Source organism: Cupressus sempervirens, chromosome 6, assembly GCF_028749045.1.
Source record: "Cupressus sempervirens isolate cs-2001-9-10 chromosome 6, ASM2874904v1, whole genome shotgun sequence".
In the NCBI taxonomy this organism is placed as follows: Eukaryota; Viridiplantae; Streptophyta; class Pinopsida; order Cupressales; family Cupressaceae; genus Cupressus; species Cupressus sempervirens.
In genome coordinates this window covers 352,697,906-352,769,994 of record NC_143123.1, presented here as the reverse complement: position 1 = coordinate 352,769,994, position 72,089 = coordinate 352,697,906, and positions in this window count along the sequence as shown.

The window sequence follows — 72,089 nt, the reverse complement described above, 5'->3', positions numbered from 1 at the left end:
GCTAAGATTTGAGGGAAACCTCTATAACTTTCAACAAGGAAGAAGAAGCATAGAATATGGCTAGATTCATTGAATTTATTCAATCTAATCATAGCCCTAAGATCTATGGTTATGTTTAAGATGCTAAAGGCCAAAGCTACATATTTAAGGAGGCATAAGAGATTTTTTTTGGGGTTGTTGGATTGGAATTTGTATAGGGAAAAGTGGATAAAAGACTTGTAAAGGAGAAGCTCAAATTTTTTGATGTCAAAGATTACTTGAAGAGTTTTCAAGAAGATCTAAGTTGTTGAGAGGGATAAATTCTAGTCAATGAACCAATATTGAGTTAAATTGAGATTTGAATTTGCAAAGTGAATTGGTTTTTTATCAGATCAAACCTAGCTCTTACTTTCTAATCATTGTGGTAGTAGTAAAATCCTTTCAATTAAGGTTGACCTAACAATCATTTGTAAATCCTTCAACAATATGACATTCTAAGGGAATGTTCTAAAGATCTCTAACAAGGCCATTCGTAATAGGCTCTTACCTAATAGTGTGTTTTGTAATCTTTAACATGGCTGGCTTCCAATAGAGCTCACTTCAAAAGAGTGAGCTCTATTGGAAGCCAACTTGGGTTTCCATGTTAAATACATGTGTCAAACTATTTTGTGGATTTTTTTATTTGTTTATGTTACTTACTATTTTAAGTTTGAGGTCTATTGTTAACTATGATATTATTTTGCTAGGCAGCACACATACTAGATAGAGAGCTAAAATAGAATGAATAAATTGACTGGTGTTGAATAATTTTATTTAATGAATTTGATTAAGTTTGATTTAATTGTTAGTAGTTGTTTTTATACATTTTTACTTGAGGAGAATTGATTCACACCCCCCGTTATTCTAAATATTCTAACAATTGGTATCAGAGCATTGGTGCTTGTGTGAGAGTTTGAAGGACTTAAAGAAAAAGATCAAGATGTATAAGAGATAGGTAGCTAGTATTGGAGATTCTACACTTTACTAGCTAGAGAATGAGTACATTGAAGTTCCTAGACCTATTATAGTTGAGCAAATGAAAGAGAAGTAGAAGCATAACCAAATGATGAATGAACTTGCATCCTCCTTAAGTTGTTCCAAATTTGAAGAAGTGAAAGAATGTGAAAATGAAAAGAAAGTGTGGGATAAAATGACATTGATCCATAGAGGAGACACATATGTGCTAAGAGCTAAGGTATAAATATTAAGAGGAAAGTTTGATGACATGAAGATGAAAGAAGGTGAGAATGTAGCACAATATGTTGGAAGAGTAAAATAAGTGGTGAATGGAATTAGGAGTGTTGATGGTATCATATCTGAGGAAACAATGATCAGAAGATACTAAGAACTTTACTTCCTATCTATGCTATTGGAGTTTATGCAATATAAGAACTTGGATGTACACTTGGTAATGACTTGACATTGGATAATCTAGTTGGTAGGCTCACAATTTTTGAGTTGGAATTTTTTTTTATAATTACATAGCTACTAATGTTGAAAGTGCTTTCAAATAAAAATTGACTCTTGATAAATCTAGAGGAAAGAATAAAATCAAGCATGTGAATAGTGATGATGAATTAGATGATGAAATTGATGAACTTGAGGCATTATTGGCTAGAAGGCTACCAAGAGGAAAGGGAAAATACAAAGGTAAACTCCCTATTATTATTTTTACATCTAACAAGTTTGGTTATATTGCAGCAAAGTGTCCTGATAGAGAAAGAAAAGGATGAAAGGAAGGAGAGACAATAGAGATAGCCGAGCAAATAGAAATTGCAAGGGAAAAGGTAAGAAATGCTATTACATTGCTGAAGAAACCATTGATAGTGACACTAATGAAAATGATGAAGAAGTTATCTATGTTGCTATGAAAGATGGTTCTAATGATGAAATGCATGAGAAAAATGATTAAATCTCACATATAAGAAAGAATGATAGGTAGATAATTGATACTGGATGTTCACATTACATATCTGGTGGTACATGTAATTTTAATAAGTTGTTCTATTATAGTGGTATTAGTGTCAAGTTTTGAAATTGTAAGAATTTGGTATAGCTTTGATACCATGTAAGAATATGGTATAGATCTGATACCATGTAAGAATATGCCTAAGGCAACAATAAAATACCAAGATCTAGAAGCTCAAGAGATAGCACAAGAGAGACAATATATGATCAAATGAGAATGGATTAATTAGATAATTGGATGAATACATCATAGAAGTGCTTTGTATATAAAGGCAAATGATATGACTAGGAGTCAACAAAGAGATAGGCATACCAACTAAGCACATGTCCACCAAGAGTGGATTATCCTCCATTATGCATGAATGTGCGTGCAACAATGAGAGGATAAGAATGTAAAGATGTATCTCATAAAGACATGTAGTAGACAACATGTGCTCAACTAGAGTGCAAAATACTGTGTTTCCTACATGATAACTCATGTGAATATGAAAACTCCTAGGTACCTATATGACAACTAATATGAATATGCATTAACCTAAGTAAACTTAAATAAAGTGTAAATAGTAAATACTTATTTACACCAAAACCCCCCCTTAAGTGCAACTTAGGAGAATGTACTTAAGCTCATAAAAGCTAGCTAATAATGCAAGATGGGTCCCAACTACTATGCCATGTTAGGCACCCATATACAATATGCAAGTGCAAAAGATAGATGCAATGCAATCTCTCATGAAGTGGAGAAAGAGAGAAAATTGCATGGGAAAAACCCCCTTCAAAAAGAGAGATAAGTACAATAAAATAAAATGAGAGAGAAGGAGACCTCATGTGAGGAAACGATCCACCCCATAAGAGAGAAGAAGAGGAAGATAGACCAAGTAAACCCCCCCAATGTAGAATGTACACCTATGGTAGATGCACAAGGCTCAATGTAGAAACTCCTCCATGAGTGTAGAATAGCATTGCTACCCTTAAGAAGAAATAGAACCAAAGGTGTATCAATAAAGCCTCGCCCATCTGTAGGAAGAAACCTTAAAATGTATGAAATCTCTGAAACCTACTCAATTGTCCCTATGTCAATACTGAAAGGTACCTCCTCCAAATCATGTGTACTATGCCACTCTACTAAAAAATACAAATCAAGCTCAACTGAGGATGGATGTAGAACATGTATCAAAAGCTCAAGTGGCTCCTCTAAAGAGAAAGTGACCTCCTCCAACTATTGTATCAAAGGATCTACCATCATGTCAACCTCAAAAGACTAAGCAAGTAGAGAATGAAGATGAGGGTTAGAGTGTTCCCTCATAACAATTGAAGAAGGATCATCTTCACCAAAGAGAAGATGAATGTCATCAATAGTGTCTCCCAAATCTGCAATGTGGGACTCCATAAAAAAATTGGAAATGTTTGGAAGGAAGTCATCTCTTGAAGCTGAAATAGAAAGACATGGTGTTTCCTCCTGCACTAAATCATAAGCATCTATGGCTGAAACTAGATCAATAGAAGCAATAGGAGCATCAGGAGGTATGATCTCAACTAGAGTTGTAGGTACCACAACTGGAGTGACTAGAGATAGAATGTCCTCTAGTAATGGAGGGACTTGTAGATCTCCATATGCTTCCCAAAGAAACATCCAAATGTCATGAGGACTACTTGCCTTACTAAGAGGAGAAAAAGATTCTTTACTCATACTGTTATACATAAAGCAAAGAAGAAGAGAAAGATGTCCCCAATTAGCATTAGGTGGAAATATCTTTGAATACAGATAAGGAAACACTTCCTTATGTTCTCTTAGATGATCAATCATCAAAGCACTCCAACTCTGATAGTTATTTTTTTGTCAATTTGAATCTTAAACCAAAGTGACACTTTTGACATGACTCCATGAGATCAAATAATGTATGCACTCCCAAAATGAAAAAAAAATAATAATTAAAAATCAAAGAAACCTCCCCTTAATGCATGATTTGTCACTTTATATTTAGTGTGATTACAATGGCCACTTGCCAATATAGGGCATAAGTTGACTTTTGATTTTGATGGTTACAACAACAAATATGAAGCTATATTGGACTCAACAAGATAAGACACAAGACCTCTCAAGGATCTAATTAATTACAAGTGCAAATAGGCCAAAATGAGACAAAAACTTGGAAGTACTATGTCTACTCAAAATTACTCCAAATTGATACTAGATCTAGAAAGTAGACAAAAAATAATGCACTCTAAAAAAAATAGCACCTAAATATGTGTCCAGATGAGCTCGAACTAAGCGTTTAAAGTTGAAGAAATTGGGATTTACAATTTGCAAAAAAAATTTGGAATAGAGGTCTCAAACATCCTACACCAATGTGTAGATTATGAAATTCTACCCTAAAACAAAAAAAAATTGCTCAAAAAAAGGAGTTCGTATGAGGGAGATATTGCTATTTGAAAATCACCTCTATAATTATTTTTCTTGAATCACCACCATCGCACCTCCAAAAAAATGACTATATATTTCACCTTAGATGTCTGGTTTTGATGAAACAAAAGTCTATTTAGGGGTTTTTTGACCTTCTAAATGTGATGCTAACATCTAATTTGCACTAGCAAGCTTCAACCTTGACCTACAAAACGGAATTTCTTCAATGGCTATATAATGAAAATTCTATGGCTCTGATATCATGTAATAATTTTTTTTATCTCTAATACCATGTAAGAATATGGTATAGATTTGATACCATGTGAGAATATATCTAAGGCAAGAATGAAATGTCAAGACCTAGAAGCTCAGGAGATAGCACAAGAGAGACAAGATATGATCAAATGAGAATGGACTAATTAGATAATTGGATGAATACATCATAAAAGTGCCTTGTATATAAAGGCAACCGATATGACTAGGAGTTAGCAAAGAGATAAGCATACCAACTAAGAACATGTCCACCAAGAGTGGATTATCCTCCATTGTGCATGAATGCATGTGCAGCAATGAGAGGACAAGAATGTAAAGGTCTATCTCATAAAGAGATGTAGTTAAAAACATGTGCTCAATTGGAGTGCAAAATATTATGTTATCTACATGATAACTCATGTGAATATGAAAACTCTTAGGTGTCTATATGACAACTAATATGAATATGCATTAACCTAAGTAAACTTAAGTAAGGTCTAAATAGTAAATACTTATTTACAAAAATAGAAATGATGCACCATGTTTTGTGAAAAGTAAATGATCAATTGTGTGATAATGCATATTGGGTTGAAGGTCTTAAATATAATTTATTTAGTGTTGCATAGTTGATCAATTCCAGTTATACAGTTGAATTTTAGAGTAAGAAAGAAAAGATCTATGATGCTACTGGTAAACTAATTAAAAGTGGAGAGCAAACAAAAGGTAACTTTTTTTATCTAGACTTATCTAATAAATTTGTTTGTTTGCACAACTTGAGGATGTTTGGCTATGGTATAGGAGATTCTGTCATGTAAAATTTGATAATCTTGTTGAGACTAGTAAAAAGAAGAGAGTAAGAGGATTGCCAAACTTGAGTAAACCTAACAAGGTGATGTGCAGAAATTGTCAATTGGAAAAGATGGAAAAGTCTAGTTTCAAGAGAAAAGTTTACTCTTCTGATGATGTTTTGAAATTAGTTCATACTGATTAATGTGGTCCTATTGGAGTGCAAAGCTACTATGGTGATAAGTACTTTATCTTGTTTGTTAATAACTACTCTAGAATGATGATTATGATGTTTCTTAAAGATAAATCTCATTCTTTTTAATTGTTTAAGTAGTGTTTGACTAGAGTTGAGAAAGAAACACATAAGATATTGAAATGCTTGAGATCTGACAAAGGAGGGTAATTTATATATGAAGAATTCAACAATTCTACAATGATAGAGGTATCATAAGGCATGTGTATGCACTTAGAACTCCACCATTGAATGGTATAGCTAAAAGAAGGAATGGATCTATCATTGAATGTGCAAGAACCCTGATGATGGAAAAAAATATCTTGGAGAAATTCTTGAGAGAAGTTGTAAGTATTGTTGTTTATACCTTTAAAAGAGCACGAGTCAAGAAAGGTTCTAACAAAACACTCTTCAAAATTTGGTATGGTCATGTGCCTAATGTGAACTTCTTAAAAGTTTTTGCAAGAAAAATTTATATTTTAAAAGATACTATGAAAGATAAACTTAATGCAAAAAGTGATAAAGGAATATTCCTAAAATATTCCAAAAAGAGTAAGGCATAAGTGTTTGAAGTATAACACTAACAAGATTGTGCAAAGTGAAAATATTAGAGTTGATGAATTTATAGAAAAGAATAAAGAAGAGTAAAAGAAGGAACCTATACATTAAAACAAAAAAAATTGTATATGTCTATGAAGGAGAACCTAGTACCATTGCTAAACCTAAAAGTCCAACTAAAGTGATACAAATTGAAAATGTGATTGAGTCTAACTAGAGGAGTGTTGTTGAGAAACAACATGTCAAGAATTATACTATTTAAGACAATAAGTAGGCAATGAATGTCGACCATTAGATGGATGAACCTATGATATAGCCAGAGATACAACAAGAGAGACATGAAAAGATTGAACATGTTGAACCAACTAAATTACCACAAGAATTAAGAACTTTGAACTTGTGCTAGAAAAGTATGTAAGGAGACATCATACACCAAATCAAATCATTGGAGATAAAGATTCAAGAGTTATGAAAAGAAACAAATTAAACAATGATACATGTTTTTTGTGAGAGTGTGAATCTAGACTAATTAAGGATACACTTAAGAATTAAGACTAGATAAGAGCTATGAATGAGGAAATATATCATATTGAAAAGAAAAAGACATGGACACTAGTACTTTGACCAAAGAACAAAAATTTGATTGGAACAAAGTGGGTATTCAAAAACAAGCTAAATAAGAAAGGTGAAGTCATAAGGACAAGGCAAGACTGGTCTGTAAGGGATATGAACAAGAAGAAGGAATTGACTATGGAGAAATTTTTTCTCTAGTTGCAAGATTTTCTACTAATCCTATGGAGAATCTTATGATGGTTGTGAAAAGAATAATGATATGTTTGAAAGGAACAAAGGACTATGCCTTATGGTAAAATAAGAATTCCAATTTTGATCTGAAGTATATAGAGATGACGAATGGGTTGGAAATGTTGATGACAAAAAAAGCACTAATGGAGGCACTTTCTTTCTAGGAAAGAGGCTAATTTCTTGGACAAGAAAGAAACAAAATTGTATTTCACAATCCACAATAGAAGCTAAGTATGTTTCAATAGTAGTGAATTGTTCAAATGTTGTATGGATTTAAAAAAATTTAAAAGGTATGAAGGAAGAGGCTATTGAACCTATAGTGATCTATTGTGACAATACAAGTGCTATTAAAATTTCAAATAATCCTTTGATGCATACAAAGACAAATCATACTGAGATCAAGTATCATTACTTGAGTGAGGTAGTGCAAGATAAAGAAGAGAGGCTTGAATAAGTGAACACAAAGGAGAAGATATATAACATATTCACTGGGGCACTACCTAAAGGAGCACAAGTATACTTAAGAGGAAAGTTAGGGATCATTCTCCTATCTAAAACAAAATCCAAAGATATATAGCATAGCATTGTAGGAGATCACACTTTAGGAACTTCCTAAAGGTGCGAAGTAATGTAAAGTAGTGATAAGAGTTAAAAAATAAATTATTACTTGATGACAGGGGAAGCAATACTAAAGATTAGAAATAGATGATATTTACATGAAAATCAAGATGTCTGAAAATGAGCCTAATATGGTGACTGAAATGTCTTTGGTATTGTTGTCAAAGAGGGAGAGTAATCTATAAGAACAAGAGGGATATTATGATCTAGCCATACAAGTGTTATGTATGGTAGTTATCATTATGATCAGTAAGAGGGAGAGAAAAAGAGTATGTGTTAAACTCATAGAGGGAGCATATTTGAGATTGCATTGGATGAGAATCAAAATGAAACTAAGAAAGAGAGAACACAAACATTGAGAGAGTTGGGCAATGAAACACTTGAGGTGTTGGTTACTTTTTGGATCGCATGGTAACTTAGAAGATATTAATTTTAAAGGTGTTTTCATCAATGCCAAAGAGGAAGATTGTTGGAACTACAAATGTGGAACAATTCTTATGTTGTAATTAATGTCAAACCTTACATGTAAGAATTTTACTAACAGTATAGAGTGCCATATCATTTGTTTTATAAAGAGGATTTAAAAAGAATAAATCATGAGATGACTTAGTGAAAGGGTGAGTTGAGATATGATAATGTGATGGAATTACAATGGACACTTGATAAGTTAGTACTTGACAAGATAATGTGTTTTTTATTCATTCTAATAAGAAGGAAGAAAGATTAGTTGAGAAGCAAAATAATTGTGAAGCAACTAAGTATGTAAAGGAGAAGATTAAGGAACTTAAGAATTATCGAGCAAAATAGTGTTGGTTGAGTATCAAGAAATTTTGAGTATTAGTATAGATCAAGTAATAGTAATGATTGAGTTGCATAATGTAATTTGAGAAAGAAAATTTAGTAATGAACAAGTGACTTGGTGATGACCACATAATAAAATGACCAAGTGTCAGCAAACTAATAGTTTGAGAGAGGATCAATATTTGTGGTTGACATAGTTGAATTCTTGAAATAATCAAAAAAGTGTTGACAATAAGGATTGATGTGCTAAATTATTTAATGAATGGAAAGATTAGTTGAGAAATCAAAGGCTAAGATTTGAGAGAAACCTATAGAACTTTCAAGAAGGAAGAAGAAGAACAAAAATGGCTAGTTTTATTGAATATGTTGAATCTAATCATAACCCTAAGATCGGAGGCAAAAAATCAAATCTACCTATTTAAGGAGGCATAAGAGATGTTTTTGGGGGTTTTTGGACTATAATTGGTGGAGACAAGTGGAGAACATACTTGCAAAGGAGAAGTGCAAAGTTTGTGATGTATAAGATTTCTTGAAGAGTTGCCAAGAAGGTTTAAGTTGTTTAGAGGATGAAGTCTAGTCAATTAACTGGTATGGAGATGAATGGAGATTTGAATTGGAAAAGTGATTTGTATATTATTAGATTAAAACTAGTTGTTACTTTCTAATCATTGTGGTAGTAAAATCCCTTTGATCAAGGTTGACCTAACAATCATTTGTAAATCCTTTAACAAGGTGACATTCTCCTAATAGGGTGATTAAATCCTTCAATGGGATCACACCTAACAGTGTATTTTGTAACCTTTAATAGGGTTGGCTCCTAATAAAGCTCACTTCATAAGAGTGAAAAGTGGTAGCATGTCACTTGGTGGTTTTTCTCAAATTGGGTTTCAACATTAAATATTGGTGTAAAACATATGTGTGGATGTTTGTTATGTGTTTATGCTACTTACTATTCAAAGTCTAAAGTTTATTGTTAATTGTGATATCATTTTGCTAGTCAGCACACATATGGAATATATAGCTAAAATTGAATGAATAAGTTGAATACTGGTGAACAGTTTTATTTCATGAGTTTGATTAAGTTTGTTAGAGTTATTAAAAGTTGTTTTTATACATCTAGACTTGAGGATAATTGATTCACGCCCCCCCCCCCCCCCCCCCAATTCTAAATACTCTAATAATATAGTCATTCAAAATAAAAAATGCTCTAAATTCAAAATAATACCATGTGCAATTAAAATTAATTTAGAATAGATCCATCTATGTACTCTAAACATGTTAAAAGAGGACTCTAATATAGAAACCAAATAGACAACTATGCAGGAAAAGTTTGTATTAAACACAAGCTTAGTACACCAAATCCTTCTCTTTCTTGGACTTCCTTTCATAGCCTTTTTAAAATAGTTTTCCTCATCAAAAAACCAAATTCTTACTAAAAATAACCCCAGAACCAACCAAAACTAACATTTAATATATTTTCCTTTACTTATTTGTGTTGTTGAGCAGACAAACCATTGTCAACTTCAACAACCTATTAAATTTTGAACTTGAATCTTTAAAATTCCTCCCTAATTACATTCAAAATGTCTAAATGATCTTACAACATATTTTCATATTAAAACTCTTGATTTACCCCATAACCCTTACACCTAACCTTTTAGGCCCCATATTACTTATATTGGTAACATTGCATATTTTTCATTTTCATTACATTTTAGTGGCTTTAATGGCCAAATTACAATGTTTAAGGATCTTATAGGTCTCATCCACCTTCTTTTTTCATGGAGTCCTCCTTGTGCTTCTTCATGTGTTCCTGGTGTTATAATGCCTCTTGTGTTTGCAACCTGAACCTTGTTATATTTTGATTTGAGAGATACTTGATACTCTTGTTATGTTTCATTTGAGGTGACTTGAAGGTCGGATGTTAGACTTTGATTTTAGTATCATAGATGTTATACTGCTATGTTGTTTAGTTTATCATATTTTCATGTTGATGTCATTTTGAGATGACAATAGGTCTATGATGATATCTAGCTATCTAGTATTTGTACATATCTCTAATTCTCTTATGTGATGGATTGCATGCTATGGATATTTACTTCATTCTTGCTTCATTATGTTTTATGTGAACGTGGGTGATGTAAATGGATTACATCAGTATAATTGAGTAAATAGTCAAATTAGGTATTTAATGCATTTATTTCTTTGGCTATGATATTATATGAAATTTTACTTCATCATGTGTTTGAGTGTGCATGATTTATATCCCTAGCAGTGGCACGTGGAGTCAGTGATTCAACTATTCATATTTTATCAATGTTGTCCATGTGTGGTCGACATATCTTATTTAAATATTTAATTAAACCTTCCAATAATTTGTTAAATCCAAACTCATTTGCATTATGTGACTAGACCTATGAAAGTGTTTGTGCATTTAGAGGTTTGCATTGTCACAAAAGTTATTAAAGAAATTTTTGTGATTTTAAGTTTTTGGGCTTTGTTACCTAATTTTGTGCCCTGCCAAATTTGAATTTTAAATATAAACCTCATGCCACAGCTACTCCCTAGTTTTAATATTATTTTAATGCCTAAGAAATACCAAAAATTTAAAATATTAAAACCTTAGTGTATTTCACTTTTTCCTTCCACTAGCCTACACCTTTCCTCGCCTTCAGATCTTCCCAGATCGACGATCACCACATTCTCACATTATCAAAATACGAGGAAGTTAAAAAATGTGGGAATGCCCCTTTTTTTCACATGTCAGGTGGGTCCCCCTTTCCCCTAATTGTTTCTCTGATGCTGAGTTTTGGATAAATCAATTGAGGGCGCTATGGTGCTATCGAGAATTTTGCTTTCCTTTCCGTTAGCAAGCTAGTGCCCAATCGAAAAGTGATCCTGTGGTGAAGTTTGGAAATATGGTGGGTCCCAAGTATGCCCCATTAGATACTAGGGATGAATTTCCAAACATGTAAGTAGTGATCAATCTTCTCATTGGCTAAGGTATGACTATGCAGAATGTGGGTCTTGTTTCCCTTGGCAGCTGCAAACGAGGACTTGTCAAACAAGTTGGTACATGGCTAGTTTCTATTGGTTGGTACGCTGAGAAGTTAGATCCATCTTTCTTTCCATCAGATTAGTTCAGATCTATGGTTCCCTGCTTCCCCGCATTATCAAAATGCACAATCTTTAAATAATGCGGGAAAGCCTTTTTGTAACGCGTGGCAGGTGGGTCTATTTTTCTTCTGTGGGCCGTAGGTTGGACAGGGTGGCTAGCTGAGCTAGAAATTCTATTGGTGCCCACTTCTTCACATTTTGAGCTTTGTCAAACCTTCTTACAATGAGAGAAACCGGGCTATTGACACGTGTCCCGGGTGATATCATGGTGGATGGTAGTCTAGGTCCAGAAAGTATAGGTTACGATCATCGTCGGATCTCCCCAGATCAAGGGCTGGCACTTTCTCGCATTATCAACATGCGAGGAGATTAAACAATGTGGGAAAGCGGGTTGATGACACCTATCTCAGTTGACGTCACGGGCCCACTTTCTTAGAAGGAATCGGTGGCTTATCTTTCATGGCAACTATCAAACAGGTCAGAGTATGAAGGAGTATCTTATTGGCCCATCCAATTAACCAGGTATGCAGTCTGTTGGCGCTCAAAATTGCGGGCCCAATTTTGAGCAATATTAAGTAATCAAGCCCCTTAAATGTCTTCAAACGGTGAGTTTGTACACGGCTATACTTGTAAAGCCCTAGAGGTGTTCAATGTTTCTAACACCCTGCATTCAGCCTATCTAAGTGTTCCATGAAGTTAATTTGTCATTTTGAGCCTTCCCGCAAAGTTATGTTTTGAGAAATTGTCAATTTTGCATTTTCACCCAAGTGTCAAACAGCGACAGGAAGCCCTGTTTGCACCTGAATATCTCGTACCTAGAATTGTGTCATGACTCACCACTTTGGGAATATCTAGTGTCCATATTTGAGAGCCTATGTTTCAGATTTTGAGTCATTTCAAGTTCATTTTAGTAGGTTTTGAATCCCTCAAAGTTGGTCAATTGTTTTCACTGATTTTGCACTTTGCACCTAATTCTAGGAAGCCCTGTTTGACATGCTGTAACTTTTGACCAGTTGACTAAAATACTAAATTTCCTTTTGTGTTGCATTGTAGATGTCAAAGACTTGTTATTTTTCAAGTTTCAGCTTATGATGAATCCATTTGATCAGTTTTCAAACGTGATTCCAAACACAATTTCTAAAGTTTTACTGGTGTCAGCATTTGCAGATTTATTGGAACCCCTTTTCGTGATGTTATAACTCCTAATCCGCGACAGGTGAAGTTGAATGGTTTGTTCCCCTATATTCTACTCGAAAAATACTATAAGTGTATCAATTTTTAAGCCTTGACGAATCTATCTTCACACTTTTCCAGGGTCATTCCATTTGCAAAAAATGTTGTTTTACTGATGATCATTGTCCTGCTAACCCAGATAGCCTACTTTGCATGCTTGCCAAATGCATCCTATGATTCATCATGAGCTAAAATTATAGAATCATACTCACCTCATGACAATCTACCAGCACCCCAATTTTTAGAACTTCAAGTGCCCATTTTCCTAGTTTCCCAGGCCATTTCCAAATGCATTTTCCAGCTTTTTGACATGTTTATCTGCAGCTAATTTTAAGGAGGAAACTTCAGAGGTCGATATCTTTTAACCCCGATGTCATCATGCAATGAGATCTTGTAGGCCTATTGAACATGTCAGAGAAATGATATATCCAGAGTTTCAGGTCTCTGTCAAATGTTTGAATTGGTTTTTAAAGGTAGGCAACAGGCCTCCTGATAGTGATTTCACAGTGACGCGGAAATAATTGAAATAAGTTTTTAATGGTAAATCAGTGGTCAAAATGGATTCTAGTCAGCTCGAGATAATCAATGGACCAGTTTTCCATATTAGTGGTTTGGATACAAAATTTTTTTTAGCTGGACTTGCTTTGGGGTCTGACTAATTACGTCAAATTGATAAAATATGTGCAATTTAAAGGATCTTATGAAAGGATTTAAAAGTTTGACAAAAGGAAAGATATAAACTAATGATCAAATGCACTTTTGTTCGAAAGGCAGAAAAGTTTGAGAAAGATGTTCACTGGACAGAATCTGAGAGTAGCTTGTTGAGGAGGAAAACTCTCAACTTCTAAGTTTCCCATGAAGACAAAGGTTTGGTTAAGTGCAAGGAGAATTTTTTTAATGATGTCTTAAGAAGCAATGAGGGAGCTTGCGGTTTTTGAGAAGGGGAACTTCAAAAGCTTTCAAAGAATGTTGTCCACGCATTATAAAAAGACCCTGCGCATTACAAGGAGAAGTCCAACATTAAAAAGGTTGGAGCAGCTTTAAAAACCAAAGAGAATTCACAGTCTAAGATCTAGGACTAGCCGCAAGTCAAAGACAAAATGGCCATGTAGCCATAGAAAAAATGCAGCCAAAAACAGAGCATTCTCATCATGTAAGACAATGAGGAGCCGTCCACACATTAAAAAGGAGAATCTCCAGCATAAAAAAGAACGCAGGCAACCACATTTTCTAGTAGAGCCAAACCACACGTAGACAAAGAACATTATAAATTGCAAGTTTGAAAAAAGACATCCAAAATTTGCAAGGGAACACGTGTACAGAATAGACGCCATGGGAGGAGGAAAATGCACCAAAGGGGCTACTCCAAAGTAGAAAAATCATAGCAACCGCAGGCACATAGAAAGTGTACACAATATTAAAAAGACTGAACATGCAGCCAACCCTGTAATTAATGCCAAATCCACAGCCAAGATGCCATGCGAGGAACGGAACAATCCATGACTTTTAAGAAGAATCACGCCCATGTTAGAAAGAGGCAATGTTTCAAATACGAACCTTGGTGTTAAGAGAAGAAGACTCAGTATTAAAAGGGAGACATCACGTAAATATTAAAAAGAGCATTTACACCAGTCCAAGGCAATTCAGGCATCATTGTAGAAGGAAGAAATTGCTAGTCAAAGGGAGGAGCCGCCTCAAAGTTTTAAAAACAAAACCATCACCAAAGCACAAAAAGACAAAGCTCCAGCCTGCAAGTAATAGAATGAAGCTCACACCACGCTGACAAGAAGAAAAATCACAGTCACAGGGAGTTTTAAAGTAATATCCCACATTCGCCCGATTGAGAGATTTTTAAAACTTTAAATACCTTTTCATACAAAAGGCTAAATGAATTAAGAAAAGGCTTTTGGAAAGCCAAGCCCGTGTGGTAGGGCCCCCATCCAATCCAACCTTAAATGTGGATGACATCAGCATGATGTGGGTGTGACGTTAGCCAGTTAGTGCAAAATTTTAAGCAAACCTACACCTGTGATGATATGGCGACGGATCTCTAGATGTTGACATGTGGAAGATAGTGTGATAGGTGCAAAACCACAATATTAAGTTGCTTGCACATTAAATAATGTGAGATTGCAAAAAAGTGCCAAGAGGCAAGTCGGTCTCGACTGGTGGCGAGGTGGCGCAAATGAGCCCATCAAGACAGAGGCACAAGATTTTGCCATGTGGTGAGATTCGACGGTCTGCGCATCCCCGCTAGACAGAAGTGCAAGGTCATTACATAATATGGGAATGCAAGATTGCACCACGTGGCAGTGAGCCCGCCCAGTGATGATGTGGCACTGCATTTGAGAGGTCAACCAATCACAAAGCACCACGTGGTGCTTGGTCAACAGAGGTTTGACCTTGGATTTAAAAGCCAAGGGAAAATATGAAAGTCATAAAAAACATTTTAATTTCTTTCTCAGGGAAAAATGCACATCAGAAATTTTAATTTTCAAAAGGGCATTTTTCTAAAGTTTTAACTTTAGAAAAATTTAAATTTTCCAAAAAATTTTAAATGAGTGAGTTGCAGACCTAATTTTTATAGCAAGTGAGCCATTTTCTAAATGACTTTCAAGGGGTTTTCGGTAAGTGAAATAGGTGATGTTATATATCGCCGAAATCATGGAAGCCCGAACTTTTTGATTTCGAGGTTAGTTTTTGCACAAGAATCCTTCTATTTGAGCAGTACAAGGTTCTCTATCAGGTACCTGAATTGCAACCATATTTAGACCAGGAAGTTCAGTTTTGATTTTTTGTCAAGGTAATGACCTGAATATCAATAAAAGGCAATGGAAATGTAGTTAGGGTCAAATTTTTTCAGATTTACTCAGTAAAAACTCATTTTCACTAGCATTTTCATGGGGCAATCAGATATTTTGGTGATTCAAAGAATTTCATCATTAAACAGAGATATTTTCCAATTAGTTACAATGTAATGATGAAACAGAAAATTAGATCAGATGGGTAAAAGGATGAAAGAGGTTTTTAGTTGCACAAGATGGGATTCCAAATGGACACTTGTCATCTTCAATTTTAATCCGAGAATTCATCTCCTTGCTATATTATTCTTTCTTTCTTCCATTTGAAGGGTTCCAATTTTTTCTTACTGAGAAACCAGTTGGTTCCAATCTTTTGGAGAAAAATCTACACATTACTGTGATACCAAGGTTTTGGATCCAGTTCTGGTTGCATTCCCATGACTGTGACACCATTTTCTTTCAGCAAATTCTTCTCATGTGAATAGCAATTAAGAAGTATAGTATAGATAGTTCTGATATGTTTGGTATTTTCATGTTTCCTTTTCATGTATCTGAATGTATATTTTCAAAGAAAATGAATACATATGAGCAGCATTTAATTAGTTTCATTCTGGTTCTTGTCTCTTGTCTCAGTAATTTGTAGTCTTATGTGGTCTTGGAACAAAGAGCTGAGATCCATTTGCTTCCCCTTTAGGTTGTATGTCTGATATATTTTTCTATTGGAACAAAGTGCCAAGTAAATGCTTAATGTGTTTGACAGGGTTACTGGTTATGTTGAGAAGGATATTTTGTGAGAATGAGATATGAATGAACATTGATGTCTGAATCACAAGGTGATTAGATAGATCTGATGTCTAGGTATATAGAATATGTCCTGATGTCACAGATGTATGTTTTGGATTCATGAAATTACCCAATGGATTAGGCACTTATCAGTTACAGGATCATTAGGTTTTGCTGCATGTTTGAGGATTTGTTGAACATCAACATCAATAATCAACACTTTTCCCTTTCATGTTGAAGAGCTATAATAGAATGCCCTCACTCAACTTCTGAGATTCCTAGATCTCCATTTAGCTACTATAGATTGATGTTATTTCATGAGTTATCAGGATAAATAAGGGTTTTATCTGCTTCATATTAGATTCAGTGTATGCTTTGACAACTGGTACCATATAAAGAATCTATAGGTCTACCTGCCTAGGTTTTGCATAGCCTGAAGAAGAAGAAGGGTCAAGCCTTATAGTTGGCTTGGTGTCTAAATGGGCATGTTGAAAATGGGAGTTAGTTGCCCCTAGATGTGTTTTGTTCTCATCAGGGTAATTGAAAACTGGCAACATTTTCAAACACCAACACAGTCCTGCACAAATTTTGATCACTGTCGGATCTTCAAGGATTGAGGGCTAGCACTTCCTCGCATTATATAGATGCAAGGATATTAAATATTGCGGGAAAACAGGTAGCTTCCATGTGTCTCTGCGTGACTAGTTTCTCTATGAATCGTCAGTTAGATGCCATGTGTTGCTAAGTGTGGTACAGATTGCTGAGGTGACACCAAGTATGATGGGCCCAAAGCAAGAACAAGAACGGTAATATGAGGAGTCTTCACGATCGTCAAATTTTAGGAAGATCAATGGTTGGCGTTATTGCCCTATTGAAAGTTGCTCATTTTTTACCATAGTGCCATAGCACCCTTTTGCCACATGGATCAATGGGGCTGAGTGTTATAAAGCTGTAGAGATGGTAACAGTTTGGGCTAAGTCAGATGCCAGGTGTGCTAAGGTGTTTCATAGGCCCAGAGGTTTTAAGGGCAAAGCGCAGGATACAACAAGTCTTCACGGTCGTCAGATCAAGGGAAATCCATGGAAGGCACTGTCTCACTATGGAAAGCTATGAGAACAATACCCATAGCGACATAGCACCTAAGTGACACATGTCCTTGCAAGCTTGACTAAGATTGATAGTTAAAGGGCTGGTGGTTATGTTGTAAGCCATCACGGTCAGGGATTTAGCAGGATGGCAGAGTTAGTAATAAAAAGACATGGTCAACTCGGCGAGACTTTGCAAGGTGGTAGAAAGAAAAGAGGTTATTGGCCCACGTGGCCCATTTTGGATGTAGAGTTTGGTTGACCTGCTGACACTATTGATTCATGCACCAAAAATAATAAGAGGTTGGGTTTCCTACGTGAATCTGATCTTCATGATCGATTCCAACTACTAGAAGTGAATGCAGGACAAGGAAAAGCACTCCATCACCCCCCAGTTGATCCATCTACCTGATCAGAGCATAGTTATGGTGCTATTTTTGTCTTCTCAAGGCATTATTTGACACAAAAAAAATTAGATCTCCTCAGATCCCCATGATTTTTCTTGACAGAGCTTTGATGGCAGTGGGTGCAGGATAGTTTTGGAGGGAAAATCTCAGTTATGCCTGAACTATAAAGGCAATTTTTGTGAATTTTTTCAAGGTCAATCCTTCTCTGTCTTTTCTATGTTGTTGCTCTAAAATTTTAGTGTAAAAAATTCCCTTTGCCTCTGAGCTAAATGATATTCTACCTTATCTCCTTTAGTCATTGGTGTGAAAGTGCAAGAATTCTTTGCCTCTCACTGATGTTTTGTGGAAATCTATAATCTGCATGACTGTATCTCCTTCATCCTATGAATGATAATATAAGTGAATCTCTCTTCCTTGTGTCATTCATATTAGTTTTCTAATCTACATGTGATTATTTTATTAAAAAAAGTTTGAGTGTGTATATCCTTAGTTTCATTCTAGTTCAATAGTGCATATATGGGCAGAGTCTGGTCTGAACACTCTATTTTGGTGCATCACCTCTTTAGATTAGATTAGGTAGATTTTCTTTTGTGCTCTCCTTCTCCCTTTTCCTCTCCACGAGTAGTTAGGTGCATCTTGATAGTAAGAGAAAGTTGGCCTTTTTCGGAGACTCAACCTCACAGTTCAAGTCCCACAGCTTGGAGGTTGTTTCGATGTTTCACTAGGTTGTCATCATGCATAGGCTTTGGACAAGGGTGAAAACCTAAGTGACAATAGTTTTTATTTATTTGATTTTTAATTTCTAATAGCTTTCCCATAGATGAATATCAATTACTTGGAATAGTCTATTTTCATTTGGGTTGATTCAGAGTCTAGCTGGTTTAACTAGCTATTTAACCTAATTGATTATTCACTTGAAAAGTGAATAGTATTGAAAGAGGAATTTAATTCCTTACTTCTCAATTTTGCAATTTGGAAAATTGAGAGTTTTTTCGTAAAGGATCATGTTTCTATTTATTGTGAAAGTTGTGGGCATGGGATCTTCATGAGGATAGTCTCATTGGATCCAACTTAGGGAGACCTTGCTTTGCTATCATTTTTGGCCATTTCTGTAGTTTATTTATTTTATCTAGTTGTTATCCATTTTAGCCCTTTTGGCTATTAGGTAGGGCTCTCCTTTTTTCATATTTCAACTCTATTTCTAGCTTTGTTTCTAGTAGTTCTTTATTTTGAGGCTAAAAACTAGTGTTCCCCTCTATTTCTCTTTGTTGGTTCTACTCGATTGGTTGGGTATGAATATTTTCCTAAGTTTTGAGAAGAGGGTTTGGGGTTTTGCACCATTATGCTAGTCATTTTTGTCTACAGTGTCTAAAGCCAAATTTTATTGGATTTTCATAGCTTTTATATGCTAAGACCAAATGGGTTTTAATTTTGAAGTTTTCTAGCTTTGGAGTTTTTACCTCATTTTATGTGCCACCTAGTTTTTTCGAATTTTCTTGGCATAATATTGGTTGTGGACCTAGATCATCCATTGGGATGCCAGTTAGATCATTGTTGCACTTTTCTATTGCATTGGGATGTGTGTCACATCTGTCCTCTTGAGTCCATTTTTTGTTGAGTGTATTTTTGTATTGTGTTCTCATTCAATCCTTATGTTATGATCTTCATGATGGTGGTGTGCCACACATGAGCACATGTGCATGCATTTGTTAGGTGACTTGCGAGGCCTAATCTTCTATGGTTTTTCTAAGAGTTATGATCATTTTGGGTTGGGTTGGGAATATGCATACCTACAGGCACTCATCGTTGGATGAGCATGGGTAGGGTAGGGTAGCATATGAGGGGGATTCAATTTCCATAGCTTGCTGACTATTTCCCAAGGGTTGATGTGAAAAAGTTTTAAGTATGTGATAACTAAATAAAATACTAGGTGGTAATAAAAATTAAGATAAGAAAATGCTTAGTGCGAGAGAGCCTTACATTGTGGAGCTGAGCCACACAATCTGAGCTTGGGCTTCCAAATGCCAAGCGACTCTCCATGATGTTAGCCCCTACATAGTAACTCATTGAGTGTTTGATCATGACCTATAACACTTGCATTGTCTCATGGTCTTGGTTTCAATCATCATTATTGTCTAGCGTGAATGTTAGCCATGGACATTTTTTTTATGTGTGTTTGTGGTTGGATCATTATCTCCATTAGCACAATGAGAGTGGACCAATGGGTTTCATGTGGTTGGGAGGTGTAGCTACCTATACCACTGCTAGGGATTGTTTTAAAAAGATAATTTATTATCCCAGTGCAATCATTGTTGGATATTTTCACTTGGTACTTCTAGTTCCAGAGTATGGTTTCTTGTGATCTATGCTTTCATTGGAATGCTTGTATATCATGTTTAGATGATGTTAGTATTGACACATTTCCTCATTATGATGTTTAGCATATGATTTGTTGATGTTATCTTCTTAGTTGGAGTATCTATTACTTATTGGTTTAGCATGTTAGATTTCCTATTCTTATGATGTTAATACACTTTAGTAGTGATGTCCTCATAAGACAACTCTGACTATCTAGTTGGTAGTTTGGGATGTTACACATGGGGATGGCTAGGGCCTTTAAGGTCTCATGATGTTATTATAGTTGGGAGTAACCAAGCAATTAGTTTGTTATTTCAATACATTATGATGTTGCTTTCAGTTCTTTTGCTTCACTGCTATGTTAGATGGGTAGATGTAGTTTCCATCTTGTAGTATAGTGTTTGAGTGTCTATACCTCGATATATAGATCTGATACTCCCTAGTGTGGGGGTTCTATCTCTTCTTATATCTTTTTGAATGCTCATTGGAGCATTCTTGCTTATTTTGAATGACTATGTACTAGCACTAGGTGACACTTATAAAGTGTCACACACCCAAAGAAGAAATATCGTGTGATACTAGAAAGTATAGCATGTCTTAAGGAGAAATATCATGTGATACTAGAAATTATCACATGCCCATTGAAGAAAGGTTGTATGATACTTTATGAAGTATCAAAAAACTTCAAGAGAAGTGTTGCTCAGACCTTGAAAGTATCATATGTCTTCATTAGAAAGGTCGTCCAATACTAGAAACCATTGCAAAATGTTGAACTAAAGTATCACCTGGGTCTTGGAAAAATCTATCCAAGTGGACAACATGCACTTTTTGGTTTGACCAAAATTTTTTAGGAGGTGTTTTGGCTACCCTCTACAATGGTCTTAAATACCTTGGAATTGCATTTTGATTTCAGAATGTCTCAGCTTTGAAATCATTTGCATCCTTCTGTGGTTAGTCATTTTGGTTATATTGGTGAATAGATTGTCTTTCTAATTCCATAATGATAATTTACTTTATGCCCAGGACTTGGAAAGTACAAAAATGTTTACAACAATTGAGAAAACTTCACGTTATTTTTTCCTCTCTATATTTATAGGTACAGCTTCCTTTATGAGATTTGTCAATGAATTAAAAACTAATTTTGCACTTTTTCCAAAAAGTTCATAAGGTACTCTCACATACTCCTAGGTAGTGAGGTGATAATTCATTCATACAATAAGGATAAAAAGCTCATGATCTTTTCACCATAACCACTTATTCAAAAGAAATTGAATGCTACAATGACTTTGTAATAACCATTCAAGAAAATTGACCAATGTAAATTGCAAAAGAAACAACAATAGATATCTCAAACAATAAATCAAATGTTTGCAAAGTAACAATTTTTAATCACTTCAAACACAAAGTTTTAAAGCGAGATCAAAGATGATATATATATATATATATATATATATATATATATATATATATATATATATATATATATATATATATATATAGAAAATTCTTTCCTACACATAGTCATTAAAAAAGCAATTATATATGCTATCTATCTATTGCTATTCAAAAAGAACCTATTTTATCAAAGTATTTTTTTTAGCTTTCTAATTCTAAGCCTTAATCAGTTTAATGCCCCAGCATTTATAGTCTTTTTACATATCTGAAAGGTCTCCATTAAAGCCCAGCCATTTTAGTTGAAACAGTTATGCTTAAATAAAAACAATTTTAAAATAGTTGTAAAAGACACAATCGGAAGTAACTATCCTGATCAAACTTCATTGCTGGCCTTTTCCCCTTCACCCATAGTTTGTCTTACTAGCTTCCAGCTTTTGAAAGTGTTGATAAATTCTTGCATTGTATGAGAATGGGGGTTCTTCAAACTCAGTAGCTTAGACCTACAAGCATCTTTTTTCCATTTGAATTCTTTGAACTTGAAACTTTTCTGTGGCATGAGGTTCCTGTTTAAATGTAGCATGGATTCAATATTTGCTAGTGTGGTGAAATCACTAGCGATAGGCAATTCATTGTCTTTAATATTTGCAATATCATCATTGAATCTTTTTTTTAATGCTTTAGAATCTATGTTACCATTATTAAACTATAGAATTCCTATAGGATTCACTATGTTCATATCCTTAAGAAGCTCCTCATGCATCCTAGCAATCTTATTTTTAATGGATTGCATTTCTTTAATAGCTTCTTTGTAGATTGATTCTTTCCAACCCATATTATTTTTCATAATGAACAACATACAAGAATCTACAGTTTCCATAGGGTTCTCACCAAGGAATTTGGGCACTCCATACTTTTCAATTTCAGTCACCTAGAACACAACATCCTGATACTGACTTTATTCAATTTCCCATCCTGGAGTAAGGGTTTCAATTTCACCTAAGAGAGTGTCCCCTTCAGCATACACAGTGGTAAAATCTAGGATGAATTTTTTTCCTTCTTTAACGATGGAATTCACCCAATCCTACATTGCATCTCAAAGAAACTTCCCCTTTTGCATCTATTTAACTAGTTCTTTGTTGTCTATGAAATTAGGATCAAAAGATTGAGAAGTATGAACAATTGGTAGAGCCCTAAGATTCATCAGTGAATCTATATAAGTGGCCATGGTCACCTAGCATGCCCAAACTACGAGGGCAAAACACACACAAAATTTATTTATTTATTTATTTATTTATTTATTTATTTTTTTAATTTTAATTAATACTTAAACGTGCTCTAAGTTGAAAAGATTGATTACAGTTTAAGAAAAGTTTCTCTACAACATTCTTGGTTTAAAAACTTTTGTGGAGGAATACATCGTCAGGATTCTGAAGTACATTGTTATTAGGTTGATATAAATGTTTACTGATTTGTTATTACATTGCTTAAACAATCATGCGAAAATTATTTTAATGACAATCTAAAGAAGATTGGGTTTAGATTTTTTGAATAACTTAAGCTATTAGGACACTAATAAAACAAATTTTCAAAGATACAATTAATACCAACATTTCTTAAATCTCCAACTTAACTTAGTTTTCAACAAAAAAATTTAATCGAATATAAATTAGATCTAAACTAATTCAATATTAATTTCATCTTTAACTAATTTATTTTAAACTAACTAACTAAACCTATAGTTGATCTAATCATTCATAAAAGAACTTCTAATCTATTAAATAGAACTTAACTTTTCAATTTAAATAAAATTTAAAGACTATCAATTAAAACATGAAATTAAACTAGCATTACTAAAGCAATATATATAAAATTTAAACAATATACTTCAATCAAATTACACTTTAAACTAATAAAAACTAAAAACTAAATGCTAACTCCACTTACAAAAAAATAGCTTAATAATTATAATACTAACAAATAAACTCACTAACATATTTTAACATTTAACTAAAACCCAAACTAAATTAACAAACTAACTAATAAACAGCTAATCTATCCTAACTAATATCTAAACTAACCCTTAACATTCTAACATAATAATAAAACATCTAATAAAACTTAATTAAAATAATTAAAAACAACTAACAAAACTTAATACTAACCTAATACCTAAAACACCTACCCCCTCCACCTATCAAATCGACCTCCAAGCTGCCCTGCGCATAGGTCCACGTGACTGATGTCTGCGTCAGTCTTGTCTTGTCCCCCACCCACAAAGGACCCCAAGTTGACGTGGGCAAGGATGCAATTCAAATTTTTGTTTTTAAAAACAATCACTCAACTTCCTATCCAAGGTAAGAATGAGCGCGCGGTTTGAGAGGAGCAAATAAAGGGGGATGTGACATGGGGACAGGGTGACATCACCCTCCCCCATGTCCATTGTTTGACTTTGCCTCCAACTACTGCGCCTAGGTAAGAGCTAAGGAGTTATGTCTAAAAGTTTATTTGGTATGGTAGGATATTAAGATAGATATAAGTTTTTTATTAATTGAGATATTCATGTTTAATTTTTTTTTTTTAATTCTTTATTTATATTTTGTTTGAATTTAAAATATGAACAAAAGATCTACAGAGAATATTCTCTGTTCTACCATGATTTAATTTCTTTTCTCATGCAAAATCCAGAGAGCATTTTGCTCTTGGAAATTTTCTTTTGAAGCTTTATTTTTTTATAAGCATAGATTACAAGGTAATGGATATATTTATTTTCTTTTGTTCTACAAGGAATATATTAATAGAACAGATTTATAACAAGAAGTTAATATTTGGGTCACAATAATGCATGGTAAATTTGATCTCCTAAATAACTTGAATTGCAATAAATCAACCATAGCCATTGTTTTCTTTCCTCAATCATAATTTTCATTTTTGAACATAAAAGGAACTAGAAAATTTTGCTTACTAAACCATCATCATTTCATCCTAATTTTTGATGTGCATCCATCCAAAATAATGTGTTACAAAATTTAATCACATGACCAACAATAATGCTCAAAACACCAATTTTATTGGCAAACCTGATTCAAGGCTCAACCGGGAAAGAATCAGGAAGAAAACCCGGCTTCGTTGCCATATACAATAAGGTTTAAAAAATAAAAATTTTCAATAGGATCTCAATCCCAAATTTCAACAATTTTATCAAAAAAATTTCATGATCAAATCAAGGAGTTTGTGATATTTTCTGAATCTCATTTCAAGAACCATGGAGGAAATCAATATCTGATCGAGTGACAACCAAGCAGAACCAAGAGAACATCAAGCATGCATAATCATACATGGTTTACACAATAGGATTAACAATGAATCAAGACTAGGGAAAGGTGGATTCTTCCAACAGGAGAAGTCAAGTACAACACCCATTCAAATGCCCAATCGGGGCTAATAACCAAGAACTTCCGTTCTTCCATTTAAACTTGCCATACTCATACCAGGATTGTACTGATGGGTAGGAGCCCATAACACCCTACCCTTTATCCCTCTTCTCATCCTGAGAAGAGACTCTACACAGGTTGGAGTCCAACTAAACAGACTTTTCCCAAAATTGGTCACTTCTGCCCTCTCCAAGGGTGAGTAATACCAAAACACCCATGTAAGGAAAACTCAAAAAAACTTGCAAACATAAACAAGAAAGGAAAACAACCAAAAAAAATGACATGGTTTTCAAATCTTCCCACATACCCACAACCATATAAACAGTGAAACAACAACAAGGTAACACGAACATGAAACCAAACATAAAAACTAAATAAGGGAGATGAGAATTTCCTACCTTCACAAAGAGGTAATGGCAATGAACAAGTTTGAGTAGAGTATCCCTTTCCTTCCTTCCTTCAAGCTTCAATAAAACTTCTCTAAATGTAGAGATTGGGTAACAACCAACTAGTCCAAGGAAGGCCTCTAAATAAGCCTCCAACTCAACCACCCAAAAGGAGCAATAACTATTTCCACCCACTAGCAACTCTAGAAACTCCTAACTCAACCTACACTATGATTAAACCGTAAGTGGAGATGAGGTGAGGTAACTCAAGATAACCATGGTCAATTTTCGCACAAAGGCAAAGAGGGACTTTTTGGGTGACCTCAAAAGTCAAAAAAAGGGGCTTAGGGGTTGGAAAGGACCCCTAACCCATACCCATACCCTATAGTTAGAAAAAAATAACATGTTTTAAAGCCTTAGGAAAGAGGTTTAGAGTCAAATAAAAATCTAGGAATAAAATAGGTCCAACTTACTACTTTAACTTGCAAATAAGCACTAATCTGGATTAAGGGATGACTAACCTTGATTAAGAACTCAATAGAAAACTGACACTAACTTAAACCAACTTGGTCCAAAGGTTAAACAATTAACTCTAAACAGCACACCGAAGCACACAAACATTTTACGAGTGTCAAGCGACACTGAAAGAACATAATTACGAACATTAACATTCACTGAACAAAGAAGATGCATACACACATCTCACAATACAATACGTGAATTAAGAACAACAAAGTTTTCAAATTTAGCACATGGAGATCAGTTATGTTCCTCCATAGGGTTTCTCGGCTAAATATTTGCACACTCATTTCACACATCATTAGTCCCGTAAAATCACATGTACATAATGTATATGTATTCAAAAATTCACATAAATTAAAACATACATCAATAAGGGTTTGCTCATCCTACTTAATTCTTAATCATTTAAAATATCTCAAATCAAAGTCTCAATCCTACATTTACCGAGTTCATCAACATACATATACATGAAACATTAAATGACAATCATCAAATATATCTGAAAATAACATCACACAACATGAAATAATAAAATATGTTCTAAGCATCAGATAATGTCTCGACATCTCGAGTCATGAATATCAAAAAAAAATAATAGTAATGCATCGCTATGCTATGATGGGTCGGGGCGAGGCCTCACATCACCACTAAGGCTTTGAGCTCCTTCTTCTCTCTGTTATCTTTCACCGATTGGGTCAACATATGATCAATAGAAAACTTGAAAAATTTATAACCTATATTTTTTATGATGGTCCCAAGTTCAACTAAAGTAACCTTGAAGCCTTCGCTATCAATTTTTCTAGATTTAATTTTTTGTTTATATGTGGCCAATTTCGTTGTGATTTTCCTAGTTACTGGATCTTTAACTAAATAAGCATCGCTTTTTAGCTTTTTAACCTTGGAACCATGAGTTGCATACTTAGTTACAATATCTTTCATAGGTGTACATACTAGCTGCAAATTCCTTTTCTTATTGATTGAGTTAGATAACCAGGATGGAACAATGGGATTAGCAAAGATTGTTTGAGTATCTTGGGTAGGGGTCATGAATTTAGGTTGATCTAGTCTAGGAGCTTTAATGAATTGCACATCACCCTTAGGATTATTTGAGAAACCAAGACCATCGCCTAAATCCTATCCTTGGGTCAGCATCTTTTCCTTCTGAACTTCTTGTTGCATGAGAGCTTCAAACTTGGTTTTAGATCTAGTTTGAGGAGCTGTGTTCTATCTATGAGTTGCCATCCTTTCCTACTTACTAGGAGTCGACACACCACCTGTAATAGGAGATGAAACTTGGATGTTAGAGGTTACTAGTTCAAAAAAAGAAACCATCTTTGGAGATGGTTCATTGACTACTTTCATGCTCTGCCTCCTTAGCCAATTGTCTAAATGGGTGAGGATGGATCTAGTTCTTAGATTTATGTCATCTTCTTCTTTCTGATTCCAATCCACTTCTAGTTTCTTTGATTCACTAGCCTCCTCCCACCCTAGTTCAACAATGCCTAAACCATCTTTAGCTACTCCTTCTAATTGAAATTTCAATTTGAGGGAATTAATTTTTTGAAGTGTTAATCTTGAGTGGTCTCTTTTTAACACTTCTTCATATTTATAGTCTTTCCATGAGTCCTCCAAGTGTGGAACTATGGATGACTGACCCTTCAAACCAAGAACTTGAGTTGCAAATCTTTTATTATCAAAATCTCTTCATCCTTGGTAAGACCCAAAACCAAAACCAAGAAAATTACTTCTTATGACTGAGGCATTGATCATGTTGCTACAAGTCAAAGAAATGAGTTTGATAGGGAACACTGACTCCCAATTCTCCTGAGGTAGGTTTTCTTTAATGATAGAGAATAATTGCCTACAAACTTTAGCTAAAATAAAATATTCAAGTGCATAATGTGGTAACTTCATTGGCTCATCCTCAAACCCACCTACTCTCAAATAGGTGAACCTAGGGAACTGTATGTAATAGCTTCCATAGTTTTGAATCAATTTTTGGCCTACTGAGGACAATCTAGGCATGGGTTCCTTATTCAGAGCTAGATGCACACTTTCTATCAATACATCATGTACTTTTCTAAAAATTCCTAACACTTTCTATTTTTTAAGTAGGGGATAATATTGGTAAACTATTATTTCTTCACTCCAAATTTCATGAGGTAGGGAAGTAAGATTACTAACACAAGCAATGCAGTATGTGAGATAAGAGGCCATACAAAAACTTCCCTTAGACTCCTTAACATGTTTAAGCTATGTTCTTAATGAGCTAGCAATTATTTCAGCCCAATCCATCCATTGTTCCCCCTTTAAAATAATCTCTACATAATGGAACATCCTTCTTCAAAAAGGGAGACATCGACTAAACCTTTAACTCGGTGTAACAGTACTACAAAATCATGAATATGAGGTTTTAGATGATCTTTTGTGACTATCTTAGGTAGCCTTGAACCTCCACCATAATTAGTTTTTGTCCACTTCCTAGCTAGGATGTTATGATATTCTCTTGGGGTTTCTTGATACTCAGCTAGTGATAGGATGGGAGAAAATGCAACAAATGTGCATTTTGGTAGATGTAACACCAAGGCAATAGTTTCCCTAGAGATTGACAGTGCAATTTTCTCATCTTTGTTTAGGATACTTTTACTCCTCACATCATAATGATCAATACAGGGTTAGATTAGTTCAAGGCTTAACAGGGTAGGAGGGAAGGATGTAGCTTCAATAAGATCACTAGTCAAAATTTCCATACAACCATTCAATTTGTTGGCTTGCTCAAGGAAATTTGACTACAACATTTCCAGCCTAACACCTTCTAAATTGGTATCACTAATTATAGGTCTATTGCATTCTAAACTCAAAACATTCCCAAAGAAATGTAACACAAATTTCATCTTAAACAAAGAAAGCAAGGCTCAAATTGATTCTATCTTGAAATGCACATTGACAGTAGAAAAAAAGAAGGTTTTTATGTGTTCTCAGCTATGACTTGCAAAGAAATATGACCTCTTTTCTTTTCCCTTAGTAGCTCCCTCTTCAAATCCCTTTTTTTGCAGGATAAACGGAAAGGAAAATCTATGCTCTTTTTAAGGGAAAGAGAACATACATGTGAAATTACAGCCTCATACTGATGCATTCATAATAGATCAACTACGGCTAGGTTCACACATTCAAAATCTTTTGATGTGACCTTTTTATTAAATACTTCCCTTTGCAGTTGTATTGAAAATGATTAACTTTGTCTAACACCCAATCCCTTTTTTTTTGGCGAAAGATCTCCCACTTTAAATCATGATGACAATTTCCCATACTTGAAATTAAGGCACTTGTTTAAATTATTATGTCTTGACGTGGTAATTAATGCCTTGGAAAATGGTGGCTTTTAACAACTCACAATCAATTTTCATCAAGGAGCCTTAATGGTGGAACCACTTCAAACTACTTCAAACCAAGATTCAAAGGGGTTTGAAGTAGTTCAAAAGAATACTCTATAGTCTTTGTATGAATTACCTATAGGAAAAATGGTCAGCATAGAATCCTTTGATTGAACTACTTTGAACCAAGGTTCAAAGTGGTTCAAAAAGGTTCACACAAACACAAGAAATGATGGGAAGCTTCAAAAGGCTTTGTACAATATTTTTGATGACTGGGAGACCACGAAGTGATGATATGAAGCTTCAATAACTAGATGGGAAATTTAGGAAAAGTTTAAAATATGGAAACTCACAATATGGCTAACAGGGGCTCTGATTGGGGACTGGGCATGTAGAGCACATAGAGAATTTAGAAAACTAGAAACAAAAATAGCACCAGATCCAAAGTAGAAAACAACAGGGAGAGGAAAGAAAATGGAAAATAGAGCCGAAAAAAAAGGTATGTACATGATTGGAACCCTCAAGACATTAGATCTTTATTAACTTCAAATCCTTCCCATTATAAGTAAAGGGCAGAATTGTGCAATCTGGGTAACTTAGATAGAAATTGTTTGGACCAATGACTTCAGAGATGATAAATGGCCCTTTCTAGATGGAGTCAACTTTATCATGTGCTCCTTTAGGTTCTCTCCTCTTGTCCCACAAAAGAACTTCATCATTTTTTAGGAAATTGTGAGGCCTGGCTCTCATATCAAAAATTTGCTTTACCTTCATCTAATGTTTAGTAATATGATCAACAAGTTTTTCCCTCTCTTCTTCTAATTTTTTCAAATATATTATTTTCTTCTCTAGGGAGTCTCAAAAAAAAAAAATCCTTCATCACAGATTGCAATTTTGAAGCAAACAACTCTAGAGGTAGGGATATCTGAGCACCAATTCCATATACTAGCTCAAATGGAGTCATTCCAATGGCCCTTTTAGGAGTAATACGAACAGCCCACAATGCTTCATATAGCTTTTTGTGCCAATTTTGAGGATTATCAACTACCAACTTTTTTGCTATAGCAACCAAGATCTTGTTACTAGATTTTGCCTACACATTCCCTTGAGGAAAATAATCTGAGGAATGAGCTAGGGATATGCCATGTTCATAGTAGAAAAGAGAAATCTCTTTAGATGAAAAATAGGTTGCATTGTCTGAGACTATATTTTGAGGAATCCCAAACCTAACAAACATATATTCAAATAAGAACTCACACACCACTTGAGAGTTGGCCTTCTTGGTTGGGATAGCTTCCACCTACTAGGTGAAATAATTAGTGGTTGTTAATATGTATACATGCCCAACACTCGATGGAGAACTCAGAGGTCCAATAAAATCAACACCCCATTGGTGGAAGCATTCATTGATCACTACTGGCCTAAGGGGTGTAAGGCTGCCAGTTGAGGGCACCTAGTGAAAAGTTGACATTTTTCACAATTTTTCACAAACTTGTAAGCATCTTTAACCATACTTGGCCAATAGAAGTAATTCTTGAGGATTTTAAAAGCAATCATTGTAGATGATAAATGCCCTCTACATACATTTGAATGATACACTCTTAACAACTTCTCTTGTTGTTTTGCATCTACACATCTCAAAAAGGTTCCATCCATCCCTCTCTTATACAAAATACCATTGGAAATCACATATTTTTTAGCCTTCAATCTAAGATTCCATTTTTATTTATAGCTCATGTTTGGAGACATTTTCCATATGTCAAAAAGTATGCTACATTGGAGAACCAGGGGTCTATTGAACTTATTAACAAAAAAGTGGGTGTTTCTTTAGTATTGTCAAGAGATGAATCCTTTTTTTTGGCCATCAATTTGCATAAAACTCATCCTCTTACTAAAGAAGTAGGCTTAATGGTTAAATCATATTCCTAAACCTTAGTTACCCATACAACTCTTTTAGTCACCCCAATTTCCTATTGAGTTAATATACTTTTTACTATTATTTCTATAGTCAATTGAATGGGAATGCAGAATATAATATCTAAATTGCTTCAACACCTTCACCACAGTGAATGCATGTTTCTCCATTTGAGGATAGTTTAATTCATGCTTCTTCAATGGAATGCTCATGAAAGCAAATGGGGCTTCATTGTCTTTATCATCCTTTTGAGTCTAAATGCCAAACAGAGTATGTTTTTAAGTGTAGTAGTACATGATGAAATCCTTTTCAAAATTTATACTCACTAGCATGGAAGCATTTCAAATGGTTTTTTTAATATCCTCAAAAGCTTTCTTACCCTCTTCCCACCATCTGAAGGGGTGTTTTTTGCTCATCATACCCAACATATGTCTTACCTTTTCATATAATTTAGGAAAAAAACTTCTTTTAAAAATTGATTTGACCAAAGAAGGACTTCACATCGCTTCTATTAGTGGGTAGAACCAATTTCTGTATTGCCTTCACCCTTTTTGGGTCAATCCTTATACAATCTTTAGAAATGATATGTCCAAGAAATTCTCTACAAATAATATAGACTTTTTAGGGTTTAGGGATATACCATGTTGTCTACATCAATCCAACATTGTTCCCAAGTCTCTCATGTGATGTTTCCTCCTCTTAGAGTATATGGTCAAGTCATCAAGATATATTACAATTATTATGTCCCTCAAATCTTTAAAGGAAGAATTCATTGCTCTCTAAAAAGTTGTTCCTGCATTGATCAAACCAAATAACATCCAATTGTAAGTAAAAGTTCCCTAGGGAATAATGAAGTTCATCTTGTGTTGATACTCGAGTGCAATGTTAATTTGATTGTACCCTGAATAGTCGTTGAGCATTGACATAACTTTAGACCTAGTAACCTTCTGAAAAATATGATCCATAGGGGGAAGTGCATAATTGTCCTTAAGACTGGCTTGATTCAGATTTCTAAAATCCACACAAATTCTTATTTCACCATTTTTCTTTCTCATAGGGATAATATTTTCTACCCAAGTTGAGTGATGAATTAGATAGATTATGTGGGCTCTCAACATCTTCTCCACCCCTTTAAAAATAGCCTCAGATACTTTAGGATTATAATTTATGAGCTTTTCTCTAAAGGTAGTAGCTTCTAGCTTTAAAGGTATATGATGTACAAACTCTCCATTTCTGAAGTTCTTCAAGTCTTCATATCCCCATGAAAATACATCATGATACTGGGCAAGGAGTTTAGAGAACTTATCCTTCTCTTTCTCAGAGCAAGTTTGGCCAATGGAAATCCATTCAAGGTTTTCTTCATTCCCAATATTTATTTTGTCATGTTCCTCTACACTTTTATCAGGGTTAGTTCTCCTTTTTTTGGTGCTATCATCTTTTCTTCCAAAGTGATCTTCTAAAGACACCAACCCCTTTTGGATTCGATTACCTTTCAAATGAACAACTTCTCTTGATTCGTTCAATTCTTCTTTGATAGGTTTACCCTCATGGTTTGATCCTTCAAAGAAAGTTTCAACAAAATTTCCAACACATTCGATGAAATCCTTCAATTGTGCATCACTATCGAAAACCTTCTAGTGATTCACATTATCTGGGACTCTAGGTCTATAAATCATTTCAATCCTATGGGTGTCACTTTTGAATTGTGGGTGTGGTAATGACAAGGAAGCTGAAACAACTAAGGAGTCTAGTTTAGTATTTTGAGAATGAAGCACAAACTCAATAGAAAAGGCTTTAAAATATTTAATCTCATCCCAAACCAAATTTCTATAGTGCTTCAGTCTATCATTTTTTACAAAAAATTGTCTCCTTACCTATTTTACAATGAATCCAACATCACTGCTCACCTTTAGTTGCTTCACCCCCTTTGCTTTGGCTTCCTGCAAACCTAGGAGCAATGCTTTGTACTCCACGGTGTCATTTTTATTATGAAAATTTAATTTAAAGGAAAAAGGAAATATGTCTCCTAAAGGTGAAATCAGAATAACACACACACCTGACTCTGAATTTGAATAGCTTTCATCAAACTCTAGAGTCCATAGGGCTTCTTCATAATTTTCTTTTTCAATTTCCTCACATTATTTCTTAGGAAATATAACATAGTTTCCAAACTAACATTCTTCATATAGTATCTAAGCTTTAGGATTGTTTGAAGGTACAACTATTTATTTATTCTTTGCTTCTAGCTCCAATTTTATCTTTTTCTTCCCTACCAGGATGTAAGCTTCAAACTAGTCCATCTTGATTTCTCCACCCATATCTTTACAAAAAGTCCTACTGAGCAACATTCCATAATTGGCTAGTATGTCAGCTACTAGGATAGTAAGTTTTAGCCTTTTCTCTGAGCAGGCATAAAGAATAGCTTGCACATCTTTCACTTGGCCAACTAGGGGTACTTATTTCTCATCCATAGAATAAAAACACCCACAAATTTTAGTAAGATTTATGCTGAGGGATTTTGCAACAAGAATTGGCATAATATTATTAGATGCTCTAGAGTCAATGATGTAGTTGATAAGTTTATGTCCATTTAATAATAAGGATACATAGAAAGGATTGGGTTTCCTCTTTTCTATTTCTCCATCAATAGCATCAAGAGCTCATTCCATATAAGGATCATTTTGTGTGTGTCTTTTAGATGTAAAAATAGGTTCACTTGAAGCCTTTGGGTTTGCAATCATATTATTAGTAAATTGAGCATTAGTAGTAGAACCTCCCTTTACATATTGGACTAACTTGTCTAATTCCTTAGGATTCAATCTCAAATATTCAACTGAGGAAATGGATACAGAAGAAGACTTACAGAATTATATGATATCAAAATTTGATGTATGAGCTACTAATTCCATTCTGGGTAATATTTGGGGCTCTACATTTTTTGTAGAATTAGCTTGTATGTGTTCTTTTCCTTTAGCATTTGATGGGGTTGGACCAGTTCCTACATAGGGTTTTTGATTTCTTTGACCTCTGGTCATTATATACAAGCAGGGTCTTGAAGTGTCATGAAAACATCACCTCCCCTTTCTGTATTAGGTTCATATTCAAGAAAATAAGCACCTGCACTTTCACTTTTTGATTTTTCACTTTCAGGTGATTGTTCTGTTGTGAGAGCATCTTTCACTAATTGAACACAATTTAACCAATCAGTACAAGTTCATCCATCATGATCCATGGTCATATGAAAAGAACACATTGTCTCTTTAGGGACATTTCAAATTTTTAACCTTGTTTGAGGGGTAGCCAATGTGGGGGCTTTGCCATAATTTTGAGGTTTTTGATGCCTATGAATGTCTAGATAAGGAGCTTGGTAAGGACCACGAGGTTTATTCTATCATCTTTTCATCATTTCCACATCATTCATCAACTTTTGCATGATAGGATTTGTAGGAGTAGAGGATGAATTGGTCCCAGAAGTTTGAATTTCTCTTCTCCATTTGCCAGTAGTAATAAATGCATCCCCGATTGAATAGTTAGCCTTTGGTTAGTGGCTAAATTGGCAACTACATCTTTAATGAGGTGAAAACTTATATCTGGAGGGACAACATTGATAAAGAATATCTTCTAGTTTTCTTCGTTAGGTCTAGATGCTACAAGAATTCTTTGAATTAACCTATTGAATTTTTCCACAAATTCTCTCATAGGTTTGTGCATTTCCTTTTTCATTTGACTAAGCTAAAGTAGCAAGGACCACTCATTATTAGAAGCTTTGAATCTATTTTCAAATGTAGTTTTCATATCATTCCAACTGGTTGTTAGGATTAAACCACAAATAGAAATAATAATTACATGCAAATATAATCAATAACAAAAAAATAATAGATCACACCAAAAAGAACATAAGGCACAAATATTTAACGTGGTTCACCCAATCCCTAGGCTACATCCACCAAACAAAAAGTCTAATATTATTATGATCCAATGATTATAACTAGATTACAATCTATAATCCCTTACAACTCAATACCGCCACAAGAACCAATTTTACATCACAACTATGATCAGTCACCACAATCTAACAATCTCCCACATGGGGACTAATCATGCTCCACACTAAACAGCAATATCCCACTTGGAGACAGATCCAATAGCTATGCCGCTACTCCATGAGGCTCCCACTGGATCAAACCACACTAGACTCTGCTATTCTTTTATTCATGTTTAGTTTAAAAGACCAACCGAAGCTAAAGAGGAGTTTAGCTTCTGCCTTGTTACTACCTTTGTAAACATATCTGCTGGATTGTCATTTGTATGTATCTTATCTAGCTTTAACTATACATCCTCCAAAACTGATTGAATGAAATGGTACTACAACTGTATGTGTTTGGTCTTTGAATGCAGAGCTGAATTCTTTGTAAGATGAATGGCACTTTGAGTATCTATAAAAAAATAATTATCCCTCTAAGGGTTTCCCAATTCTTCCAAGAAGAATTGAAGCCATATCATCTCCTTGGCTACCACTGTAGCAACTACATACTCTGCCTTTGTAGTGGATAAAGCATTAACCTTCTATAACCTAGAAACCCAGCTCATAGCTAGCTCACCAATAGTAAAGACATAACCTGTAGTACCTTGCCTGGTATTAATAGCCCCTACCTAATTTGAGTCAACATAGCCCTGTAAATTAGTAGTAGATCCCCCAAAGTGAAAACACTTATTGGATGTTCCTCTTAAATATTTGAGAATCCATTTGATTGTATTCCAATGCTCAATTCTGGGATGACTCATATACCTGCTAATGACTCCCATTACATGTGCAATATCTGGCCTAGTACATACCATAGCATACACCAAGCTTCCTACAACTAAAGCATAGGGTACCTTGGACATCTTATCCTCCTCTTCATATGTCTTAGGACACATCTCCATAGTCAACTTCAAATGACTAGGTAAAGGTTTGGTGATAGCTTTCGCATTCTCCATAGAGAAATGTTCCAACACCTTCTTCACATAATCAACTTGAGATAGCGTCAATGTTCTATTCTTCCTATCTCTACAAATCTTCATACCAAGGATTTTTTTGCTGCCCCCAAATCCTTGATAGCAAATGCATGTGCTAATTGGTGTTTCAACCCCTTAATGTTATCCATGTTAGACCCAGCTACAAGCATATTATCAACATATAAACATAAAATAATATAGCTATCATCATCCAACCTCTTAAAATAAACATAATGATCTGAATGACACCTATTGTATCCATGCTCATGCATAAAACTATCAAATTTTAGATACCATTGCCGAGGTGCTTGCTTCAAGCCATATAAACTTTTCTTCAATTTGCACACTAAGTTCTCCTTCCCTTTGACCGCAAATCCCTATGGCTGAGCCATATATATCTCTTCATCCAAATCACCATGAAGGAAGGTTGTTTTAACATCAAGCTGCTCTAAATGAAAATCTTCAGTAGCCACAAGACTTAAAATAGTACAAATAGAAGTCATCTTAACAATAGGAGAAAATATCTCATCAAAATCAATACCCTTTTTCTATGCAAATCCTTTCACAACTAACCTAGCTTTAAATATTTTCTTACCACCTTCCTCTTTTTTCAGCCTATAAACTCACTTATTCTATAAAGCACTTTTACCTATAGGAAAATTGCATAAATCCCATGTCTGATTCTTTAGCAAAGAGTCCATTTTGTCTTTCATTGTAGACTCCTACTAAATCTTAGTATCCACCTGCATAGCTTCATCTTAACATTCAGGTTCACCAGCATCAATAAGTAAAATTGAATACAAAGAGGGAGATAATCTTTGTGGAGGTCTAATTTGCCTTGTTGACTATCTAACATTCACTAGTGTGTGTGGTATTTTTTGTTGCAGTTGTTGCACATCATGAGGAATGGCTAGAACATTAGCTTTTGGAGTATCATCTAGCACTACATAATCATCTTCTTTCTTCCCATGTTGCTGCAACATATCTTTGTACAACACTTTCTCATTGAATATGGCATCCCTACTTCTTACAATTTTATGATTTCAAAATCCCAAAGCCTATAACCAAATTCATTAATGCCATATCCAACAAATACACATTTTTTTGACTTAGCTTCTAGCTGGGTTCTATTTTCAGAATCTATGTGAGAAAATGCTTCATAGCTGAAGGTTTTGAGAAAAAAATAACTCACCTTCTTACCAGTCCATGCTTCCTTTGGAATACCATAGCCCAAAGCAGTAGAGGGACCTCTATTAATCAAGTATAGAGTAGTATTGATAACCTTTTTCCACATGTGTAAGGGCAACCCAACATGCAACCTCATGCTCCTTATACACTCCATTATAGTCTTGTTCATGCTTTCAGCCACTCTATTTTCTTGTGGAGTCCTTGGAACATTTTTTTGTCTATGAATACCATTAGTGGAGCAATAATCTTCAAATTTATGACTACAATACTCACCACCATTATTAGATCTGAGACATTTTAATTTTTGACCAGTCTCATTTTCAACCAAGCATTTCTATTTTTTAAAAATTTGAAATACATTAGATTTCTGTCTAAGGAAATAAACCCATACTTTTCTAGTTGTTTCATCAATAAATGTAACATAATAATGAGAGCCACCAAGGGAAGATACTTGAGCCAGTCCCCATACATCTGTATACACAAGCTATAATTTCTCTATTTGTTTTCCTTCCTAGTCTTTACAAAACTCACTCTCTTTTATTTTCCATACACAACTTTCACAAAAATCCATATTAACACATTTTAGACTTGGTAAGACTTTCTTTGAATGAAGTACTTTCATACCTTTCTCACTCATGTGCCCAAGTTTGTTGTGCCATAGCGTTGTATCAAAATCTACAGCAGTTATTTGTTCTCCCTACTTAATTGCAACTATTGTTCCTAAACATTCATTTTTCTCTAAAACAATTAAAGTAGAAGGAACAATATGACCTGTACAAAGATATAAGGTGCCTACTTTCACACCTTTTTCTACTAAAAGGGAACCTTTTTAAACCTTCCAATTTTTATCATTAAAAGTAACTACACAACCCTCATCACCAAGTTGCCCTGCTAAAATTAAATTCCTACTCAACCTTGGAACATGTATTACCTCATGTAGTAGCCAATGATTTCCATTCTGCAACTTAATCTTAATTTTTTTCTTTCCAACAATCTGATAGGGTTCATTATCCCCCAAATAAACAAGCCCAAAATCCCCTTGGACATAATCAATGAAATTACCTCTATGAGGTGTAGTATGAAATGAAGCACTAGAATCTAAAACCCATGTATCATCAACACTTTCTAAAGACAAAAGCAAAGCATCCTCTTCGGATTTGTTACTTACCACATTTGCCTCCTTGTCTCCATCTAGTTTATTTCCTTATTTTTCTTTTGATTCCAACAATCATTCTTTTTATAACCTAGTTTCTCATAGTAGCAGTAGTCGTTCAGTCCTCTCGATTGAGACCTCCTCCCCTTTGACTTTCCTCTTGATTTCCCATGATTTCTAGAATTATTTCCTCCCTCAGTCATTCTGCCCCTACTTTGTGCATTTAGAGCACTTCCTGATGTAGATCCACCTAAGGATTTTCTGCGAGTTTCCTCACTCAAAATAACACCGAACACATCTTTATATTTTAGGGTACTAGATCCAAGAACAAAATTACTCATAGCCATTACCAAGCCATTCCAATTTTTAGGAAAAGAACATAAAATCAAGAGAGCCCTAATTTCTTCATCAAAATTGATACCCACAGAAGATAACTGACTAGTAATAGTATTAAACTCATGTAAATGATCTGCAACAAATCTACCTTCTGCCATTTTCATATTAAATAAACACTTCATGGGAAATACCTTGTTTGAAGCAGAGGGCTTTTCATACAGTGTTGCTAGGGTTTTCATCAATTCTTATGTCGTCTTCATTTTTGTAATATTAAATGCCACCGATGATGCTAGGCATAATCGAATGCTTCCAAGTTCCTTTCTATCCAACAGATCCCATTCATCATTTGACATAAATCCCTGATTCTTAGCTTTGCCTTCCAACGGCTTCCATAAATCCTGATAAAGATAGTCTTCCATTTGCATCTTCCATAACTAGAAGTTATGCCCATTAAACCTATCAACCCTAACTTAACCTCATCTGCCATTGCTCCCACTCAACTATGATTACTGAAAAACAACCTCACTCTGATACCACTTGTTAGGATTAAACCATAGACAGAAATAACAATTACATGCAAATATAACCAATAACAAAAAAAAATAGATAACAAAAAAAAAAAATAAGGCACCAAGACTTAACGTGGTTTACCCAATCATTGGGCTACATCCACCAAATAGCAAGTCTGATATTATTACGATCTAGTGACTATAACCCAATTACAATTTGTAATCCCTTACAACTCAATACTATCATAAGAACCAATTTCACATCACAACTATGAAACAATCCCTAACCCTAAGCTCTTTTATACAAGTATTTTTACCACTTTAGGGTTATAATTAATAATTACATGCCGACCCAAAATCCCAATAAAATAGGGCCCCAAAAATTTTTTGAGCCCAAAATAATTTATGAAGTATGTATAGTACTTTCCTAATTAGTCAACACACTCTAACACTAGTGATGGAATATTGGGGTAGGTGATTGAACCAATTAGTAGTAGCATCAATTAGCATTCAGGCAAATAGTCTAATATTAATTTCTTAGGTAGGGATGCTTATAATGCCATAAGTTGTATGAAAAGAACTCAAGTGATCATCTGTTGAAACTTTACCATCTCCACTGAATTTAGGTAGAATTTCTATGGCACCTTTAGGTAATGCTATAGAATTGACACCAAGGTTCAATGAACCTATATTTTTCCCCCATGGTTGATTGACAGCCATGTTTGGTAATATGACTTGTAGAAATTAGATATTTAAATGAGAAGGAATGAGATCTTTCAATGGGAGTAAAGACTACACTAAAGGTGAAAAGGGGGACTATTTTGGTGGGGAACTAGGTCTACTACTAGACTTAGTTTTCTTCTTTTTGGGATTATTAAAATTAGGTAGGAAACTCAAATTATTTAAAGGTTCAAAGTTTTCGTCTAGGATCCCCTTTTCTCTTTCTCCTCTTGTATATCTCCTAGAAACCATCTCTATCTCTCACTTCTTTATTTAGGGTCTTTCAGGTGCTTGGGCAAGCCTATTGACCACTACTTCTTCTTGAACTTTAGACACACTCCTTAATAGTTTAGCTTGTTCTTCCTCTCTTTCTAGGACACTTAACACTTGTTGAAATTGTTAGCTATTTTAATGCAATGTCCAAGTAGTTGCAATTAAATTTGAGACTATATCTTCTTGTTTATCTTCAAATCTAAGATTAGGCTACAACACAAGGAACATTTCATTATGTGGGAGAACCATCGTAATTCATTATTATTTCAAAAGTTTGGTTCTATTTCATAGGGACTCTCCCCAGTATAGTCGCCAAAAATCTATTGGTTAACAGATTGTCTTTCTAATTATACAATGATAATTTACTCTATGCCCAAGACTTGGAAAGCACAAAAATATTCACAACAATTGAGAAAACTTCATGTTATTTTTTTTCTATCTATATTTATAGGTACAGCTTCCTTTATGAGATTTTTCAATGAATTAAAAACTAATTTTGCACTTTTTCTAGAAAGCACATAAGGTACTCTCACATACTCCTAGGTAGTGAGGTGATAATTCATTCATATAATAAGGATAAAAAGCTCATGGTCTTTTCAGCATAACCACTTATTCAAAAGAAATTGAATACTACAACAACTTCATAATAACCATTCAAGAAAATTGACCAATGTAAATTGTAGAAGAAATAGCAATAGATATCTCAAACAATAAATCAAATGTTTGCAAAGTAACAATGATTTAATCACTTCAAACACCAAGTTTTAAAGGGGGATTAAAGATTTAACTATTTCAACTGAAAGGTTGGGCTTTAATGGAGGCCTTTCGGATATGTAAAAAGACTATAAATGTTGGGGCATTGAACTGATTAAGAATTAGAATATTTGCTATCTGTCTATTGCTATTCAAAAAGAACCTATTTTATCACAGTATTTTTTTTAGCTTTCTAATTCTAATTCTTAATCAGTTCAATGCCCCAGCATTTATAGTCTTTTTACATATCCAAAAGGTCTCCATTAAAGCCCAGCCATTTCGATTGAAATAGTTATGGTAAAATAAAAATAATTTTAAAACAGTTGCAAAAGACACAACCGAAAGTAAATATCTTGATTAGACTTCATCATCGGCCTTTTCCCCTTTGCCCATAGTTTGTCTTATCAGCTTCCAACTTCTGAAGGTGTTCATAAATTCTTGCATTGCATGAGAATGGAGGTTCTTCAAACTCAATAGCTTAGACCTACAGGCATCTTTTTTCCATTTGAATTCTTTGATCTTCAAAATTTTCCATGGCATGAGGTTTCTATTTAAACATAGCATGGATTCAATATTTTCTAGTGTGGTGCAATCACTAGCGGTAGGTGATTCATTGTCTTTAATCTTTGCAATAGCATCATTGAAGCTTTTTGTTAATGCTTTAGAATCCATGTTCCCATCATCAAACTATAGAATTCCTATAGGATTCACTATCTTCATATCCTTAAGAAGCTCCTTATGCATCCTAGAAAAAAAAATTCAATGGACTACATTTCTTTAATAGCTTCTTTGTAGGTTGATTCTTTCCAACCCATATTATTCTTCATAATGAACAACATACAAGAATCTATAGTTTTCATAGGGTACTCACCTAGGAATTTCAGCACTCCAACACAATAGCCTGACACTGACTCTTTTCGGTTTCCCATCCTAGAGTAAGGGTTTGAATTTCACCTAAGAGTGTTTCCCCTTTCGAATACACAGTGGTAAAATCTAGGATGAATTTGTTGCCTTCTTTAACAATGGAATTCACCCAATCCTATATTGCATTCAAAAGCAACTTCCCCTTTTGCATCTTTTTAACCAATTGTTGGTTGTCTACAGAATTAGGATCAAAAGATTGAGAAGTCTGAACAACTGGTAGAGCCCCAAGATTCATCAATGAATCTATATAAGTGGCCATGGTCACCACTAAGGCTTTGAGTTCCTTCTTCTCTCTGCTATCTTTCTCTGACTAGGTCAACATATGATCAGCAAAAAACTTAAAGAAGTTATTATCTGTATTTTTGTTGATGGTCCCAAGTTCAATTGAAGTAACCTTGAAGCTTTTGCTATCAATTTCTCCAGATTTAGTTTTATGTTTATACATGGCCAATTCCATTGTGATTTTCCCAATTACTAGATCTTTAACTAAATGAGCATCATTTTTTAACTTTTTAACCTTGGAACCATGAGTTGCATACTTAGTTAAAAAATCTTTCATAGGTGTACATACTAGTTGTAAATTCCTTTTCTTATTGACTGAGTTAGATAACTAGGATGGAACAATGGGATTAGCAGAGATTGTTTGAGTATCTTGGGTAGGGGTCATGAATTTAGGTCAATCTACTCTAAGAGCTTAAATGAATTACATGTCACCCTCAAGATTGTATGAGAAACCAAGACCATCACCTGAATCCTATCCTTGGGTCAGCATCTTTTTCCTTCTAAACTTCTTGCTACATGAGAACTTCAAACTTGGTTTTAGATCTGGTTTGAGGAGTCATGTTCTTTGTATGAGTTGGCATCCTTTTCTTCTTACCAAGAGTTGACACATCACCTACAATAGGAGATGAAACTTGGATGTTAGAGGTCAACAGTTTAGAAAAAGAAACCATCTTTAGAGACGGCTCATTAACTACTTCCATGTTTTGCCTCCTTAGCCAATTATCTGTATGGGTAGGGATGGATCTAGTTCTTAGATTTATGTCATCTTCTTCTTCCTAATTCCAATCCACTTCTAGTTTCTTTGATTCACTAGCCTCCTCCCACCTTGGTTCAACAATGTCTAAACCATCTTCAACTACTCTTTCTAGTTGAAATTTCAATTTGAGGAAATTAATTTGTTGAAGTGTTAATCTCGAGTGGTGTCTTTTTAATACTTCTTCTTCATCTTTACAGTCTTGCCATAAAACCTTCAAGTGTGGAATTGTGGATGACTGGCCCTTCAGACCAAGAACTTGAGCTAGAAATCTTTTATTATCAAAATCTCTTCTTCCTTGCTAAGACCCAAAACCAAAACCAAGAAAATTACTTCCTATTACTGAGGCATTGATCATGCTACTACAAGTCAAAGAACCGAGTTTGATAGGGAACACTAACTCCCAATTCTTCTAAGGTGGGTTGTCTTTAATGATAGAGAATAACTGCCTATAGACTTCAACTAAAACAAAATAGTCAAGTGCATAACATGGTAACTTCATCGGCTCATCCTCAAACCCACCTACTCTCAAATAGATGAACTTAGGGAACTGTATGTAATAGCTTCCATAGTTTTGAATCATATTTTGGGCTTCTAAGGACAATCTAGGCATGGATGCCTTATTTAGAGCTAGATGCACACTTTCTATCAATACATCATGTACTTTTCCAAAAATTTCTAACACTTTGTCTTTTTGAAGTAGGGGAAAATATTGGTAGACTGTTATTTCCTCACTCCAAATTTCATGTGGTAGGGAAGTAAGATTACTAACACAAGAAATTTAGTATGTGAGATAAGAGGCCATATAGAAACTTCCCCTATACTCCTTAGCATGTTTAAGCTATGTTCTTAATGAGCTAGCAATTATTTCAGCCCAATCCATCCATTGTTCCCCCTTTAAAATAATCTCTACATAACAGAATATCCATTCTTCAAAAAGGAAGACATTAGCTAAACCTTTAACTCGGTGTAATCGTACTACAAGATCATGAATATGAGGTTTTAGATTATCTTTTGTGACTATCTTAGGTATCCTTGAACCTCTTCCATAATTAGTTTCTTTCCACTTCCTAGCTAGGATGTTCTGGTATTCTCTTGGGGTTTCTCTATACTCAGCTAGGGATAGGATGGGAGAAAACGTAGTGAATGTTCATTCTGGTAGACATAATATCGAGGCAATAGTTTCCCTAAAGATTGACAGCATAGGTTCCCCGTCTTTGTTTAGGATACTTTTACTCCTCACATCATAATGATCAATACAGAGTTGGAGCAATTTAGGGCTTAATAGGGCAAGAGGAAAAGTCACAGCTTCAATCAGATCACTAGTCAAAATTTCCATACAACCATTCAATTCGTCAACTTGCTCAAGTAAATTCGCTGCAACTTTTCCAACCTAACACCTACTAAATTGGTATCACTAATGATAGGTATCTTGCATTCTAAACTCAAAACATTCTCAAAGAAATATAACACAAATTTCATCTTAAACAAAGAAAGCAAGGTTCAAACTGATTCTATCTTGAAATGCACATAGACAGTAGAACAAAAGGAGGTCCTTCTATGTTCTCACCTATGACTTGCTAAGAAAAATGACATCTTTTCTTGTCCCTTAGTAGCTCCTTCTTCAAATCCCTTTTTTTTCATGATAAACAAAAAGGAAAATCTATGCTCTTTTTAAGGTGAAGAGAACATACATGGGAAAGTACAACCTCATAATGAGGCATTCATAACAAATCAACTACGACTAGGTTCACAAGTTTGAAATCTTTTGGTGTGACCTTTTTATTAAATAAGTCCCCTTGCGGCTGTAGTGACAATGATTAACTTTGTTTGACACCCAATCCCTTTTTTTTTGGTGAAAGATCCCCACTTTAAATCATGATGATGATTTCCCATGCTTGAAATTAAGGCACTTCTTTAAATTATTACCTCCTAATGTGGTAATTAATGCCTTGGAAAATGGCAGCTTTTAACAACCCATAATCAATTTCTATCAAGGAGCCTTAATGGTAGAACCGCTTTAAACTACTTCAAACCAAGATTCAAAGGGGTTCGAAGTAGTTCAAAAGAACACTCTGTAGTCTTTGCATGAATTACCTACATGAAAAAAGGGTCATCATAGAATTCTTTGATTGAACTTCTTTGAACTACTTTGAATTGAGCTTCAAAGTGGTTCAAAGAGTTTTAGACAAATAGAAGGAATGATGGGAAGCTTCAAAAGGCTTTGTACAATATTTTTGATGACTGGGAGAACACAAAGTGATGATAGGAAGATTCAATAACTGGATGGACAATTTAGGAAAATTTTAAAATATGGCTAATAGGTCAGTAGTGGTGTTTGGAGATCCGTTGGTGTTTATATATTTTTTTAGTCTTACATTGCAATCTTTGTGATCCTTGTATGTTGTATGTCATGTGCTTCCATACTTATTTTAACAAAATTGTCTTGGCTTATATATATATATCCTTGTTTTGAGGATATTTGGGTAGGGTATTACTTCTAGTATCAGATCCCATGGTGCAAGATTGGGATCTCTATGTTATGCTTCCACTATGGTTTTTTTTTTCAATGTGTGTATTGTTATCTTATGTTTTCTATTTTTATATCTTGTATGGTTCATGCTTTTGACTATATGCTTGTGACATATGTTTCTGACCTTATCTTGTCACCTCCATAGTGATGCCTCTTGCATGTAGACTTGGTGGTCAGGGTAGTAACCGAACAAATAACCATGGGGAAGAACATTAGGATGGAGAGCGAGAATAGGGTAATAAAAATAAAAAATGGGATTGGGGTATTAATGTCAGTGCTTCATGAGATTCTTGCTCGGTTGGGCCCTCATGTAGAGGAACATCAACAAGATTATTATCAAGAAGAGGGATCTCATCATGGAGATTCCCAGATGTTAGATCACGGGGAAGAGGAAGAGTGTAACTGTGAGTGAGAACATTCTTGTACACCACCTAGTGGTAGAGGGCACCATTGGAGAGGCCATGATTGGAATGATAATGATAACTTCATTTAGGTTGAGATGATGTAGGAACTTCAAAGGTCAAAACCATCACTATTTTATGGCCAAGGGACAGGACTCAAGGCTAAGACCTGGTTATTAGATATAGGGAATTGCTTCTCCTTACTACCTTACATGAGTAATGTGAAGTCCCATTACACTATCATGTAGTTGAGGGAACATTGTTCTATTTGGTGGGATATGGAGTGTGAGAAGCTTCATATCGATGTGGCAAATCTCACTTGGGAGATCTTCGAGGAGAGGTTTAGGGAGAAATTCCTTTCTCCACAATACCATGAATCTTGTACTATTGAATTTCATGAGCTCAAACAAGGAAATATGATAGTGGATCAATATAAGAAGTGTTTCTATGGGTTGAGATAGTACTTGAGTTATCGACATGATGAGGCACTCCTCACGCAACATTTTCTTAGCGGCCTTCGAGACTCTATCATTCGGGATGTCTGAGTTCACCAAGTGAGGAAATTTGCACTTTCCATGGAGGAGGAAAGAATCCTTGAAAGGAATGTTTCTATAGGTTTCAATAGAAAATCAGGTTCTTAGAACCAAAGTGCACAAAACTCAGGGAAAGATGTGAATTTTTCTCAGTCCTTGGGAAAGGGCCAAGCCATATCATCCCAAGAGTCAAAATGGGTTTTGGTTGAAGGTTGGATAGTCTTCAGGTGCCTCAAGGAAGAAAGATGATGACTAGAACCATGGGCTAAAATCTCAGCAAGATCACCCTCCTTAGAATGGTTAGCAAAACTCTAGTAGGGGTTGTGCACCTTATCCTAATGTTACATAGGGTTGTCATGGAATAGGTTCCAGCTTTGTGGGAAACTATTATTCTTGTGGCTATCCTAATTATAAATATTTTGAGTGTCCTATTAAACACTCTTTAGGACCTTGTAAGAGTGTAGCTAGATCAGAGCCTATTGTGGGAGATACAAGAAGGAATCATTGAGTCTTTGTGGTGATTGATAACTGTCAATTTAAGTAGCAAGGTATAGTAGTCAAGGCTACAAGTATGTTGCATGGTATTTCATCTTTAGTGTTATTTGACTCAGGTGCTTTAGATTCTTTTATTTCACCATCTCTTGTTCAGTAATGTGAGCTAGTGGTAGTACGTTAGCTCGATAGGTGGCAGGTTGAGTTAGCCACAAGTTCCAAAGTGGTTGTAGATTCTTTGGTCAGTAGTTATATTTTAAATTTGGGAACCTTCACCACCATAGTGGATCTTCATATCCTACCTCTAGGATCATATGACATTATGTTGGGCATGGATTGGTTAGTTGTCCATCAACCAAATATAATTGCCTCCATAAGTCAATACAGTGTGTTGGTGACACAAGTGGGTAGGTAGAAATTTTCAGAGTCCAGAGACTAGTCTAACTTTGGATGATCTCAACTAATCAATTGAGGTCGAGTGTGCAGAAGGGATGTCAGATGTTTGTTTTTTGGTTAGACTAGTGTGAGGCAGTGTTTAATGCTTTTAAGGAGTGTTTGACCAATGCACAAGTCCTTGTAGTGCCTAATCATGTAGGTGATTTCATGGTTTGCATAGATGCTTTGTTGGAAGGCGTAGGTGCAGTGTTGATAAAATATGGTCAAGTGATTACATATGAGTCTAGGAAAATCAAGGACCATGAGCTTAACTATCCCACTCATGATTTGGAACTTGTGGCCATAGTGTATTCTATTTTTCATTGGAGAAATTTTCTTTTGGGACACAGGTTTGTGTTGCATAACAATCATAGAAGCTTGTAGTACATGTTTACTTAGCCAAACTTGAATGCATGACAATGTCACTAGATGGAATTCTTGTGTGAATATGACTTTGATTTTCACTATACTAGAGGGAAAGATAATGTAGTCGTAGATGCCTTGAGTAGGAGGCGACATGAGATATCATTATTGTCATTGAGAGTGGATTTGTGAGGCCTTATCTTGGAGGCTTTGCCTTTTCACACTTGGTATTAGGAGGAAAGGGAAGTGATCAAGTCTAGATGTACCCTTGAGGGGAGGTTTTTAAGTTACTTTCTTAAGTATGATGGACTACTTTGGCACTTGGAGCATATGTATGTACCTGTATCTGGTGATCTATATACCTTGTTTTTTTTAGAAGTGCATCGTGCACCATATTCCACACATCCTAGCATCAAGAAGATGCATGCTAATCATAAACAGTTTTACTTTTGGGTAGGGATGAGGTGTGATGTTGTTGATTATTTCTCAATGTCTCAAGTGCCAGAGAGTGAAAGCAAAGCATCAACATCCAGTGGGCCTTTTGCAATCGCATACCATTCTAGAGTGGAAGTGGGATATGATATATATTGATTTTATCACTGGGTTACCTATGTTGTTACACCGACATGATTGTATTATGGTGATAGTGGATAAGTTGTCTAAGGTAGCACATTTTTCACCCATGAGAGCATCCTACATAGCTTCTTTTGTAGTGCATGTTTTCTTGGAGGAGATTGTTCATTTGCATGGGATCCCTCATCAGATTATTTTTGATAGAGATCCAATGTTTACTTTAGCATTGTGGATATCTCTCCACCATAGCTTGGGTGCGTAGCTCAATTTTAGTTTGGCTTATCACCCAGAGACCAATGGTCAGACTAAGAGTGTGAATCCAATTCTAGAAGATATGCTTTGCATGTATGTGATGGATAAGCAAGTGAAGTGGGAGTATTATTTATGCCTTGTTGATTTTGCATATAATAATGGGTATCATAGTTATCTTTGCATGTCACCTTTTCAAGCCTTGTATGGTAGATCATGTTGTACACTGTTGAGTTGGGATCATTTAGAGGACTGAATTATTTTGGGTCCAGAGATACTTCAAAATATGGAGCAACAGGTTGTTCATATTAGAGAGCATTTGATTACTACTCAAGATAGGCAGAACAAGTATGTAGATGCCCATAGTTTGGATCGTCACTTTTTTGTGGGTGATAGGGTGCTTTTGAGAGTGCATCTAAGGAAGAGCCCCATCCCTTATGAGAAACGCTCTAAGTTGGTGCCACATTTTGTTGGACCATTTGTGATCCTTGAGAGGATCAGTCCTGTTTCTTATCAACTAGCATTGCCACCTAGCCTATCACACATCCATGATGTTTTCCATATTTTTGTTTTGAGATAGTATATTCCCAATGTGACCCATGTTCTTGATTGGGATGCCTTGTAGGTGGAGGGTGGGCAGCTTTCTTTGGAGCCCATACGTATCCTTCAGCATTAGCGACTAATTTTGAGAGGTCAAGACATAGAGTAGGTAAGGGTTCAGTGGGACCCAAGTGATGAGACCTTTGTGAGACCTTTGTGGCTTGGGAAGATGTTGCATGATTGAGAGGATTTTACCTCTATCTACTTGTTAGCTTCTACGAGTAAGCCTATGCCTAGTGGGGTAGGATATAGCACTCTTGTTATGTTTCATTTGAGATTACCTAAGGGTCGGATGTTATACTTTGATTTTAGTATCATAGATGTTATATTGTTATGTTATTCAGTTTGTCATATTTGCATGTTGATGCCATTTTGAGATGATAGTGGGTCTATGATGATATCTGGTTATCTAGTATTTGGACATATCTTTGATTCTGTTATGTGATGGATTTTATGCTATGGATATTTACTTCATTCTTGCGTCATTATGTTTTATGTTAACGTGGGTGATGTAAATGGATTATATTAGTATAACTAAGTAAATGGTTAAATTAGGTATTTAATGCATTTATTTATTTGGCTATGATAGTATATGCAATTTCACTTGATCATATGTTTTAGTGTGCAAGATTTATATCCCTGGCATTGGCACATGGAGTTAGTGATTCAACTATTAATATTTTACAAACGTTGTCCCTGTATGATTGACATATCTTATTTAAATGTTTAATTAAACCTTCTAGTGATTTGTTCAATCCAGACTTATTTGCATTATGTGACTAGACCTATGAAAGTGTCTGTGCATTTAGAGGTTCGCATTGTCATGAAAGTTGTTAAAGAAATTTATGTGATTTTGAGTTTTTGGGTTTTATTTATTTGATTTTTAATTTCTTGCAATTTTTTCATAGATGAATTCCAATTACTTTGAATAGAATATTTTTGTTTGGGTCAATTTAGAGTCTAGTTGGTCTAACTGGACAATTACCCTAATCAATTATTCACTCAAAAAGTGAATAAGTATTGAAAGAGGAATTTAATTCCTCACTTCTCACTTTTGCAATTTGGAAATTTGAGAGCATTTTCTGAAATCCTTTTTTAAAGGATCACATTTTTCTTCATTGTGAAACTGTGGGCATGGGATCTTCGTGAGGATGGTCTCATTGGATCCAGCTTAGGGAGACCTTGCATTGCCACCATTTTCAACCATTTCTATGGATTATTTAGTTTACCTAGTTGTTTTCTATTTTAGCCCTTTTGGCTATTAGGTAGGGCTCTCATGTTTTCATGTTTTAGCTTTGTTTCTATCTTTTTGTCTGAAAGTTGTTTGTTTGGAGGCTGAGAACTAGTGTTCCCCTCTGTTTTTGTTTTTTGGTACTTCCTACTTGGTGGAGTATAAATGTTTTCTCATTTTTTGGAAAGAGGGTTTGGGTTTTTGCACTATTATGCTAGCCATTTTTGCATACAGCGTCTGAACTCAAATTTTATTGGATTTTTGTGGCTTTTGTTCCCTAAGACCAAATGGGTTTTAATTTTGAAGTATTTGATGGAGGAGTATCTTGCATGGGAAAATTTAAATAAATAAATACAAATTGGAGGAGAGAGAAAGTGACAAAAATGAGAGGAAAAATATATTTTTTTTTTAAAGGGAAAAAGGAGGAAAAAAGGAATTTTTATTTTTGAGGTGCATAGGTGGCGTAAATAGAAAATTAAATTAAAATGGTTGTCATTCCATTTATCAAGGTGTGTAGGTGGAATTCTAAAAGTTTGTGGTGATTTTATTAAATAATGCATTTAATATTTGTTGGACCACATGGTGGTGCTTAATTGTATTTGGGTGGGAATTAAATATTGGTTGAAAGGTAGTTGCATTTACCTTTTATCCCATAGTGGTTGTGTTGGTAACATCTTGGGTGATAATTGCCTATTTAAGCAAGGCATATGAGCATTTCCAATCAAGTTTCAAGGTGTGATCTCTTCTTAGTAGAAGCTTGGAGGGAAGGAAGTAGAGGAGCAAGTTTTCTTGACTCTGTGGATAGAGTGCCGAATGTGAGGGAGTTTACAGTAGGATTGGGGTAGAGTTGCAAGTTTGTGAGAAGAGCTAGTGGTTGGGATTTGAAAACAAGGAGGTTACTTGGTGGCTTGCGAGCACAAGTTGAGATCTTGGAGGTTTCTACCAGAGTGTGGATCTGGACTAGATAGTGTATGGGTTGGATCATGAGGGATCTTGTAGAACTATTATTGTAATTGCTATTGTATTTGGTCATAACCGAGAAGGCCTTACAGCATAACACATTGCATGTAACAATTATTTTATGAATAAAGAGTTGTGATTTGATATCAAATCTTGCATCATTGTTGTGTTTCCACTCTATGGTTATTTGCTAGGGGCTAGGACATCTCCTTTGGGGATTCTCCTACCTTGCACTGCATCAATTTTGTAGGTTTGTGGTTTATACCTCATTTTGTGTATCACCCAATTTTCTCAAGTTTTCTTGGCATGATATTGGTCATGGACCTAGATCATCTGTTGGGATGCTAGTTAGATCATTGTTGCACTTTTTTGTTGCATTGGGATGTGTGTTGCATCTGTCCTCCTGAGTCTATTTTTGGTTGTGTATCTTTGCATTGTGTTCTCATCTAGTCTTTATGTTATGATCTTCATGATGGTGGTGCACCACACACAAGCATGCACATGTGCATTTGTCTAGTGACTTACGAGGCATGATCTTTCATGGTTTTTTCAAGATTTATGATCATTTGGGGTTGGGTTGGGAATATGCATGCCTATGCGCACTCATCATTGGATGAGCATGGGTAGGGTAGGGTAGCATATGGAGGGGGTTACTATTTCCATAGCCCAGTAACTACTTCTTGAGGGTTGGCATGCAAAAGTTTTACGTAAGTGATAACTAAATAAAACACTAGGTGGTAATAAAACATAAGATAATAAAATGCTTGGTCCAAGAGTCTTTTGTTTGCAAGTTGAGTCACACATTTCGAGCTTGGGATTTTTTATGCCAAGCAACTCTTCATGATGTCAGCCTCTACATAGTAACCCATTGAGTGTCTAACTAGGACCTAAAGCACTTGCATTGTCTCATGATCTTGGTTTCAATCATCATTACTGTCTAGCATAAGTGTAAGCTATGGATATTTTCTTTATCTTTGTTTGTGGTTAGATCATTGTCTCCATCAGCATGATAGGGGTGAACCTACAGGTTTCACATGGTTGGGAGGCATAGCTACTTATACCACTACTAGGGACTGGTGTACAAAGATGATCTATTATCCCAGTGTGACCATTGCTGGATGTTTTCACTTGGTACTTCGGGTTCTAGAGTATGCTTTCTTGTGATTTATGCTTTCATTGGAATGCTTGTAAATCATGTTTAGATGATATTAGTATTGACGCATTTTCTTATTATAATGTTTAACATATTCTTTGATAATGTTATATGCTTAGTTGAATTGTCTATTTCTTATTGGTTTAGCATGTTAGATTGCATATCCTTATGATGTTATTACGCTTTAGTAGTGACATCCTCATAAAAAAAATCTGACTGTCTAGTTCGCAGCTTGGAATGTTATGTTTAGGGGATGGCTAGGACCTTCAAGGTCTCATGATGCTATTATAGTTAGGAGGAACTACACACTTAGCTTGTTATTTTAGTACATTGTGATGTTGCTTTCAGTTATTTCCCTTCACTACTATATTAAATGGTTAGATATAGTTTCCATCTTGCAATTTAGTGTTCAAATGTCTAGACCTTGATATATGAATTTGGTACTCCCCAGTGTGGGGGTTCTATCTCTTCTTGTACCTTTTTGAATGCTAGTTGGTGTGTTCTTTCTTATTCTGGGTGACTATGTTCTAGCATTGGAGGACACTTATAAAGTGTCGCACACCCAAAGAAAAAATATCGTGCAATATTAGAAAGTATCACGCATCTTAAGGAGAAATGTTGTGCGATACTGGAAAGTATCACATGCCCATTGAAGAAAGGTCGTATGATACTTATGAAGTATTGTATGGCTTTAGGAGAAGTGTTGCCCAAACCCTGAAAGTATTGCACACCTTCTTTAGAAAGGTCGTACGATACTGGAAAGTATCACACAGTGTTGAACTAAAGTATCACCTAGGTCTTGGGAAAACTTGTCTAGGTAGATAGCGAGCAGTTTTTGATTTGACCAAAAGTTTTCAGGAGGTGTTTTGGATACCCTCTATGGTGTTCTTGAATACCTTGGAATTTCATTTTGAATTTGGAATGTCTCAAATTTGAAATTGTTTGTGTCCTTTTGTAATTAGTCATTTTGGTCAATAGTGGTATTTAGAGATCCATTGGTGTTTGGATGTTTGTTAGTCTTATGTTGTAATCTTTGTGATCCTAGTATGTTATCTGTTCTATGCATCCATTTTTTTTATTAAAAAAATCTTGGCTTCAATTTATCCTTGTTCCAAGGATCTCTGATCGGGGCATTACAAGTGTATTGAGGTCTCCTAGTGCTCCTACACCAATTATCAATAATAATATATCCCCTAAATATTAAGTTAAAAGATAATGGTTTTTTTTCCTTATTTTCATTCAATTAGATACATGGCAGAATAACTATTCCTAGGTTTATTTCCTTGTATTCATCAAGATAAGAGAGACTTAAAAAATACTATTATTGAAATAACATCTTTTAAATACTCTAAAATAATATAATATCTTCACTTTTCCCTTTTCTTTCTCTTGGAGATTCCCTTGCCCTATTTATATTGCTTTCAAACTAAATTACATCATTATTCCATATACTTATGATTCATTTTAGGAGATTATATTTACATGAATGCATACAATTAGTACATCTCAACATAAAATCATATACTTGAATATATAGTGTTTAAAGATCAATCTAGAAAGGAACATAAACAAAGATCATTCATGGCACCAAGAACATTACCTTGGTAAAATTAACCACCCAACCAAGTGGTACCAAAAATACGCATTCCCTTAAGAGAAGAGATAGAAACCAAGGTCAATGCAAGAAGTAATGACTAGGATTTTCCTAAGGTGGTAGTACCCTTCCCAAAATAAAGCACAACAAGGTTATAAAAAACAATAATATAAAAGGACTACAAGAGGTAAACATCAAGAGTGGGAGATTCTAGGGTACTAACTTGGTAAGTATCATTGCACACCCCTTCAATGTTGGGATAAAATTCCTCAACCATTATCACCTTGTCCCACCTTGGTCTTCTACAAAATGACTTATGGTCCTAGTACTCCAATAGGGCATATGTGGTCTCTTCCATCTTTATCTTTATTAATGTGTTAACACAAACCCCAAAATACCCATCTCATTTTTTTAATGTTTTCACTTTATCATTACAAAATTCACACATAGAAGCTAGTCTTTTGAGGGCCTTAGTCTCCTACTTCATAGAAGACTCTAGCAACCACTTCTAGGTCATAGTGCCTATGGTGAGTCATTCATATAGAGCACCTGGTTTACTTTATCCTTAAGAAATATCATAAAAGTATAGGGAAAAGCATAATAATAACTAAAAATTATATTATGATATCATAACATCAATTTATTGGGTTTAGGAAACCTCTAGTTGTCCCTAGTTCACTAGACACCCATAAACCCTCATATGGCCTTCAAAACTCATGAGGATTAATAAAAATGCTCTATATATGATATAAAAACCATATTTAATATATTTAAATTTCAAATTAATCAAAAATAAGATATTAAAACCATTTGATAACCTACAAGTCTCTAACACTTAACAACTTTTAAAATTTGATTTATTTCAAACAATTGTTAAATGCCAAGAAAAATCACTAGTGAACAATAACCCATATATTTCACAAAATACATAGTTAAGCCAATCGTTTTGGTGAGAATTGGGAAGAATATATATGTCCATACTTTCCCTAAAATTTATATAAAGACTAAATAGTGGGGATGAAATTTATGGCTTATATTCTAATATAGAAATGGTTATAACGTTCACAAAACATAATAATTAATGAAAAATGAAAGATAAGACATGAGACCATTTTTTATAAGACTCCAAAGGGATGAAGATTTATGGGTCTAAAGAGAGCATGGAAAGTGAGAATGAAAGTGAAAATGAGGAAGCAAATAGCTTGGTGAAGGACAAGGATATGGAGGAAGCTGAGGAAGATTAAGATGAAAGAAAGGAAAGTGAAGAAGAAGGGGAAGATGAGGAAGAGGAGGAAGTAAATGATGAGAAGGAAGGTATCGAAGGGGAATATGAAAATGATATTGCTACTCAAGAAAAGATGGTTGTTGCTATTCTTCATGAGATTGGTGAAACTAGGGCTCCTGAGGTCAATGAGGAAAGAGAGGATCTTGAACCAAAGAAAAAAGATCCCAATGAAAATTATGGGAAAGAATCTAACCCTATGGATATCCCTCTTTGTGTTGTTGTGGAGGAAAACCCCTTTCTTCAACCTGGAGAAAAAAGGTAAAATGGATACTTTTCAAAACAAGAACTTTAACAAGGATAAAGTTGGCTAGGACAAATCTATGGACATTGTTCAATTTGTCAAGGCTAAGTACATGTATTCCTACAAATTTGACAAATGTATGGTAGAAGAAATTAATAATCTTAATAATGGAATGCAAGATCTTCACAAAAGAATAAATGAGGAAGGGAAGAGATCAATTAGCAAAGAGAATCAAATAGAGGCAGATAATGAATATAAGGTGGTTATGGAGGTTCGATTGCAATAGATCAATGAGAGAATTGATAAAAATGAAGCAATGCTCGGAAGCATTCACCTCCATAACCATGAAGGTCTCAGGGCTTCAATGATCAACCTCAAAGACATGAATTCTTTCTTGCAAAGCTTGAAAATAAAAGAGATCATTAATGTGGACAAAGATGAAGAGACTTCGATCACATTTCAACAAGGACCTGGTAATATAGCATGGGAAAACACCTAAAAAATATAAAGAGTGAGAAAATGGAAACTATTAAAGAGTGGATTGATATTATTGAGTCCCTGCAAAAGCTTGAGAAATTGGAAAAGGAGAAAGACTCTCCTTATGTAGATGGTGTGGTTGGGCAGTCTTGGCCCTTGTTGTTCTTTTCGTCTTGAGTTGGTCTCTTTTGGTTTTGGATCATTTATTGTGTTGGGTGTACAACTTTGTTTACTCTCTTCTAAAGGTAGTTGTTGTTTTAGTCTAATTTTTTTGTGTTATCCTTTTATGGGCAACTATTATTGAAAGTGTACTCACTGAATATCTATCTTTAAGAGATTGTAAAGGGTTTTAGGGTCCCTTAAAAACCATTTTTTTACCATTAATAAAAAATAAATGCAAGCATGTACATGACTTTTGAAATTTGTACCATTCAGATAAACTTGATGAAAAATCAAAACCTAAAATGGATAGATTTAGTCTGACAAAATGCACAGAATATCAAATTGATTCAACCCTAAAAAGGAAATTTGACAAGTACCCATTTGATACGTCTCATTTTTTCTTCTATAAAATAAACCTAGAAGAATCATAGACTCAATTTAGACTATTTTAATAATAGATCTTCAAAAATGGATTGTTAAAAATCCAAGGAAACACATGGTAATTTTCACAAAGTACAACCCAAAATTTTTAAATAACTTTAGGAATGGAAAGTAAATATCATACATCATAAGAAAATATAAATAGACCCATTATTTATCAAATAAATAATATAATCAAGAAATACAATCCATACCTCAAGTCCTATGAAAATTCAACCAAAGAAGGAGGAATGGGACAAAATGAGGAAGACAAGGCCAACTTGAGATGCCTCATTTAAACCCTCTTCACTTTTAGAAACATTCATGGAAGAATAAGAATCAATTACACACAAAAAAATCCCACTCTCAACCCTTGAAACTCTCATGTATGACTCTTTCCTCCAAAACAAAGAAACATATAAATCCTTAAAGAATTATGCTTAAAACCCCACCCTCACAATTCATAAGTTTTTCTCCAAAACTCTTCATGAAAAGTAAAACAAGGCTCTCACCAAGGTTTTGGCCCCTTCTCACTCAAAAGAAAAAAAAGGGAATCCATATAGATAGGTTTTCCAAAGGTAACCAACCCTCAACTAACTCTTAACTAAAGGAAATAATTAATTAATTTAATATAATTATAAACTCATAACTATATATTCCATAAATTTAACTATAATGAATACTTTTATAATAATTAGTACACCTATTTATAATATGTGGTATAGAAGATATATATCATATGTAACCTCTTCATATTATTAATAATTAGTAATTGTGAATGGCACACCTTGCATTAAGTAATATTTAATTATTAACAATACTATACCTTAGTCCCAAAATATACACTATAAACAATATCCATAATCATGCAAACATAATCACAAATAACTTATATATATACATATGCACATATGTGTGCACCCACATGTGTGTGTGTGTACATATGTATGTATATATGGATGGATGGATGTGCACACACACACACACACATATTTGTGTCAAATGCTAAACATTATGATCTGTATGATTGTGAATTAATTGATCGCAACATTAATATTATAATTTAGTTATACTTCTATAATATATAACACTCAAAAAAATGGAGTCACATGTTATGAAGTAAATATAATCATCCAAATGGATTATAATGCTCAATTATAAAACATAGAGAAATTCATAAGGTTAGCCATAGTCAACAAGAAGAGTCAAGATAAACTTTTGACAAAGCCAAAAACCCTAAAATATAAGATAGAAAAGATCATGAAATGATCAAACAAATCAAAAAAGAAAAATAATAAAAGTGTAAGATCACTATGTCCAAGAAAGTAAAATAAAGTCAACTAGTCCACCTAAATAGAAAACATATACCAAATGAGTAACTTGAAGGGAAATCGACACTACCTCCACAACAACATTTTTTCGAGGATTTTAAAGACAAGTTGAGACCTATTTAGCCAGGTGGAATCAATGTCTAGTACGTGTAACCCTACATCACCAAAATGAGAAAGAAACACACACACACACACACAGATATATATATATATATATATATATATATATATATATATATATATATATATATATATATATATATATATGTCTAAGTAAAACAAGTTAGTATAGTAATGGAGTTGTCATTGATGGAAATATATATCTCATGTCAAGAAGACACAATGCACAAATTAAGATTCCAAGGTTAGACATGAAAATTGTCTAAGTATTAGATAGTTTTATTGATAGCACAGGAACAATTTTGTTGTGTATGGATGACAGAGTAATAATTGGAACGTGCATGGTTAAGGATAGGTAGTACAATATGTCAAGATGATGTCACTAAGTGCCCAATTCTATAGAGACAGTATGGAAGGAGTGATGCAATAAACACCAGTAAAGGAAATGAATAAAGCATAATAGTAAATGGAGAATTAATGGAGAATTGCAGGTTAAGGAGTTATTTTGGTTACAAAATTATTACTTAATTAATTAGGGACAACATCCTAGATGTTAACCCTAAGAGAGAAAGGGTTTATTTTTGTTTTTCTAAGTTTGTAAAGCAATGAAGGAAAATTGGACAAAGTCTTGTGAAACGTAAAGATATAAAGGAAAGATTGTATTATGCGAAGTAATGTGTAAGGTGTACATGATATGTGAAGTATTATGCAAACTGTATGATGTGAATTCTGATATATGATCAGAGGTCTGTGAAGAGTAGTGAAAGTAAGATCAGATATAGAAGATATCAGTAGTAAGAGGTTTTTGTATCTATCTCTTTTTGTATAAAGGAACTATATTGTATAATTGCATGTTTGGCCAGTGAGCTCATCTTGCGTACATTCTATAATTGTATATACCAAATCCTAACAAGGTTGAAGGAACTCTAAATAGAATTGAGGCTTTTAACAAGGCCTATTCCTCTAACAAGGATTGGGACACTATATGTATTTAATAGACTCCTAATAGGATCAACATCCTTAATTTGATACTTTTGTTTAGTAGATAATTTTGTGGGTACCATCCCCACTAGGGTTTTCCCTTAGCCAGAGTTTCCCTAGTTAACAAAATATGGTGTTATGAGTTTTCTTTGTGAATGGTTATTATTATTGTTTAGCATTATTAGTTTACTTTCATATGCATGTTATAAAGTAATTATCTATTTCTAACTAACTAACTACACACACACACACATACAAGTACATAAGAAAACAACAACAAACAAGGAAGGGTAGTGTAACATCGTGTAGATCTCCCATAGAAGTAACTATGAATGTCTCCTCTCCTCCTATAGACATGCATTGAATGACACATTGTATTTACTTAATATATCATCATAAATATCTTCTCTAGTTGTTGATGCAATATAGAGGTACTTTTCCAATTTTAACATATAGAAAAATTTGAGATAAAAATCTCTATCATAGCTACAATCTTCAATAGGAAAAAGGTTTGGAGAATGTGTTTGCCTTGGTTGAACTCCTATTTAGAAAATCAACCATGATATTGAATTGAAATTGCATAAGAAAAGATGAAATAGAAACTATATCTGAAACATAAATCACCTTATACCTTGATAACATCATGCTTCTTTGGATGTGATCAAAAGTATTGTTGCAATAGCTTGAGCTTCACAAAAACCTAATAGGGAATCATGAAACCAAATCTTTGATGGATGTTGTAGTTTGCAACAATTCTTGACAGAGAGGAAGAAGAATGCCTTAAAGATCTTAAGTATTTTCTTGATTACTTGCTTAGAGCTCTTCTCTTTCATGTTTCTTGCTCATGTTATAAAAGGATGGAAAAGGGAGCTTAAAGATCTAAAATTGAAATCATCTTTTGTCTAACTTAAAATTTTTATAATGAACTATGGATCTAGCTTTAGGGAGTGTGAGATCATAAAATTATTCCATTAAAAACTTGAGCAAAAATTCCAAACATGTTGAAACTCGATGTGTCCCTGAGTATGCATCAAGTTTTGATATGTACCTAAAAAAATTTAGCAAAAATTTATAGGGAGAAAGATGATAGCGTCTAAACCCCAAAAGATGATTCATGTAAATATATGAGATTAGTAGAAGTGGAAATTATGCCTTGAACTTTAAAATTAGGTAAGACCCATCTTAGAGTGAGTAAATGGAATAAATTGGTGAAAAAATCATTTTAAATCATTTTAAGAGTGGACTCATAATATCAATTTAAAATGTTCATTTGAATTAATAAATGTCCAATGAAATGAATTATTTGAATGGGGGATAAATAGGGGGAGAACTCTTTGAAATAAGGGCTAACCTTGAGTTTTGAACAAATTGAGTCAATATAGGTCTTATAATGTTAATTTGAAGGCTCAATAAGCATTAAGTGAATGTGAAAATAACATGGGAATCCATGCATTCTGTAATGGAGCTCAAATGAGAACCTAATTAAGGGTGCTTACTTTATAGGATGATGTATGTATGTATGTAGACATACACACACACACACATACATAGTGGATAGAATATTACTCATATATTTTATTCCAATTCTATATTTGATATGTGTGTATGTATTGTAACTACACACACACACACACATATAGGTATGTATATGTATATGTATATGTATATATTTATTATTTATATATGTGTATATATGTATATATGTACACATTTATATATTTATATATACGCAAATGAGTTCCATGATAAGTCGCATTGTGCATTCTCACCTTCCTTTCCTTTAATGCAAGCATCCATGTTCAATGTGTGGGTAACCTTCCTTGCAAGCCCACTACATGCATAAGCAAGCCGAGACCAAAGCAAGCAAGACCAGTGGTACCACATCGTAATATATGAGAAATGATAAAGTTGTGTGTGTGTGCGTGTGTGTGTATACACACACATATGTATATATATGTATACATACATATATGTATATATACATACATATGTATATATAAACACATATATACATACATGTGTGTAATACATATATATATATAGATATACATTTATTTATTTATCTCACACACGCATGTGTGTGTGTATATACATGTATATATGTATATATAGACATATATATTATACATATATATGTATATGTATATATATAAGCATCTACATATATATACACACACATATGTATATATGTATACATACATACATATACACACACATATATACATGCATACATATATAAACATATGTATGTATATATGTATATATAAACACATATATACATATATGTGTGTGTAATATATACATACATACAGACATACATACATACATATATATATATATATATATATATATATATATATATATTACACACACATGTATGTATGGATGTGTGTGTGTGTGTGTGTATATATATATACATTATGGATATTAACTATTTTATTCTTATTCTACACGTTACATATTATCAATTTCAAGCTCTACGTCTTTGTGGTACAATGTGGTAGATTTTCCTTCAACTATGTTTGTACTTGCTCTTTTCCTACAAATAGGTATATTTTGTCAGTCATCCAATGTCCAAATTTGTTTTTCTTTTTTCAACTCATCTATAGTTGTAACCTCACCTAAAATCTCTTGTTTAAAAATAGAGTCCTCCTAGTAATTTAAGTGTGTGTCCACATTTCAATTGTGCCTAAATTAAAAAAGATTGAACATTTTTCCACTTAGTTTTCTAAGTTTGTATATTTGTTTCTTGTTCATCCACTAGATTTATAAAAATATCCTTCAAATTCATAACTTTTTAATATTTATATTCATTTTCTTAGAAATGAGAAATGATCTACTTACCACCTTGCAAAGATTTATCTCAATTCACATATTTTTTCTTATATGCTAAGAGATTTTTTCTTATCATAAGGATTCCTTTTTCATTTATCAAAACCTTCCTAATCTTTCTTAAAGTCCTTTTAGATTTTTGTATTTGCACATTTTCATCAAGAATAAAGCATTTCTTAATAAGACATCATATTTAAAATCTATATTTATTATCCTTGACATCTAAATGAAAAGCATTCATAATCTAAAGGAAATTTTCATTATATTTCACTAGATTCATGATAATACATATTTTAAAAGGGGAATAGAAAGATCAAGTTCTACACATATTCTAGTATAAGAAGAGATTTTTTCATTAAGAGGAGGCTAATATATCAATAATTGATGCCAAAGATTTGGCAATTATTTTATAATATGTTTGGGAATCCAAACTAGAATCATAGATTGTGTATCTTGCGATGGTTCAAAGATCGCAAGCCAATATTGTGTATAGCCCATTATTATGATAGGATCTTAGATCAGTTGCAAAAACTACACTTCTAATTGAGTAAGAATGGAAATAACATATATCTTGACACATGCCCAAGGTCTCTATTAGGTTTTAGATCTTATTAGCATAATGTTGCAACGCATTTAAATGTGGTTACTCTTGGATGTGAAGTTCAACTCTTGATTTCATCTTCCATGACTATTTATTTCTTGTTTGACTCTTCGTCTTTTGTTGAAGACTATTGTATAAATATAAAGGCAAAGCCCTATGTATATGAGTTGTAATGACTAAATAAAATATTTGCTTTTCTCTTCAACGTGGATGTAGCTACATTTTTGGTGAACCACGATAAATCATGTGTCTTTTTTCTCTATTTTATGTTCCCATCTTATCTTTTAAATTAACAATTTGTATCAGAGCATGTAAGATCTTGGAGAGTAGGCTAAGCAGTTAAAGGGCCAAGCTAAGAAAGAAGCTCGTTAAAGAAAATGGAAGCAACAAAGAAAACAAGGACTAATACGAAATGGTGGTGGCACTTCTCTGTAGGAGAACAAGCAAGAAAATATAGGTATAATAAAATCAAAGGAATTATGGGCCCTTCCTTTGTTATAATAGACGAAAGCATAACTTTTTCTTTTTAAGATGTTTGAACCATTCGTGTAGAAGATGTTGCAGAAAAGGGGGAATTAACAAAGCATAATTTACCCTCCTATTCTGGATGGAAGACATTAGATACATGCAACATCATTTAATGAGAGAATGTTTTAGTTGTCTTCGCTTTTATTACAAGCCAAGTAGTGGTAAGCTTTGGTAGATTGGGAATTGGTGTTTAGAGTTGTCTAGAAAAGATTTGGGAACAGAAACTTATTAAGACAATATGATGTTTCTTTTTAATTTTATTTTGATGATGGACACATACAAAGAAATGGTTTTGAGGGTTGTGTTACTATTTTTCATAATACTTTTGCCAATATTCATTATGGTGATATTTGATTTGGCTCATTTTAGAGCAATTGCAACTTCAATTTTTTGTCAAGAGATGTTTAGCTTCATGTGATATGAAGATGTGTTTTTATTATGTGCCATGTTGAGCTCTTGATTCTAGTATAGAACATTAGTATGATACAAGTTCTCTTGATAGTTTATGCTCTTTGGAGCATTAGGTCTTGATTTGTGGAGATCAAGTTGCTATATTATTTTCCCAAGTTATGTAGATGTGTAGTGGGAGTTTTGACAATTGGTTTGGTTGATGCTCTTGGTATTGGGTACTTCAAGGGATTGACCATGGAGGTGCTCTTGAAAACTAAGAGGCTTGGTTGAGGCTATGGTTATCTTGGTTTAGAGAACATTTGTTGAAGTAATTTCTCTATGAAGGCTTCAACATGAAGTCCAAGGAGCCTACACTTATAGATGGGCTCGAGTTCATTATGGACCTAGTGGAGATTGTTCTTGGAGAAGTCATTGTGACTTGGTGTATTCTAGAGGAGCATTCTCACTCCCTACACTTGGTCTACTCGAAAAATTAATCTCCTTATGTACTCAAGTTTAGGAGATGATTTAAGGTGATTCCTGGTTTTGGAATGTTTGGAATTTGATCTTCTTGTTTATAGGGGCTTTCATCCATGGTGTGTGGGTGTTGGAAATGCTCTCATATGGGGAGGTACAGGGGATCATACTTGACACAACTAGGCACTTGGTGGTGTTGGTATAAGTATGAATATTGGTTTGCATGGGTGTTCCTTCCAAGAGGGGACTTGGAAGAGGTCATGATATTTTGCGTCAAGTTGGTTGTAGTTTGTAGATCAACTCAAGTTATTGTAACACCTTTTATGTGATGATTGGTAGATTGAGTCAACTTTTGGTTGAGCAACGCTCATACAATTTGAGTTGTTGTATGAGTTGGATATTTCAGTTATAGTTAGTTGGATGTGATTAGCAATTGGTTGTAATTGTTATTCTAGCTATTATTATTGTCTATTAGCAATTTCTTACCATGGGATTTTGTAATGGAAAGTAGAGTGGGAGGTTTAGATATGAGGTTGCAACATGAGTTGAACTTCAAGTGAGAGATATTTGGATTTGAAGTCCAACACTTCATTTCATCTTTCTTTACTATTTATTTCTTGTTTGACTCGTCTTCTATTGAGGACTATTGTACAAATATAAGGGGAAAGCCTTGTGTATGTAAGTTGCAATGACTGAAAAAAATATGTTCTAGTCTTCAGTGTGGATGTAGCTACATTTGTGGTGAACCATGATAAATAATGCGTCTTTTTTTCTCTATTTTTTGTTTCCACCTTATCTTTTAAATAAACAATTACATATCATTTAATTTTAAAATTAGGTTCCTTCCATGCTAAGAGGACATGTTCTTTTGGAATTAATGGATGTCAATGTTAATGAATGGGAATCATCGGAGGTTGGAATGAACCGATTTATATTTCCTAAGTTGGTCAGCTTTGTACTTGCCTTTAATCACTAGCAAAGCATTAATGCTCTTTCTATGAGATGAAAATTGAGAGCTTATGAGCACACTTCAAAATGAACAAGGGAGAACAAGTTTTTTTTGCTAGAAGAGCATATAAAGAAAAAGAGGGGAAAAAAGAAAAAAAAAGAAAATTGAGAAGAAATAGTAGAAGTAGAGAATCACGGAAAACTACCAAAGCTTATCTCCCTAACATATGCTCAAAAACCACCAATCAATAAAATTCTTTTTTAATAATATTTCATTTAGATTTTTAAATTTTAATGACTCGTCATGAGTACCTCATGGAAAATATATTGATACACAAAAATTTGCACATTGTGTTTAATGAAATATACAAAATCAACCTTTTTTATTGAATTCAAATCTACACCTACAAAACTAATTAAATATATAGATTTGAACCAATATGAAGAAATGTGTTGCAAAAGAGTTAATGACTATCTTATGTAGATAAACATGTTGAGCCTATATTTAATGTGAGGTGTCTATGAACAACATTTGGTAACTTTTAACATTATACTATAAAAACATTTGGTAACTATCTAAGCAAGGGTGCATTCTACATGCATCAAGCTCTTTGATGGTCCAATTAAGTATTACGATAATACATAGTTTCTATTATCTTTGTGTAGTATCTAATGGTTATCTATTATGATCTTCTATAAATATTAGAATGTTTCTAATATTTAGTTAGTTATAATTATATGTCTGCTTTCTTCAGCTTTCTTTTAGCTAGAATATAATATTTCTATTCTTTACAATTGTTTCCCATGGAAACTTCAATTTTTTTTTTTGTATATATAGACCTCTTGATTGTTAATAACAAAAAAATATTTTCCAGTTACTTCGTAATATGGTATTAGAGTCAATACTCTAAAAAATTTTGAAAATAATTATAATTTCTTATTTGAAATTATCAGCCTTTTATTTTCAAAATTATTTACATGCATATTTGCTTCCAACTCTCTTTATAATTCGACTAGGGTTTCCATTCTGAGAGATCGGAATCCGTCAACTTCTGCTTCAATTCTACAACCCATTTTTGTCTAGATCCGTCTATTTTTTCTGCATATTTCTATCATTTTTTGTGGTTTTTTTACATCAAGGTCATTTTTGTTCAAAACCCTAATTTTTGGGTTCGAGGTTGGTGGGTTTTTTGAGAACTCAACTAGGTTATCGTCAGATTTTTTCTAGATGACTCAATTTTCGAGCCAGACAATCCAAAAACTGACAACATATTCTTTCTGGATTTTTCAAGCTCTCTTCTAGTTCACCATTCAAAATTTATGGGCCTCTATTTTTTAGGGTTGCATGTACTTGCATGTTGTTTACATGTGTTGCTTTGTCATGCAAAGTCTCGAGTTTTGTCTCCCTTGAAAATTATATTAGGTTTTCATAATTTTTTTTCTCAAAAAATAATTTTTGATGGGTTTTCGTATTTTTTTCCCTAAAAAATTGCTTATGGGTTTCTATAATTTTTCCCTTAAAATTTTCTAATTTTGTAAATCGCAATGTTTTGTGGGATTCCTTTGTGGGTCTGTAATTTTTTCTTAAAAAATTATATGTTGGGTTTTATTGTTTTTCCTTTAAAAAGCAAAGCTTTGTATTGTTGGGTTTTGATTGATTTTTCACCTCAAAATTCATGTTGGGTTTTAATTGATTTTTCACCCCAAAAATCGTGTTCAGTTTTGTTTACTTTCTCCTAAAAATCATGGCTTTTTGTAGTTTGTTTTGGAGCACTATGCTCATCTACAAAGTTTTGGAGCATTATCCAAAGTACCATCAGTAGTCTTCCCAACAGACATCCTCTGCTCCAGATTCATAAGGCTTTTGAAAAAAAAAATGCATTCAATGCAACTATTGGCACGAGTATGAGGACCTAAAGGTTGAATGTCAAATTCACTTAGCTGCCCCATCTAAGCAATTTGATTCGCAACCCACAATGAACAATGCAAAGCACCTTGAATAGATAGAAACTATCTTTTACGCTTTTTGACAACTTCGTGCTCTGGATAGATTAACCATTAAGCGAGGGGTATTATGATAATAGATAGTTTCTATTATCTTTGTTTAGTATTTGATACTTATCTATTGTAATCTTTTGTAGATATTAGAATGTTTATGTTCTTTACGATTTATTTTTTCATATATATAGAGCTCTCGGTCTCCGATTATTAATAAGCAAATAGTTTCCAATTACTTTGTAATATTAAGGATGTTAAAATGGTAATACTCCCATAATATTGTAATAATTAAAAGCAGAGCCCTCAAATCCATATAAACATGTGCTAGATCAGCTCACAATAGCTAGTTAATATGCCAACAACAATTTAAATTTGAAACTTAAATTTTAGAATTGATTAGGATCCAAACATGTGTAATATTACGAGGTAATTGGTAAATACTTGCTTGTTATTAACAGATACCGAGAGGTCAATTTATACAAAAGAATGAACGTAAAGAATAGAAACATTCTATTCTAGAGAAAGCAAAAAATGAAAGCAAACTAAAGCTTAAGATATTTACAAGATAACCATTAACTAATAATAAATGACTTATCTATTATTGCAATACCCTCCCTTAATGGTTAATCTATCGAACACACCAAGCTGTCCTCTGAATTTGATAAACTTACCAGGACCAAGAGGCTTGGTGAGAATGTTTGTAGTCTGATCTATGGTAGGAACATACTGCAGATCTATAGTCTCGTCTTCAACCAGCTGTCATATGTAATGACAATGAACATCCACATGTTTGGTTCGTTCATAGAAGACCGGATTCTGTGCTAACTTGATAATGTCTTTGTTATCAACAAACAGAGTACTTGGTCCTGTTGGTGACATTTGCATATCTCCAAGCATCTGACAAAGCCAAATAGCTTCACATCCTGCCTTAATAGTCCCTCTGTATTCAGCCTCTATAGAAGAGAGAGAAACTGTCTGCTGCTTCTTGTTGGTCCATGTGACTGCACCAGATCCCAAACTAAACACATATCCAAATGTTGACTTTTTATCATCAACAGAGCTTGCCCAATTTGAATCTGTGAACCCACTGAGTTTAGGGTTAGAACTCCAAGAGTACAGAAGTCCATAATCTGAAGTGCCCTTCACATAACGAAGCACATGCTTTGCTACCATCCAATGATCAGCCTTAGGAGCTGTCATAAAGCGTGAAATGTAACTAACTGCAAAGCTGATATCAAGCCTAGTAGCAAAGAGGTAGATGAGGTTGCCTACTAGTTGCCTGTATGTAGTATCATCGACGAAAGGAGAATCAAACTTTGTTGATAACTTGAGACCTTTCTCCATGGGTGTAGATGTAGGTTTGCAATCCTGCATTCGAAATTTGTCTAACAAGGCCCTGGCATATTTGGACTGAGAGATGAATATACCAAAAGATTGTTGCCAAACTTCAACAACTAAGCAATAATGCATGAGTCCAAGGTCAGTCATATCAAAAGACTGGCATAAGTTCTGTTTGATTCCCTGAATCAAAGATTTCAAACTGCCAGTGATGATCAGATCATCCACATAGATAACTAGAAGGATGATGTCACTATCAATAATCTTGATGTATAGATTTAAGTCTAAAAAACTCATTTTGAAGCCTTGATCACTAAGGTACTTATCAATCTTGATGTACCATGTTCGAGGGGCACGCTTCAAACCATAGATAGCTTTTACCAATCTAAGAACCTGATGGTCTTTACTAGCAACCTTGAAACCAAGAGGTTGCATCATGTAGACCTCTTCATGGAGATCACCATTCAGGAAAGCACTCTTTATGTCCATCTGATGGACCTTCCAGCCAAACTATGTTGCCATGGCTAGGACTAATATGATGGTGCACATCTTTGCAGTAGGAGCAAATGTCTCTTCATAATCAATGCCCCAACACTGAGAAAAGCCCTTCGCCACTAAATGCGCTTTGTACTTATCCAAAGTACCATCTAATTTGTATTTGATTTTGTAGACCCATTTGTAGCCAATAGGTTTCTTCCCTGGTGGAAGATCAGAAAGGACCTAGGTGTTGTTCTTTAGTAGGCTCTGATGTTCATATGTCATAGCTTGTTCCCACTATGGAATTCCTTTAGCCTCAGAATATGTTTGAGTTCAAGCACATTGTGAATGTTGGCCATAAAAGCAAAGTTAACGGAATCTGTAGTTTTTCTCTTTTTTCGAGAAATTCGCCTTTTAATGAGCTCGTCATCACGAAGATTAGCAAGTGTCTTAGCCCACCACTTAGGCTGGATAGGAGAATGACCAATAGTATGACTAGGAGATGCTTGATCAGAAGGATCCTCATCAAAAGATGATGGATCAAACTCAAGTGAAGCATCTTCAAAGTGAGGTGATCCTACAGGAGAAGCCGGAGGTGTCTATACAGGTATCACTGGAATAATTGAAGCTGCAGGAGCTACTGGAGCCCTCCCATTAGGTGGACCTAATGAAAGCCGAACTCCCAAATCATGAGCCTGCATAGGCTGGTCTGTTGGATCAAGAACAAGAGAAACAAGCATGAATGGTCCTCGTTGCTCACCAAAGACTACATCACACTCGTATATCAGACGAGATGTCTCAACATCAATTAGGCGATAGGCTTTGTGAAAACCATTATATCCAGCAAGCATCAGTTTCGACTCTTGGCATCCAACTTGGTGCGTGAAGCATCAAGGATCCAAACAAAAGCATGAGAGCCAAAAACCTTCAAGTGACTAATTCTGGGCTTACGACCTAACCAGACCTCTTCTAGAGTTTTACCTTTGACTGCCACTGTGGGTGACCGGTTCAACAGATAAACTGCAGTGTTAACTACTTCTGCCCAAAACTGCTTCAGAACATGTCTATGTTCAAGCATGGAACGAGCCATCTTGGTGATTGTCAGGTTCCAATGTTTAACTACACTATTCTGTTGTTGCGTGTGGGGTGTGTTGAACTAGCATTGGATGTCATATGTATCCAAGAAGCTGGAGAAAGCATTAGAACAAAATTCCCCCCCCCCCCATTATCTGATCTAAAAATAATAATAGATTTCCCAAACTCTTTTTTAACTAAGGGTTTAAACTTCTAAAATATAGTAAATGCATTGGATTTCTTTTTAAGGAACTACACCCACATTTTTGTATTGAAATCATCTACAAACAATAGAAAATACCTAGACCCAAGAACAAAAGGAGTGGCCATAGGGCCGCAAATATCGGCATGAACAAGCTGAAGTACCTGAGAAGCTTGCCAAGAATCGCCACTAGGGAAAGGTGTGCGATGTTGCTTCCCAGCCTGGCATGCATCACAAACTCCAAGGTGATGAATCTGAATCTTTGGCAAACCAAGAGCAAACTCATCTTAAGCAAGTTGTGAGAGGTAATGCACATTTAAGTGCATGTATCGCCAATGCCAAAGTGTGCTGACAGAAGATCGTCAAGTAGCCATAGCTAAGTCTTGAGAATCACTAGAATCAGTAAGTATGAAAAGACCATGATCCTCAAGACCTACTGCAACAGTAGACTTAGTCAACCGATCAGTGATGGTGCACTAATGTGAACTAAAGGTGACTGTCAAGTGTGGAGAATGTCGCAACAACTAACTAACTAAGAGTATATTGAGTTTCATCCCTGGAACGTAGTACACGTCAAGGAATATGAGATTCCTCCCAACAGACTGAATCTAAATGTTGCCTTTACCAACAATCGTGTACTCTTCTCCGCCACCAAAAATAACAGAATCTGAATAAGGCCGGTAGTCAATAAACTAGTCTCTGCAATGAGTGAAATGGTGAGAGGCGCCTAAATCAATATACCAAGCAGACGATTTCAGATGATCTGCAAGTCTTTTAACCATAAAGGCATAAAAGGCAGATTCTGCCTGCTCAGTGTGCTCTGCATTGTTCGCTTTGGTTGCGAACCTGATTGCTTAGACTGGGCAGCTAAGCATTTTCGACATTCAACCTTCATGTGACCAAACTTGTGGCAGGAGTCACATTGAATGTTCTTCTTTCTAGTACCATCGGATGCTGGAGCAAAAGATTTCTATTGAGATGGTTGCTGAAACTTGCCCTTATCCTTCTAAAAGGATTTCACAGCAAAGGCTTGCTCAGTGGAGGGGGAACTAGAGCTGCTACCGAACTGTTATTTCCACTGATCTTGCTGAAGCAGCAGGGTGCAAAGATTAGTGAACTTCAGATTAACACCAGTAGATGTGATGTTGAGAGTCTTGATAAAATGCTCATAGGATTTTGGTAAACTCCAAAGAGTGATTACCACAATATCCTCTTCCTCCATCTTGTGACCAATGACAAGTAGTTGATCACGGATTTCCTTAATCTGATTCAGGTGTGCCTGGAGCGTGGTGCGCTCATCCATGACAATAGGAAACAAAGTGTTTTTCAGAAAGAAGGCTCTGCTCTTGTCGGAAGTCTCATGAAGACCTTTGAGGTGTGTCCAGATTTCGGCAGCTGTCTTGCCTGATGGAATATGAGAAAGTTGATCATCAACCACAGATAATTTGAGAAGCATCATTGTCTCTCAATTATTTGAATCCCATGTATCTTGATCAAGACTAGGAGAAGTCGGACGCTTTGTAACACCCAAAACAAGTTGATCTGTGTTTCGATATTCAAAGATTGCAATAATGTGTTGCTTCTAAGTTCTATAATTGCGACCATTGAATTTGGAGTTATGCTCGAGCAGAATATTTGTCAAAGATGCCATGGCACATTTTTCAATAAAAACCTGTGAAAGCACATTCTTCAAGGCAAAAATACGGAAGACCCAAAAGAATCGAAGTGACCCAGAAGAGAGCTTGAAAAACTTAAAAGAAATCTGTTGTTTTTTGGATCCATTGGCTCAAAAATCGAGGCACACAAAATGAGAATCCAGAAAAAATGGAGGACAACCTAGTTGAGCTCTCGAAAAACCCACCAAGAATCTACAAACAAAAAAAATAATGACCTCAAAAATTAGGGTTTTAGGCCAAACCCTAGCCGGCAACAATGAAGGTCGATTTTGTAAAAAA